At 48.0% G+C, this 72,089-nt stretch overlaps 2 protein-coding genes across 2 annotated transcripts; one reads left to right on the top strand and one right to left on the bottom strand.

Moving 5' to 3' along the window:
* Nucleotides 1-21,579: 21,579 nt before the first annotated feature.
* Nucleotides 21,580-33,126, top strand: LOC122933281. Its single transcript, XM_044288161.1, has 2 exons — nucleotides 21,580-21,604; nucleotides 31,807-33,126. Exon 2 carries the CDS (start codon nucleotides 31,832-31,834, stop codon nucleotides 32,957-32,959), a length of 1,128 nt encoding a protein of 375 aa, XP_044144096.1. The 5' UTR covers nucleotides 21,580-21,604; nucleotides 31,807-31,831; the 3' UTR covers nucleotides 32,960-33,126.
* Nucleotides 33,127-34,838: 1,712 nt separating this feature from the next.
* On the bottom strand, nucleotides 34,839-68,217 carry LOC122931102 (hemopexin-like). Its single transcript, XM_044285044.1, has 9 exons — nucleotides 68,064-68,217; nucleotides 62,135-62,212; nucleotides 57,036-57,178; nucleotides 55,093-55,246; nucleotides 49,693-49,908; nucleotides 48,404-48,520; nucleotides 48,135-48,265; nucleotides 35,748-35,901; nucleotides 34,839-35,232 (listed from the first exon to the last, which is right to left on the bottom strand). Exons 1-9 carry the CDS (start codon nucleotides 68,200-68,202, stop codon nucleotides 35,015-35,017), a joined length of 1,350 nt encoding a protein of 449 aa, XP_044140979.1. The 5' UTR covers nucleotides 68,203-68,217; the 3' UTR covers nucleotides 34,839-35,014.
* Between the last annotated feature and the right edge of the window lie 3,872 nt (nucleotides 68,218-72,089).

The raw sequence follows: 72,089 nt of genomic DNA, 5'->3' as shown, positions 1-72,089 counted from the left end.
TCCTGGCAGCCGCCTATCCGGACACTGTTCTTTTACAATATATTGATGATCTGTTGCTTTGTTGCCACAGTCCTGGCGGCCGGCCTATCCGGACACTGTTCTTTTACAATATATTGATGATCTGTTACTTTGTTGTCACAGTCCTGGCGGCCGGCCTATCCGGACACTGTTCTTTTACAATATATTGATGATCCGTTGCTTTGTTGCCACAGTCCTGGCGGCCGCCTATCCGGACACTGTTCTTCTACAATATATTAATGATCTGTTACTTTGTTGTCACAGTCCTGGCAGCCGGCCTATCCGGACACTGTTCTTTTACAATATATTGATGATCTGTTACTTTGTTGTCACAGTCCTGGCGGCCGGCCTATCCGGACACTGTTCTTTTACAATATATTGATGATCTGTTACTTTGTTGTCACAGTCCTGGCAGCCGCCTATCCGGACACTGTTCTTTTACAATATATTGATGATCTGTTGCTTTGTTGCCACTGTCCTGGCGGCCTATCTATCCGGACACTGTTCTTTTACAATATATTGATGATCCGTTGCTTTGTTGCCACAGTCCTGGCGGCCGCCTATCCGGACACTGTTCTTTTACAATATATTGATGATCTGTTACTTTGTTGTCACAGTCCTGGCGGCCGCCTATCCGGACACTGTTCTTTTACAATATATTGATGATCTGTTGCTTTGTTGCCACAGTCCTGGCGGCCGGCCTATCCGGACACTGTTCTTTTACAATATATTGATGATCTGTTACTTTGTTGTCACAGTCCTGGCAGCCGCCTATCCGGACACTGTTCTTTTACAATATATTGATGATCTGTTACTTTGTTGTCACAGTCCTGGCAGCCGCCTATCCGGACACTGTTCTTTTACAATATATTGATGATCTGTTACTTTGTTGTCACAGTCCTAGCAGCCGCCTATCCGGACACTGTTCTTTTACAATATATTGATGATCTGTTACTTTGTTGTCACAGTCCTGGCAGCCGCCTATCCGGACACTGTTCTTTTACAATATATTGATGATCTGTTACTTTGTTGTCACAGTCCTGGCAGCCGCCTATCCGGACACTGTTCTTTTACAATATATTGATGATCTGTTACTTTGTTGTCACAGTCCTAGCAGCCGCCTATCCGGACACTGTTCTTTTACAATATATTGATGATCTGTTACTTTGTTGTCACAGTCCTGGCAGCTGCCTATCCGGACACTGTTCTTTTACAATATATTGATGATCTGTTACTTTGTTGTCACAGTCCTGGCGGCCGGCCTATCCGGATACTGTTCTTTTACAATATATTGATGATCTGTTACTTTGTTGTCACAGTCCTGGCAGCCGCCTATCCGGACACTGTTCTTTTACAATATATTGATGATCTGTTACTTTGTTGTCACAGTCCTGGCAGCCGCCTATCCGGACACTGTTCTTTTACAATATATTGATGATCTGTTGCTTTGTTGTCACAGTCCTGGCAGCCGCCTATCCGGACACTGTTCTTTTACAATATATTGATGATCTGTTGCTTTGTTGCCACAGTCCTGGCGGCCGGCCTATCCGGACACTGTTCTTTTACAATATATTGATGATCTGTTACTTTGTTGTCACAGTCCTGGCGGCCGGCCTATCCGGACACTGTTCTTTTACAATATATTGATGATCCGTTGCTTTGTTGCCACAGTCCTGGCGGCCGCCTATCCGGACACTGTTCTTCTACAATATATTAATGATCTGTTACTTTGTTGTCACAGTCCTGGCAGCCGGCCTATCCGGACACTGTTCTTTTACAATATATTGATGATCTGTTACTTTGTTGTCACAGTCCTGGCGGCCGGCCTATCCGGACACTGTTCTTTTACAATATATTGATGATCTGTTACTTTGTTGTCACAGTCCTGGCAGCCGCCTATCCGGACACTGTTCTTTTACAATATATTGATGATCTGTTGCTTTGTTGCCACTGTCCTGGCGGCCTATCTATCCGGACACTGTTCTTTTACAATATATTGATGATCCGTTGCTTTGTTGCCACAGTCCTGGCGGCCGCCTATCCGGACACTGTTCTTTTACAATATATTGATGATCTGTTACTTTGTTGTCACAGTCCTGGCGGCCGCCTATCCGGACACTGTTCTTTTACAATATATTGATGATCTGTTGCTTTGTTGCCACAGTCCTGGCGGCCGGCCTATCCGGACACTGTTCTTTTACAATATATTGATGATCTGTTACTTTGTTGTCACAGTCCTGGCAGCCGCCTATCCGGACACTGTTCTTTTACAATATATTGATGATCTGTTACTTTGTTGTCACAGTCCTGGCAGCCGCCTATCCGGACACTGTTCTTTTACAATATATTGATGATCTGTTACTTTGTTGTCACAGTCCTAGCAGCCGCCTATCCGGACACTGTTCTTTTACAATATATTGATGATCTGTTACTTTGTTGTCACAGTCCTGGCAGCCGCCTATCCGGACACTGTTCTTTTACAATATATTGATGATCTGTTACTTTGTTGTCACAGTCCTGGCGGCCGGCCTATCCGGATACTGTTCTTTTACAATATATTGATGATCTGTTACTTTGTTGTCACAGTCCTAGCAGCCGCCTATCCGGACACTGTTCTTTTACAATATATTGATGATCTGTTACTTTGTTGTCACAGTCCTGGCAGCCGCCTATCCGGACACTGTTCTTTTACAATATATTGATGATCTGTTACTTTGTTGTCACAGTCCTGGCGGCCGGCCTATCCGGATACTGTTCTTTTACAATATATTGATGATCTGTTACTTTGTTGTCACAGTCCTGGCAGCCGCCTATCCGGACACTGTTCTTTTACAATATATTGATGATCTGTTACTTTGTTGTCACAGTCCTGGCAGCCGCCTATCCGGACACTGTTCTTTTACAATATATTGATGATCTGTTGCTTTGTTGTCACAGTCCTGGCAGCCGCCTATCCGGACACTGTTCTTTTACAATATATTGATGATCTGTTGCTTTGTTGCCACAGTCCTGGCGGCCGGCCTATCCGGACACTGTTCTTTTACAATATATTGATGATCTGTTACTTTGTTGTCACAGTCCTGGCGGCCGGCCTATCCGGACACTGTTCTTTTACAATATATTGATGATCCGTTGCTTTGTTGCCACAGTCCTGGCGGCCGCCTATCCGGACACTGTTCTTCTACAATATATTAATGATCTGTTACTTTGTTGTCACAGTCCTGGCAGCCGGCCTATCCGGACACTGTTCTTTTACAATATATTGATGATCTGTTACTTTGTTGTCACAGTCCTGGCGGCCGACCTATCCGGACACTGTTCTTTTACAATATATTGATGATCTGTTAGTTTGTTGTCACAGTCCTGGCAGCCGCCTATCCGGACACTGTTCTTTTACAATATATTGATGATCTGTTACTTTGTTGTCACAGTCCTGGCAGCCGGCCTATCCGGACACTGTTCTTTTACAATATATTGATGATCTGTTGCTTTGTTGCCACTGTCCTGGCGGCCTATCTATCCGGACACTGTTCTTTTACAATATATTGATGATCCGTTGCTTTGTTGCCACAGTCCTGGCGGCCGCCTATCCGGACACTGTTCTTTTACAATATATTGATGATCTGTTACTTTGTTGTCACAGTCCTGGCGGCCGCCTATCCGGACACTGTTCTTTTACAATATATTGATGATCTGTTGCTTTGTTGCCACAGTCCTGGCGGCCGGCCTATCCGGACACTGTTCTTTTACAATATATTGATGATCTGTTACTTTGTTGTCACAGTCCTGGCAGCCGCCTATCCGGACACTGTTCTTTTACAATATATTGATGATCTGTTACTTTGTTGTCACAGTCCTGGCAGCCGCCTATCCGGACACTGTTCTTTTACAATATATTGATGATCTGTTACTTTGTTGTCACAGTCCTAGCAGCCGCCTATCCGGACACTGTTCTTTTACAATATATTGATGATCTGTTACTTTGTTGTCACAGTCTTGGCAGCCGCCTATCCGGACACTGTTCTTTTACAATATATTGATGATCTGTTACTTTGTTGTCACAGTCCTGGCGGCCGGCCTATCCGGATACTGTTCTTTTACAATATATTGATGATCTGTTACTTTGTTGTCACAGTCCTAGCAGCCGCCTATCCGGACACTGTTCTTTTACAATATATTGATGATCTGTTACTTTGTTGTCACAGTCCTGGCAGCCGCCTATCCGGACACTGTTCTTTTACAATATATTGATGATCTGTTACTTTGTTGTCACAGTCCTGGCGGCCGGCCTATCCGGATACTGTTCTTTTACAATATATTGATGATCTGTTACTTTGTTGTCACAGTCCTGGCAGCCGCCTATCCGGACACTGTTCTTTTACAATATATTGATGATCTGTTACTTTGTTGTCACAGTCCTGGCAGCCGCCTATCCGGACACTGTTCTTTTACAATATATTAATGATCTGTTGCTTTGTTGTCACAGTCCTGGCAGCCGCCTATCCGGACACTGTTCTTTTACAATATATTGATGATCTGTTGCTTTGTTGCCACAGTCCTGGCGGCCGGCCTATCCGGACACTGTTCTTTTACAATATATTGATGATCTGTTACTTTGTTGTCACAGTCCTGGCGGCCGGCCTATCCGGACACTGTTCTTTTACAATATATTGATGATCCGTTGCTTTGTTGCCACAGTCCTGGCGGCCGCCTATCCGGACACTGTTCTTCTACAATATATTAATGATCTGTTACTTTGTTGTCACAGTCCTGGCAGCCGGCCTATCCGGACACTGTTCTTTTACAATATATTGATGATCTGTTACTTTGTTGTCACAGTCCTGGCGGCCGGCCTATCCGGACACTGTTCTTTTACAATATATTGATGATCTGTTACTTTGTTGTCACAGTCCTGGCAGCCGCCTATCCGGACACTGTTCTTTTACAATATATTGATGATCTGTTACTTTGTTGTCACAGTCCTGGCAGCCGCCTATCCGGACACTGTTCTTTTACAATATATTGATGATCTGTTGCTTTGTTGCCACAGTCCTGGCGGCCGGCCTATCCGGACACTGTTCTTTTACAATATATTGATGATCTGTTGCTTTGTTGCCACAGTCCTGGCGGCCGGCCTATCCGGACACTGTTCTTTTACAATATATTGATGATCTGTTACTTTGTTGCCACAGTCCTGGCGGCCGCCTATCCGGATACTGCTCTTTTACAATATATTGATGATCTGTTGCTTTGTTGTCACAGTCCTGGCAGCCGCCTATCCGGATACTGTTCTTTTACAATATATTGATGATCTGTTGCTTTGTTGTCACAGTCCTGGCAGCCGCCTATCCGGACACTGTTCTTTTACAATATATTGATGATCTGTTGCTTTGTTGTCACAGTCCTGGCAGCCGCCTATCCGGACACTGTTCTTTTACAATATATTGATGATCTGTTGCTTTGTTGTCACAGTCCTGGCAGCCGCCTATCCGGATACTGTTCTTTTACAATATATTGATGATCTGTTGCTTTGTTGTCACAGTCCTGGCAGCCGCCTATCCGGACACTGTTCTTTTACAATATATTGATGATCTGTTGCTTTGTTGTCACAGTCCTGGCAGCCGCCTATCCGGACACTGTTCTTTTACAATATATTGATGATCTGTTGCTTTGTTGCCACAGTCCTGGCGGCCGCCTATCCGGACACTGCTCTTTTACAATATATTGATGATCTGTTACTTTGTTGTCACAGTCCTGGCGGCCGCCTATCTGGACACTGTTCTTTTACAATATATTGATGATCTGTTACTTTGTTGTCACAGTCCTGGCGGCCGGCCTATCCGGATACTGTTCTTTTACAATATATTGATGATCTGTTACTTTGTTGCCACAGTCCTGGCGGCCGCCTATCCGGACACTGTTCTTTTACAATATATTGATGATCTGTTGCTTTGTTGTCACAGTCCTGGCGGCCGGCCTATCCGGACACTGTTCTTTTACAATATATTCATGATCTGTTACTTTGTTGTCACAGTCCTGGCGGCCTATCTATCCGGATACTGTTCTTTTACAATATATTGATGATCTGTTGCTTTGTTGTCACAGTCCTGGCAGCCGCCTATCCGGACACTGTACTTTTACAATATATTGATGATCTGTTGCTTTGTTGTCACAGTCCTGGCAGCCGCCTATCCGGACACTGCTCTTTTACAATATATTGATGATCTGTTACTTTGTTGTCACAGTCCTGGCGGCCGCCTATCCGGACACTGTTCTTTTACAATATATTGATGATCTGTTACTTTGTTGTCACAGTCCTGGCAGCCGCCTATCCGGACACTGTTCTTTTACAATATATTGATGATCTGTTACTTTGTTGTCACAGTCCTGGCGGCCGGCCTATCCGGATACTGTTCTTTTACAATATATTGATGATCTGTTGCTTTGTTGCCACAGTCCTGGCAGCCGCCTATCCGGACACTGTTCTTTTACAATATATTGATGATCTGTTACTTTGTTGTCACAGTCCTGGCAGCCGCCTATCCGGACACTGTTCTTTTACAATATATTGATGATCTGTTGCTTTGTTGCCACAGTCCTGGCAGCCGCCTATCCGGACACTGTTCTTTTACAATATATTGATGATCTGTTACTTTGTTGTCACAGTCCTGGCGGCCGGCCTATCCGGACACTGTTCTTTTACAATATATTGATGATCTGTTGCTTTGTTGTCACAGTCCTGGCAGCCGCCTATCCGGACACTGTTCTTTTACAATATATTGATGATCTGTTACTTTGTTGTCACAGTCCTGGCGGCCGGCCTATCCGGATACTGTTCTTTTACAATATATTGATGATCTGTTGCTTTGTTGTCACAGTCCTGGCGGCCGGCCTATCCGGATACTGTTCTTTTACAATATATTGATGATCTGTTACTTTGTTGTCACAGTCCTGGCGGCCGGCCTATCCGGACACTGTTCTTTTACAATATATCATGATCTGTTACTTTGTTGTCACAGTCCTGGCGGCCGGCCTATCCGGACACTGTTCTTTTACAATATATTCATGATCTGTTACTTTGTTGTCACAGTCCTGGCGGCCGGCCTATCCGGACACTGTTCTTTTACAATATATTGATGATCTGTTGCTTTGTTGTCACAGTCCTGGCGGCCGGCCTATCCGGACACTGTTCTTTTACAATATATTGATGATCTGTTGCTTTGTTGCCACAGCTCTGAACAGTGTAAAGAAGAAACTTTATCTTTGCTTATTTTCTTGCTGAAAATGGTTGAAAAGCCTCCAAGGAGAAGCTGTAACTTTGTAAATCTACTGTGATTTTCCTAGGTCACTGTATTTCTCCAGGTACCAAACACCTCACATCTGAGAGGGTTACTGCTATACAGCAGCACCCCCTGCCAAGTACTCCAAGGGCTCTGCGTGCCTTTATTGGACTTGTCAGTTACTGTCGCCCCTGGATTAAGGATTGCTCTCAGATGATGCAGCCACTATATGACTGCCTCAAAGGAGAGACCTTTGAACTCACACCAGGAGCTGTGAGTGCATTTCATACATTAAAACTCACTCTCACCACGACACCAGCATTGGGCATCCCCAATTACAAACAAACTTTCACATTGTATTGTCATGAGCAAGGGGGATTTGCCTCAGGTGTGCTGACGCAGAAACACGGGGATCGTATGCGGCCTATCTATAGCATACTATTCTACCAGTTTGGATTGCATTGCCAGAGCACTACCCACATGTTTCAGAGCTGTCGCTGCTGCCTCTGAATTGGTGCTAAAGACGGAAGACTTGGTACTACAACACCCTCTTACCTTACAAGCACCACATTCAGTTGCTGAATTACTACACTCCACCAAACTGAAACATTTGTCTCAAGCCAGGATCACAAAATATGAGATGACACTCCTCAGTCCCCACATTACCTTACAGCGATGTACTGTTCTAAATCCAGCTACTTGGATGCCAGTGGATTTAGAAGAGGAGGGGGGAGTGGGAGAAGTAGACATGTCTGATCCGATTACAAATCATAACTGTCATGAATTGATGATTGCAGAAACAAAAGGGTTACCAAATGTTACTGAAACACCATTAACTAATCCTGATGCTGAGTATTTTGTAGATGGCTCCAGATGGTGGAATGACGAGGACACTTTGTCACCGGGTATGCGGTAATCCAGGATGGTAAGGTAATCATACAAACACCACTCCCATCTTGTGCGTCTGCACAGGAGGCAGAGTTGAAGGCTCACTGACGCATGTACAATGGGTAAGGGACTGAGAATACATTGTTACACTGATTCCAGGTATGCTTTCGGGGTAGCACATGATTTTGGTGTTATCTGGAAAACTAGGGGATTTCTGACTTCCTCGGGCAAACCAATAAAAAATTCAGAAGCAGTACAGAGCCTCATAGAGGCCCTAGAGCTGCCCACAGAGGTAGCCATTGTTAAAGTGCCAGCCCATGTGCAGCAAGATGAGCCACTAGCTGTGGGAAATGCTCAAGCAGCCAAACAAGCAGCCGGTCTGCCGCTCCTGACATTGTTTTTTCCAACTATGCCAGATTTGTCGCTCTTGCAGGAATTACAGGCCCAGATAACGCCTCAAGACAAAAAGGTATGGATGGAGGCGGGGGCCACGAAGACAGGAGAGCTCTGGCAGGTAAATGGCAGAACATGTTTGCCTCGGAGTTTGTATCCGATGATGGCCAATTTAGCACATGGCCCTACTCATTTGTCGAAAGGAGCTTTGAGCGCACTAGTGTTAGAACATTGGTTTGCACCTGGAATTCAGACCCTCTTTGAAAAGTTTGTTCAGGGTTGTCTTACATGTGCCAGACATAACCCTGGGAGGTTTGTAAAGACCCCCAAGAAACACACTCCCAAACCCTTGTACCCGTTTCAAAGAGTTCAGGTGGATTGCGTACAGCTACCCAAGGTGAGCACATATGAGTATGTCCTTGTAGCCATTGATGTATTCTCAGGCTGGCCAGAAGCTTGGCCAGTAACTACGGCTACAGCCAAAAATACTGCTAAGAAAATATTGTCAGAGGTAGTCTGCAGTAGTCAGACAGAGGTACCCACTTCACTGGGGAGATAATGGGACACATACTGAATACCCTAGGGATCACACAAGCTCTACACTCTCAACAGTATGGAGTCACTATAGTGGTGGTCCAAGATGGAATCACTCATGTTGTACGGTTACTGCTTTATTACTTTCTGTTCTGTATTAAGTAGCTCTAGGTCCTAAGTGGAAGTTCGGATGGAGACTCATCTTTTGCAGGAAGGAAGTGTCCATTCCAGGTTTCCCATCACCGAAGTGTCCATAACGTTGACTAGAGGAGGATGGAGGTGGACTTTCAAGGCGGTTCCAGGCCTACTCACCATATTGGTCAAGGGATATGCCATGATTGACAGCACTGTCTAACCAAGGGACAGCAACGCCCAAGATGATGTTCATCTTCCTGATTCTACAACAGAGGACCACAGCTACACAGAAACTTTTAGGCTTACTGCTGATGCTCCTAGCAGGTATAGCTGACCTACCAGCTCCTAGAGATTCCAACACAGGAGCAGAAGAAGGTGTATCCAGAACTATGGACAATGATGCATGGAACAACAATGCTGCACCTACATCCACTTAGTGTTTGTGTGCCGTATGTGGTTTTAATAAAATGTATGTATGCTTAATCAAATGACAACTACTAGACAGACTGGAATCGATGCTTGCATCGCATGGTCTATGCAGCTTATCTGTATACTCTGTGAAGTACGGGCTGTCTAAGGGGTCATTTGTTTCTTCAGGCAGGTTAGTAGTTACCAAGACACACATGATACAATGAAGCCTTCAGAAGGAAAAAACGTCTACCACGTGAACAGAAAAATTGAAAAAAAAAAGGAGGGAAATGTTAAGGAAATTTTCCAGCTTTTCTGAAAGTGGATATAAAATTCATAAGATGTTTTTTATTTTCTCTGTAAATGTGATATAATGTGGTGACATTTGAAAAGAACAAGCATAAGCTAAAAACCTATAGAAGTGAACTGTGTGTAAGATAAGATACCATTTGTACTGCTCCTGGGAAATTTTGCCTCTTTTGCTAAAAATTCAGAACCCATTAGTTAACACATTTTTGTAAAAGTGAAACTTGAAAAATAACCAATCAATAGATGGATTCAAAAGCCATTATTGAAATGTCTGTAAACCAATCATGTGTTACTGTGAGGGGCTACACCCTGTGAACTGTGTATAAATAAAGGGTGCAGGACACTTTCACTTTAGGGTCCTGACAAGGTTTGAACTATACTCAGACTTCTGTCATTTTCCTCCGTCGACGTCATTCACCTGAACACGAGGCAACGATTATCACGTGGCTGACCCTTGGCCTGCCGCAACATGGGGTACAAAGAGGACAGAGAAGAGAAGGTACAGAGAACAGACATAGGGTACAAAGAGGACAGAGAAGAGAAGGTACAGAGAACAGACATGGGGTACAAAGAGGACAGAGAAGAGAAATAATATGTAGAGGAGAAAACACCAGAGAAGAGACGGTACAGAGAACAGACATGGGGTACAAAGAGGACAGAGAAGAGAAGGTACAGAGAACAGACATGGGGTACAAAGAGGACAGAGAAGAGAAATAATATGTAGAGGAGAAAACACCAGACAAGAGAAGGTACAGAGAACAGACATGGGGTACAAAGAGGACAGAGAAGAGAAGGTACAGAGAACAGACATAGGGTACAAAGAGGACAGAGAAGAGAAGGTACAGAGAACAGACATGGGGTACAAAGAGGACAGAGAAGAGAAATAATATGTAGAGGAGAAAACACCAGACAAGAGAAGGTACAGAGAACAGACATAGGGTACAAAGAGGACAGAGAAGAGAAATAATATGTAGAGGAGAAAACTCCAGAGAAGAGAAGGTACAGAGAACAGACATAGGGTACAAAGAGGACAGAGAAGAGCAGGTACAGAGAACAGACATAGGGTACAAAGAGGACAGAGAAGAGAAATAATATGTAGAGGAGAAAACACCAGACAAGAGAAGGTACAGAGAACATACATGGGGTACAAAGAGGACAGAGAAGAGAAGGTACAGAGAACAGACATGGGGTACAAAGAGGACAGAGAAGAGAAATAATATGTAGAGGAGAAAACACCAGACAAGAGAAGGTACAGAGAACAGGCATAGGGTACAAAGAGGACAGAGAAGAGAAATAATATGTGGAGAAGAAAACACCAGACAAGAGAAGGTACAGAGAACAGACATAGGCTACAAAGAGGACAGAGAAGAGAAATAATATGCAGAGACGTGTTACAGACGCAGATGCGGATCCAATGTGTCACTGAACAATTTTGACTTGTGGCTGCTCCTAAGGGTGTTAAGTAGGTGCTTAAAATTATTAACTTTATTTAATCTATTTAAAAAAAAAAACGGAAATAAGAAGGTCCCGGTTATCAATTTATCTATTGGCCAATAATGTGATACAATTAAAGACCAGACATACATAAAAATTCAGGGGTCCTACCAGGAACAGACAGGGGGAGGGGACCTGACTGGCCCTTCACTTGCCCTATCTAAACCCTCAGCGATGCTACCACCAGCTCAGAGGGACGGCTATGGGGAGCCCCTGTGCCCCCACTTATGCCAATCTCTTCCTTGGCTGGTGGGAGGATACAATTGTGTTTCCGGACCACCCTGTCTGGTGGGAAGATAAAATATAGTTTTGGACACGTTACATAGATGACGTGTTCATTATCTGGAAAGGAGGGAGAGAAGAGTTTACTGAGCTTGTCCAGAAACTTAGTGACAACACAATAGGCATGAAATTCACCTTTGAGTTACAACAGGAGGCCATAACTTTCTTGGATGTGAGGATATATGGTGACAGGCTTAAGTCAACCATTTTCCGCAAAGAAACAGCTACCAACTCTATTCTTCACTGGAATAGTCACCATCCCACACCACAGAAAAGGGGCATTCCTAAAGGGCAATACCTCAGGGAACGGAGGAATTGCTCAGAGAATGAGATATTTTATGGGGAGGCCAAAAAATTTATGAAAAGGTTTCGCGATAGAGGTTACCACAAACCAGTCCTGGTGGACGCCTTTAAACATGCACAAGAACAAACTTGTGACAACCTACTGGTCCCGCGACGGAGGGATAGTAATGGCCAATCTCCAATTAGGTTGATTTCCATGTTTGATGCAGCAAATCTGCAGGTAAGGGATATCCTTACGAGATATTGGCCAATCTTTGGAAGTTGTAACAGACCATCCTAGTATAACATATCGAAAAGGCTGAAGCCTGAGGACAGGTTAGTCCGTAGTTATTATGTACCACCCAAGACAGCAGGGACATGGTTAGATCGAAAGCCCAATTGTATGTTCAGGTGTGGGTCGTGCAAAGCCTGTGAGTTTATCTCCACTTCTAAGACCATCTCGAGTTCAGCCACAGGGCAGGTCATAGTGATAAAGGACTTCATCAACTGCAGAAGCAAGGGAGCTGTATATATTTGCCAATGCCAATGCCCGATGGACTATATCGGGAAAACTATTAGAGAGCTACGTAGAAGGGTTTGTGAGCACATCAATGATGTTTTGAAGAAAAACGTCACTCCGGTGGCATCCCATGTATTGGAAGTCCATAATAGGGATGCCTCAAGTTCTCTGTGCTTGAGGTAGTACCTCCATCCCCAAGAGATCGGAAAATTTAGCAAAATGAATGCAAATGGATATATTGTTTTTGAACCCAGTTCCCTCTCGGTTTGAATGAGAGGCTTACATTTGGCTGCTTCTTATAAGACTGACACCATCCTTGACCACCCTTGGAGTCTGGTAGGCCCCTCCTCAGTGACTTTATACCTCTAGACCGTGTCCTGGATGTGGGAAGCATCCGAAATGTGTTTATCTTATATTGAGGAAGTTATTCTTACTCTTTCCTTTTTTATTTTTGCTTTGACCAATTGCCATAAATGTAGATATACATTCTCCCTTTCTTGCCTAGATTTTTTCGACACGCCTTTGTGTGATCACCCGCTAAGGTGATGCAACACCTGTGTAGTAAATCTTTAAATATCTAGTTCATACCCTTTTGCTGTGCACGGCTCCCTTGGCAGGACAGTTTTGCCCCCTATTCAGATTGGGGATTTATTATATTATACATGTGGGTACTGGTAAGCCTCTCCCAGGGGGGTACTTACCATCCTTTAATGTATCTGGTGGCACCTATGGTCTTAGGATAGCCCCCAGACATATATTGTATAGGGTTAATATATTACTATTGTAGTCCTGGTGTTCAGCCTATAATATCTTATTCAGTTACCCCACACTGGGGAGCACTTAATTATTATTGTACCAGTAGTCACATGTCTTTTTTATAATATCCTTGCGTGGGGATAAACTGGTGTCCGTTATATCTTGAATGCACAGTGCCTATTATCTGCGTTTGTAAATTGTCTGTGCCAATATCAGGAATGCGCATCTCGACAGTTTGCGTTCCATGGACAGGAAGTCGATGCGTGTCACGTGCCACATGACTCTGTGGAGCGCTAGCAGTGCCTTGCATTACGGCTGGTATCTTGGTGACGGAGGTTTGGGTTCCACAGGCGGGAGATTCATGCGTGTCACCTCACATGTACCACGTGACATTGCAGGGCGGTGACGTCACCTCCTGAGAGCGTATTACATATATTGCATATCGGGGGGCGGAACTTTCTCTAATGGCGGTAACTGGGCGTCCTGCTTAAATTGATAGCAGACCTCTGTGTAGCCTGCCCATTGTGACATTGGCAGAGTGGACATTCATGGTGTGCCGTCTTCCACTGTAAGTAGTTGATCTTTCCTATGCTTATTTGCTCAGTGAACTTCTGGATCACATGTGCCTATTTGCAGGACCGCGGATCCCTTACTGGTATCACCACAATCCGATAGGAAACCTTATTGTAGGTAGTGATCGCATTACTGACGGGTACGTGATGACGTGTGGTATTACCATCTTGCTGCATGCAACCTCTTAGGTCATATTTTGGTTTTTGTTCACAGATTATCGCCGTGTTTTTTCATCCGACATTGCATGGAATTGTATTTTGGCACATCTTCTGGAAGACGTGATTAACACACATGGTCGCCACTGCTGCCTTTAATATCAATTTCTTATCTGACTTTACACAACAGTGACACATAATAATTACCTCCTGAGGAACCCGTATGTAACGGACCGTTTCAGCAGACAAGGGGTTAAAATCAGTTTAGGCGATATGCCCCTTTCTGAGAGACAGGCACAGCTACTGCAGAACACCAAACTCCCGAACTGGATACAAAATAGCACTCCAAACTGGAACCTCGCGAATAGCTGCTAGCAGACGAACAGGAAAAGCATACAATCAGCTTACACTCCTGGCAATCAGTCTCTTACAGCATACAGGGAATCCACCCAATAACGAGACAAGGCTCCGTGTTGAGGGTCAAGCAGAGGTCTGATGTGCTGGCACACCCAGCCTGGTTTTTATTACAGTTTTTGCAAATACAGAACAGATACAACACATCCCCACAATGCATCATGGTTTCCTCCTCTCTGTCCCAGAAACAACCGAGAAGTAATCCAATTATCTCTCAGGACAAAGGGAGATCGCCAATACACATGTGGAGACAACAGGACAGACATCACCATTTAAACACACAATGGGACAATAGAAACACACCCACACAAAATCCTCCCCTCTGCCGGTGATGATTATTGAACACAATGGCGAATATAATTATCAAAGGCAGAGAAATACAGTTTTATAAAACATATCACAGGAACCCCAAAACATGCAATAACCCCATAACCAATATATCCTTGGAACCGGGGGATCTGGGTGAACCACATGTCCAAAATTCACCCACATCCGTTCAGTAGTTTGGAAGATACAGTTTTATGCCAGTTACACCGAAAATGTACAAGTTATACAGAAAATAGTCACTAATAAATGTGTCCCCTGTTTGGTAGTTTCAAACTACTGAATGATGTCTCTGTGCACCAAATACAGGCAAGATAGCACCGTGTTGAAAAGTCAGAACAGTGTCTGTGAGCTAAAATGGCCGCTATCTATTGTTCTCACCATGTGCTTCATCCATTGTTCTCACCGTGGGAATAGTAAAATCCAAGCAAGTAAGGCAAGTGATGCAATCCAGGGACAGAGGGCTCAGTCCCAAGTGCCTTAAGACCCAATAACTTAAGGGACTATAATCGCAGGGCAGGAGGCTGGCAAACAGCCCCCTCTAAAACACAGTGGCGAGGTTGGTTTCGCCACACATCTCCCCCCCCCCCAGGGAAGACTAACCAGATACCTGACCTCACGCCGGTCGGTACCTGAGTTAGTCTGGCAGCCCACCCACAACCCAATACTGGACCTGTTGAATTTAGTAGCCTGTCTCTGTCCAGTGAATCCACCAAGATTATATTGGTAGCTGGTTCTCCCGGTCTCTGAGTTGCTCCCTGGCTTGGAGTGGAGGTTGCTTTGTGGGCAGGGATTAGCGGTACTCTGCCCTGGTGCCAGCACTACCATGGAAGAAGCCTAGTTGGAGTCTGGTTGTTGGAGGGGGAAACCGACTGTCTCCCCTTTGGCTAAACAGCCCTGTTGCTGGGGGACAGGACCGACTGTCCCTACCCCCTGTGCTGTAAGTGCAGAGACCACGGTCCCATCTGCACTGTTGTGGGGCTTACTGTCTCCCCCTGGTGCGTTAAGCTGCCGCTGGGGAGAGGGGGTAACGAGCACCTCTTCCATACATACTTCCAGCCGCTGGGGAGGGCGACCGACCGCCTCCGCTCCCAATACAGTGTCCTGCTGCTGGGGAAAGGAGACTGGGCTCTCTATTACCTGTAGGACACTCTGCCGCTGGGGGACAGGACCGACTGTCTCTGCCCCCTGTAACTCCGCCTGCCGCTGGGGAATGGAGACTGGGCTCCCAATTCCCTGTACATCACACGGCCGCTGGGGAATGGAGACTAGGCTCCCAATTCCCAAAAAATCATGCTGCTGCTGGGGGGCAGGAACAACTACCTCTGCCCCCTGTAACTCAGCCTGCCGCTGGGGAGGGAGGACGTTGCTCTCCTCTCCCGGCATTTCACACTGCCTTCCCGGCATATAACTCTGCTGCTGGGGGGCAGGAACAACTGCCTCTGCCCTTGGTAACTCAGCCTGCCGCTAGGGAGGGAGGACGCTGCTCTCTTCTCCCTGCATTTCACACTGCTTTCCCGGCATATCACTCTGCTGCTGGCGGGCAGGAACAACTACCTCTGCCCCCTGTAACTCAGCCTGCCGCTGGGGAGGGAGGACGCTGCTCTCCTCTCCTCTCCCTGCACTTCACACTGCCGCTGGGGAATGGAGACTGGGCTCCCAATTCCCTGCAATTCACACTGCCGCTGGGGAATGGAGACTGGGCTCCCTCTGTCCCGCAACTGTAACTTCCGATGGAGGTCCACCCAACGTGGCAGCTGACCGTCACCTTCTGCCCGGTATAGTAGGGTCTTGAACACTAGACTCCTCACGAACTTCACAGATTTCTCAGCTGGATTGGGTCCGAAGAAGTTCAGCCGCAGCCACATCATACGATCAAATTCCTCAACAGAGTATCTATACTCCACTGCTGGTTCCATCCTGGTGCTTTTAGGGTCGCTGTACTGAGACATGCGTTGCCCTTAAGTTGTAAAATCCAAAGAAATGGTGTCTCCTGTAGCTGTCCTTCTGGCTGTAGGAACGATCCCGCCGCTTGCCACCAATTGTAACGGACTGTTTCAGCAGACAAGGGGTTAAAATCCGTTTAGGCGATATGCCCCTTTCTGAGAGACAGGCACAGCTACTGCAGAACACCAAACTACCGAACTGGATACAAAATAGCACTCCAAACTGGAACCTCGCGAATAGCTGCCAGCAGACGAACAGGAAAAGCATACAATCAGCTTACACTCCTGGCAATCAGTCTCTAACAGCATACAGGGAATCCCCCCAATGACAAGACAAGGCTCCGTGTTGAGGGTCTAGCAGTGCTCTGATGTGCTGGCACACCCAGCCTGGTTTTTATTACAGTTGTTGCAAATACAGAACAGATACAACACATCCCCACAATGCATCATGGTTTCCTCCTCTCTGTCCCAGAAACAACCGAGAAGTAATCCAATTATCTCTCAGGACAAAGGGAGATCGCCAATACACATGTGGAGACAACAGGACAGACATCACCATTTAAACACACAGTGGGACAATAGAAACACACCCACACAAAATCCTCCCCTCTGCCGGTGATGATTATTGAACACAATGGCGAATATAATTATCAAAGGCAGAGAAATACAGTTTTATAAAACATATCACAGGAACCCCAAAACATGCAATAACCCCATAACCAATATATCCTTGGAACCGCGGGATCTGGGTGAACCACATATCCAAAATTCACCCACATCCGTTCAGTAGTTTGGAAGATACAGTTTTATGCCAGTTACACCGAAAATGTACAAGTTATACAGAAAATAGTCACTAATAAATGTGTCCCCTGTTTGGTAGTTTCAAACTACTGAATGATGTCTCTGTGCACCAAACACAGGCAAGATAGCACCGTGTTGAAAAGTCAGAACAGTGTCTGTGAGCTAAAATGGCCGCTTTCTATTGTTCTCACCATGTGCTTCATCCAAGCAAGTAAGGCAAATGATACAATCCAGGGACAGAGGGCTCCGTCCCAAGTGCCTTAAGACCCAATAACTTAAGGGACCATAATCCCAGGGCAGGAGGCTGGCAAACAGCCCCCTCCAAAACACCATGGCGAGGTTGGTTTCGCCACACAGTATTATGGGAGAAACGCGTTGAGTGTCACTTATACGTACTAGATAGCCCCCATGACAGATGATTATCTAGTGGGGACACTAGTAGTGTTGAGCGCGAATATTCGAATTGCGAATTTTTTTCTCGAATATCGCAATTTCGAGATTTCGCGAATATTTAGAATATCGTTCTATATATTCGCGAATTCGAATATTCTTTTTTTTTTTTTTATTATTATATTTTTTTCTTTCCCACTTCTCTAAAGTTGTTCTTACCTGTCCTTTGGATTCCTGGCTTCCTGGCTGCTCCAGTCAGTGGCGTTTTCAACTTACTGCTATATTCCATATTAGCTAAATTACAATCTAATCTATATGTGTATTTTACGAAATTTCGCAAATTGCGATGCGAGTAATATAATACGAAATAATCGCATGAAGATTTCAACTTAGCACTGCTATATTCCATATTCTAGCCTAATATGGAATATAGCAGTGCTAAGTTGAAATCTTCATGCGATTATTTCGTGTTATATTACTCGCATCGCAATTTCGACTTTTGCAAATGTTCTTAATATTGCTCTAACTTCGTCTTTTAGAATATTACGAATATTCTAAAAGACGAAGTTAGAGCAATATTACAAAATTTCGTAAAATACACATAGATTGTATTTAAGCTAATATACTGCTATAGTAATATTTTTTAATAGTGTACATATTTTACAAAACTTAAGTTCAGAAGAGGCAAAAAAAATTAGAGGAAAAAAAAAAGGGATTATAGCACTATATTAGCTAAATTACAATCTATATGTGTATTTTACGAAATTTCGTAATATTGCTCTAACTTCGTCTTTTAGAATATTCGTAATATTCTAAGAGACGAAGTTAGAGCAAATCACGAAATTTCGTAAAATACACATATTAGCCTAGCCATAGTCAATTAGCATAGGAATGTTGCCTTATACTATCAAGATAAATAATCGCAATATGCGGAAAAAAAAAAATCTTATATTATTCGCGATAATTGGAATAATTACGAATATTCGATTTCGACGAATATAACACGAATATTCATTCGAATATTCGCGAAATATCGCGAAATCGAATATGGCACCTCCCGCTCATCACTAGACACTAGTAAACATTGGGGCTATCACTGGGTATATGATTTGTTATATGTTCATAATAGGGACTACCAGGTTAAACTCAGCCCAGGTACGAGGACAGGGAGTCCTTACCACATAGGGTCGTGCATGGGCGGAGGGTTTAGATAGGGCCAGTCAGGTCCCTCCCCCTGTCTGTTCCTGGTAGGTCCCCTGAATTTTTGTGTATGTCTGGTCTTTAATTGTATCACATTATTGGCCAATAGATTAATTGATAACCCGAACCTTCTTATTCCCGTTTTTTTTTAAATAGATTAAATAAAGTTAATGATTTTAAGGTGCATGTTTTTTCACCGATTATTACACTGTGAACTAAGTATACAGACATGTAGAGCGGCGCCCGGGGATCTCACTGCACTTACTATTATCCCCGGGCACCGCTCCGTTCTCCCGCTATTCCCTCCGGTATCTCTGCTCACTGAGTTATGGTAGGCGGAGTCTGCCCTTGTTCTGCTCTAGCGCTGGCCAATCAGATTGCAGAGCTCACAGCCTGGGAGAAAATAACCTCCCAGGCTGTGAGCTCTGCACTGCGATTGGCCAGCGCTAGAGCAGAACAAGGGCAGACTCCGCCTACCATAACTCAGTGAGCAGAGATACCGGAGGGAATAGCGGGAGAACGGAGCGGTGCCCGGGGATAATAGTAAGTGCAGTGAGATCCCCGGGCGCCGCTCTACATGTCTGTATACTTAGTTCACAGTGTCATAATCGGTGAAAGGTCCTCTTTAAGGAACTCGATTATATTGATTGCATCTTATTGCTGGACTTGTTGTTAAGTAAGTTGACCTCCTGATCTTCACGCTTTGACCCCTCTACAGGTTTCTGTGCTCTGCTACCACTACCTCTTGGAGAAGTCTTCATTCAGTGAATCTTGACCCATAGGGGCCAAGAGACACCGGTGCAGAGCACCAAGGGAATCAAGCAGGCTGAGGTCAGAGTGCGTTCATTGTGATAAACAATCTAAGTTCAAGGTGGGCAGCTGAGGGTCAGAACAGAGAACTGGCAAGAGGTCAGGAAGCAATGGGTCAAATGCAGAGACAGGCAGACAAATAAGACTATGGTACAGCTTCATAAGTACACTAGACAACTAGAACCTACTACTTAGGCACTCTCTCATAGGAGAAGATGCTTTAAGTACCCTAAGGTGGCCAACCATTGGCTGGGGAAGTCTAAAGTGTGCACACGTTGGCCCTTCAAGAGATGTAGGGAGTGCATGCCAGCAGGTCAAGCAGGTCACAGCCTGTATGGAAGAATCCTCCGGCAGCAATGCCTTCCCGGATACAGTACTGGGACATGAATCACTGGGGAAACAGGAAAGGGGACCCGGTGAGTGCCCCAGAAACCGTGCCCACTGAGAAAGTGAGACTGTGGGGCATGGGGGCACAGACCGCCAGAATAGCTAAACATAACACATGTTATGTTATGTTACTAAGTCCTTGTATAGCGCTCTAGAGGAACTCAATCCGATCGAAGCGCTTACCACATGAAAATACACAGAAGAGATGTAGGATAAAGGCAAGAAAGCTCGGATGTGCAGACGAAAAATACAGAAAAGAGTTGTACGATATGGAAAAAAAAGGAAAGGGTAGAGTTATCATTAATATATGGCAGAAAAGTGGCGTAAAAAAGTCACAAACTAAACGGAAAGTCCGCTTTACGCCAACTTTCTGGCTGGTGTACAAATTGGTATAGACGCTTGGACCGCTGGATTCTGCATGGTGTACGGCCGGTCTGGGATAAATCTGTCCTGTAGTAAAGAGGAGACATACCGGGAAGAGATGAAATGTACGGTAGAGGACTCCAAGGTACGTGGAAGAGACAGGATACAGTAAGGAGGCAAAAAAGAGCTAGAATGTATGGAGAACATAGGATACAAGGAAGAGACTACAGGTGAAACTCGGAAAATGAGAATATCGTGCAAAAGTCCATTTATTTCAGTAATGTAACTTAAAATTAGAATTTTTTCAAAAGGTTGAATATTCTTGGCTCACAGTGTCCCACTCTGGTCATTACTCCATACCCCCTGAGCAAAGGGGACCTGAGACTGTGACTTTGGGATTTCCTAAGCTGTAGCCATAATCATCCACATTATACCAAGTAAAGGCCTGGAATATCTCGCTCGGCCTGCAATGAGTCTCATGTTAGCGTCACCTTCTAAGTTACATTACTGAAAAAATGAACTTTGACCGATATTCTAATAACTACATGGAAGAAAAATACAGAGAACAGACATAGGATACAGAAAAGAGTTGCTACACACCGGGAAGAGTCATAGCATATGATGAAGAGGAATAAGATATGGAGATTCAGAGGAGTTCTGTAGGATACAGAGATACAGATTCCTGGCCTGACACTCATCCTCAGCAACGTGAAAGCAGCACGGTCAGAAGCTTTCTATCTAGGGTGGATGTAGTTCTGTGACATTGCTGTCGGTATGTTCTCAATGTCACCTTCTCGTAGGGTATGTTGTGAACGACAACCAATCAAAGCCGGGTCTATTGTTTTACTGGTATCGCCCGCCTGAGGGCTCTGATAAGCTTTGGATAAGAAACTAAGAAACAGAAGCAAATAGCAAAATACAGACAACTCTTTCACGAAACAGGTGAGATGTGTTTTCTACATACAGCATACGGGAAAACCAGTGTGCTGGACTAGAATAGATGTAGTCCATATAGACAGGTGAGCTGTGCATAGGGACTGTAGACAGGTGAGCTGTGCATAGGGACTGTAGACAGGTGAGGTGTGCATAGGGACTGTAGACAGGTCAGCTGTGCATAGGGACTGTAGACAGGTGAGGTGTGCATAGGGACTGTAGACAGGTGAGCTGTGCATAGGGACTGTAGACAGGTGAGCTGTGCATAGGGACTGTAGACAGGTGAGGTGTGCATAGGGACTGTAGACAGGTGAGCTGTGCATAGGGACTGTAGACAGGTGAGGTGTGCATAGGGACTGTAGACAGGTGAGCTGTGCATAGGGACTGTAGACAGGTGAGCTGTGCATAGGGACTGTAGACAGGTGAGCTGTGCATAGGGACTGTAGTCAGGTGAGCTGTGCATAGGGACTGTAGACAGGTGAGCTGTGCATAGGGACTGTAGTCAGGTGAGGTGTATATCATGATTATGATAAATATGATTCAGTTACATATTTATTCCCAGAATTTTTGTACAGTCACTCAGAATTGAGAAAGCTCGTTGGAAGAACGAGTGAAACGTTTTCAAGAAATCTACATTAAGTCCAGTTGCCTTGATTTATTCTTTACAGATATACCATGACCTGGATAAAACCTTCACAGACATGTAGACAGGTGAGGTCTATATCATGGTTATATAGATGTAGTCCATACAGACAGGTGAGATGTAGATGAGGACTGTAGACAGGTGAGGTCTATATCATGGTTATATAGATGTAGTCCATACAGACAGGTAAGATGTGGATGAGGACTGTAGTCAGGTGATGTTTATATCATGGTTATATAGATGTAGTCCATACAGACAGGTGAGATGTGGATGAGGACTGTAGACAGGTGAGGTCTATATCATGGTTATATAGATGTAGTCCATACAGACAGGTGAGATGTGGATGAGGACTGTAGTCAGGTGAGGTTTATATCATGGTTATATAGATGTAGTCCATACAGACAGGTGAGATGTGGATGAGGACTGTAGACAGGTGAGGTCTATAACATGGTTATATAGATGTAGTCCATACAGACAGGTGAGATGTGGATGAGGACTGTAGTCAGGTGAGGTTTATATCATGGTTATATAGATGTAGTCCATACAGACAGGTGAGATGTGGATGAGGACTGTAGACAGGTGAGGTCTATAACATGGTGATATAGATGTAGTCCATACAGACAGGTGAGATGTGGATGAGGACTGTAGTCAGGTGAGGTTTACATCATGGTTATATAGATGTAGTCCATACAGACAGGTGAGATGTGGATGATGACTGTAGACAGGTGAGGTGTATAACATGGTGATATAGATGTAGTCCATGCAGACTGGTGAGATGTAGATGATGACTGTAGACAGGTGAGGTCTATATCATGGTTATATAGATGTAGTCCATACAGACAGGTGAGATGTGGATGAGGACTGTAGACAGGTGAGGTCTATAACATGGTGATATAGATGTAGTCCATACAGACAGGTGAGATGTAGATGATGACTGTAGACAGGGGAGGTCTATATCATGGTTATATAGATGTAGTCCATACAGACAGGTGAGATGTAGATGAGGACTGTAGACCGGTGAGGTGTATAACATGGTTATATAGATGTAGTCCATACAGACAGGTGAGATGTGGATGAGGACTGTAGACAGGTGAGGTCTATAACATAGATATATAGATGTAGTCCATACAGACAGGTGAGATGTAGATGAGTACTGTAGACAGGTGAGGTGTATATTGTGGTTATATAGATGTAGTCCATACAGACAGGTGAGATGTAGATGAGGATTGTAGACAGGTGAGGTGTATATCATGGTTATATAGATGTGGTCCACACAGACAGGTGAGATGTAGATGAGGACTGTAGACAGGTGAGGTCTATATCATGATTATATAGATGTAGTCTATACAGACAGGTGAGATGTAGATGAGGACTGTAGACAGGTGAGGTGTATAACATGGTTATATAGATGTAGTCCATACAGACAGGTGAGATGTGGATGAGGACTGTACACAGGTGAGATGTATAACATGGTTATATAGATGTAGTCCATACAGACTGGTGAGATGTAGATGAGGACTGTAGACAGGTGAGGTGTATAACATGGTTATATAGATGTAGTCCATGCAGACAGGTGAGATGTAGATGAGGACTGTAGACAGGTGAGGTGTATATCATAGTTATATAGATGTAGTCCATACAGACAGGTGAGATGTAGATAAGGACTGTAGACAGGTGAGGTGTATATCATGGTTATATAGATGTAGTCCATACAGACAGGTGAGATGTAGATGAGGACTGTAGACAGGTGAGGTGTATAACATGGTTATATAGATGTAGTCCATACAGACAGGTGAGATGTGGATGAGGACTGTACACAGGTGAGGTGTATAACATGGTTATATAGATGTAGTCCATACAGACAGGTGAGATGTAGATGAGGACTGTAGACAGGTGAGGTGTATAACATGGTTATATAGATGTAGTCCATACAGACAGGTGAGATGTGGATGAGGACTGTACACAGGTGAGATGTATAACATGGTTATATAGATGTAGTCCATACAGACTGGTGAGATGTAGATGAGGACTGTAGACAGGTGAGGTGTATAACATGGTTATATAGATGTAGTCCATGCAGACAGGTGAGATGTAGATGAGAACTGTAGACAGGTGAGGTCTATAACATGGTTATATAGATGTAGTCCATACAGACAGGTGAGATGTAGAAGAGGACTGTAGACAGGTGAGGTCTATATCATGGTTATATAGATGTGGTCCACACAGACAGGTGAGATGTAGATGAGGACTGTAGACAGGGGAGGTCTATATCATGATTATATAGATATAGTCTATACAGACAGGTGAGATGTAGATGAGGACTGTAGACAGGTAAGGTGTATAACATGGTTATATAGATGTAGTCCATACAGACAGGTGAGATGTGGATGAGGACTGTAGACAGGTGAGGTCTATATCATGATTATATAGATGTAGTCCATACAGACAGGTGAGATGTAGATGAGGACTGTAGACAGGTGAGGTGTATAACATGGTTATATAGATGTAGTCCATACAGACAGGTGAGATGTGGATGAGGACTGTACACAGGTGAGATGTATAACATGGTTATATAGATGTAGTCCATACAGACTGGTGAGATGTAGATGAGGACTGTAGACAGGTGAGGTGTATATCATAGTTATATAGATGTAGTCCATACAGACAGGTGAGATGTAGATGAGGACTGTAGACAGGTGAGGTGTATATCATGGTTATATAGATGTAGTCCATACAGACAGGTGAGATGTAGATGAGGACTGTAGACAGGTGAGGTGTATATCATGGTGATATAGATGTAGTCCATACAGACAGGTGAGATGTGGATGAGGACTGTAGACAGGTGAGGTGTATATCATGGTTATATAGATGTAGTCCATACAGACAGGTGAGACGTAGATGAGGACTGTAGACAGGTGAGGTGTATAACATGGTTATATAGATGTAGTCCATACAGACAGGTGAGATGTGGATGAGGACTGTACACAGGTGAAGTGTATTACATGGTTATATAAATGTAGTCCATACAGACAGGTGAGATGTAGATGAGGACTGTAGACAGGTGAGGTGTATAACATGGTTATATAGATGTAGTCCATACAGACAGGTGAGATGTGGATGAGGACTGTACACAGGTGAGATGTATAACATGGTTATATAGATGTAGTCCATACAGACTGGTGAGATGTAGATGAGGACTGTAGACAGGTGAGGTGTATAACATGGTTATATAGATGTAGTCCATGCAGACAGGTGAGATGTAGATGAGGACTGTAGACAGGTGAGGTGTATATCATAGTTATATAGATGTAGTCCATACAGACAGGTGAGATGTAGATGAGGACTGTAGTCAGGTGAGGTGTATATCATGGTTATATAGATGTAGTCCATACAGACAGGTGAGATGTAGATGAGGACTGTAGACAGGAGAGGTGTATATCATGGTTATATAGATGTAGTCCATACAGACAGGTGAGATGTAGATGAGGACTGTAGACAGGTGAGGTGTATAACATGGTTATATAGATATAGTCCATACAGACAGGTGAGATGTAGATGAGGACTGTAGACAGGTGAGGTGTATAACATGGTTATATAGATGTAGTCCATACAGACAGGTGAGATGTAGATGAGGACTGTAGACAGGTGAGGTGTATAACATGGTTATATAGATGTAGTCCATACAGACAGGTGAGATGTAGATGAGGACTGTACACAGGTGAGGTGTATAACATGGTTATATAGATGTAGTTCATACAGACAGGTGAGATGTAGATGATGACTGTAGACCGGTGAGGTGTATAACATGGTTATATAGATGTAGTCCATGCAGACAGGTGAGATGTAGATGAGGACTGTAGACAGGTGAGGTGTATATCATAGTTATATAGATGTAGTCCATACAGACAGGTGAGATGTGGATGAGGACTGTAGTCAGGTGAGGTTTACATCATGGTTATATAGATGTAGTCCATACAGACAGGTGAGATGTGGATGATGACTGTAGACAGGTGAGGTGTATAACATGGTGATATAGATGTAGTCCATGCAGACTGGTGAGATGTAGATGATGACTGTAGACAGGTGAGGTCTATATCATGGTTATATAGATGTAGTCCATACAGACAGGTGAGATGTGGATGAGGACTGTAGACAGGTGAGGTCTATAACATGGTGATATAGATGTAGTCCATACAGACAGGTGAGATGTAGATGAGGACTGTACACAGGTGAGGTGTATAACATGGTTATATAGATGTAGTCCATGCAGACAGGTGAGATGTAGATAAGGACTGTAGACAGGTGAGGTGTATAACATGGTTATATAGATGTAGTCCATACAGACAGGTGAGATGTGGATGAGGACTGTAGACAGGGGAGGTCTATATCATGGTTATATAGATGTAGTCCATACAGACAGGTGAGATGTAGATGAGGACTGTAGACCGGTGAGGTGTATAACATGGTTATATAGATGTAGTCCATACAGACAGGTGAGATGTGGATGAGGACTGTAGACAGGTGAGGTCTATAACATAGATATATAGATGTAGTCCATACAGACAGGTGAGATGTAGATGAGTACTGTAGACAGGTGAGGTGTATATTGTGGTTATATAGATGTAGTCCATACAGACAGGTGAGATGTAGATGAGGATTGTAGACAGGTGAGGTGTATATCATGGTTATATAGATGTAGTCCATACAGACAGGTGAGATGTAGATGAGGACTGTAGACAGGTGAGGTCTATATCATGATTTTTTAGATGTAGTCTATACAGACAGGTGAGATGTAGATGAGGACTGTAGACAGGTGAGGTGTATAACATGGTTATATAGATGTAGTCCATACAGACAGGTGAGATGTGGATGAGGACTGTACACAGGTGAGATGTATAACATGGTTATATAGATGTAGTCCATACAGACTGGTGAGATGTAGATGAGGACTGTAGACAGGTGAGGTGTATAACATGGTTATATAGATGTAGTCCATGCAGACAGGTGAGATGTAGATGAGGACTGTAGACAGGTGAGGTGTATATCATAGTTATATAGATGTAGTCCATACAGACAGGTGAGATGTAGATAAGGACTGTAGACAGGTGAGGTGTATATCATGGTTATATAGATGTAGTCCATACAGACAGGTGAGATGTAGATGAGGACTGTAGACAGGTGAGGTGTATAACATGGTTATATAGATGTAGTCCATACAGACAGGTGAGATGTGGATGAGGACTGTACACAGGTGAGGTGTATAACATGGTTATATAGATGTAGTCCATACAGACAGGTGAGATGTAGATGAGGACTGTAGACAGGTGAGGTGTATAACATGGTTATATAGATGTAGTCCATACAGACAGGTGAGATGTGGATGAGGACTGTACACAGGTGAGATGTATAACATGGTTATATAGATGTAGTCCATACAGACTGGTGAGATGTAGATGAGGACTGTAGACAGGTGAGGTGTATAACATGGTTATATAGATGTAGTCCATGCAGACAGGTGAGATGTAGATGAGAACTGTAGACAGGTGAGGTCTATAACATGGTTATATAGATGTAGTCCATACAGACAGGTGAGATGTAGATGAGGACTGTAGACAGGTGAGGTCTATATCATGGTTATATAGATGTGGTCCACACAGACAGGTGAGATGTAGATGAGGACTGTAGACAGGGGAGGTCTATATCATGATTATATAGATATAGTCTATACAGACAGGTGAGATGTAGATGAGGACTGTAGACAGGTAAGGTGTATAACATGGTTATATAGATGTAGTCCATACAGACAGGTGAGATGTGGATGAGGACTGTAGACAGGTGAGGTCTATATCATGATTATATAGATGTAGTCCATACAGACAGGTGAGATGTAGATGAGGACTGTAGACAGGTGAGGTGTATAACATGGTTATATAGATGTAGTCCATACAGACAGGTGAGATGTGGATGAGGACTGTACACAGGTGAGATGTATAACATGGTTATATAGATGTAGTCCATACAGACTGGTGAGATGTAGATGAGGACTGTAGACAGGTGAGGTGTATAACATGGTTATATAGATGTAGTCCATGCAGACAGGTGAGATGTAGATGAGGACTGTAGACAGGTGAGGTGTATATCATAGTTATATAGATGTAGTCCATACAGACAGGTGAGATGTAGATGAGGACTGTAGACAGGTGAGGTGTATATCATGGTGATATAGATGTAGTCCATACAGACAGGTGAGATGTGGATGAGGACTGTAGACAGGTGAGGTGTATATCATGGTTATATAGATGTAGTCCATACAGACAGGTGAGACGTAGATGAGGACTGTAGACAGGTGAGGTGTATAACATGGTTATATAGATGTAGTCCATACAGACAGGTGAGATGTGGATGAGGACTGTACACAGGTGAAGTGTATAACATGGTTATATAGATGTAGTCCATACAGACAGGTGAGATGTAGATGAGGACTGTAGACAGGTGAGGTGTATAACATGGTTATATAGATGTAGTCCATACAGACAGGTGAGATGTGGATGAGGACTGTACACAGGTGAGATGTATAACATGGTTATATAGATGTAGTCCATACAGACTGGTGAGATGTAGATGAGGACTGTAGACAGGTGAGGTGTATAACATGGTTATATAGATGTAGTCCATGCAGACAGGTGAGATGTAGATGAGGACTGTAGACAGGTGAGGTGTATATCATAGTTATATAGATGTAGTCCATACAGACAGGTGAGATGTAGATGAGGACTGTAGTCAGGTGAGGTGTATATCATGGTTATATAGATGTAGTCCATACAGACAGGTGAGATGTAGATGAGGACTGTAGACAGGAGAGGTGTATATCATGGTTATATAGATGTAGTCCATACAGACAGGTGAGATGTAGATGAGGACTGTAGACAGGTGAGGTGTATAACATGGTTATATAGATATAGTCCATACAGACAGGTGAGATGTAGATGAGGACTGTAGACAGGTGAGGTGTATAACATGGTTATATAGATGTAGTCCATACAGACAGGTGAGATGTAGATGAGGACTGTAGACAGGTGAGGTGTATAACATGGTTATATAGATGTAGTCCATACAGACAGGTGAGATGTGGATGAGGACTGTACACAGGTGAGGTGTATAACATGGTTATATAGATGTAGTCCATGCAGACAGGTGAGATGTAGATGAGGACTGTAGACAGGTGAGGTGTATAACATGGTTATATAGATGTAGTCCATACAGACAGGTGAGATGTAGATGAGGACTGTACACAGGTGAGGTGTATAACATGGTTATATAGATGTAGTTCATACAGACAGGTGAGATGTAGATGATGACTGTAGACCGGTGAGGTGTATAACATGGTTATATAGATGTAGTCCATGCAGACAGGTGAGATGTAGATGAGGACTGTAGACAGGTGAGGTGTATATCATAGTTATATAGATGTAGTCCATACAGACAGGTGAGATGTAGATAAGGACTGTAGTCAGGTGAGGTGTATATCATGGTTATATAGATGTAGTCCATACAGAGAGGTGAGATGTGGATGAGGACTGTAGACAGGTGAGGTGTATATCATGGTGATATAGATGTAGTCCATACAGACAGGTGAGATGTGGATGAGGACTGTAGTCAGGTGAGGTGTATATCATGGTTATATAGATGTATTCAATACAGAGAGGTGAGATGTGGATGAGGACTGTAGACAGGTGAGGTGTATAACATGGTTATATAGATGTAGTCCATGCAGACAGGTGAGATGTAGATGAGGACTGTACACAGGTGAGGTGTATAACATGGTTATATAGATGTAGTCCATGCAGACAGGTGAGATGTAGATAAGGACTGTAGACAGGTGAGGTGTATAACATGGTTATATAGATGTAGTCCATACAGACAGGTGAGATGTGGATGAGGACTGTACACAGGTGAGGTGTATAACATGGTTATATAGATGTAGTCCATGCAGACAGGTGAGATGTAGATGAGGACTGTAGACAGGTGAGGTGTATAACATGGTTATATAGATGTAGTCCATACAGACAGGTGAGATGTAGATGAGGACTGTACACAGGTGAGGTGTATAACATGGTTATATAGATGTAGTTCATACAGACAGGTGAGATGTAGATGATGACTGTAGACCGGTGAGGTGTATAACATGGTTATATAGATGTAGTCCATGCAGACAGGTGAGATGTAGATGAGGACTGTAGACAGGTGAGGTAGTATATCATAGTTATATAGATGTAGTCCATACAGACAGGTGAGATGTAGATAAGGACTGTAGTCAGGTGAGGTGTATATCATGGTTATATAGATGTAGTCCATACAGAGAGGTGAGATGTGGATGAGGACTGTAGACAGGTGAGGTGCATAACATGGTGATATAGATGTAGTCCATACAGACAGGTGAGATGTGGATGAGGACTGTAGACAGGTGAGGTGTATATCATGGTGATATAGATGTAGTCCATACAGACAGGTGAGATGTGGATGAGGACTGTAGACAGGTGAGGTGTATAACATGGTAATATAGATGTAGAGTCCATACAGACAAGTGAGATGTAGATGAGGACTGTAGACAGGTGAGGTGTATAACATGGTTATATAGATGTAGTTCATACAGACAGGTGAGATGTAGATGAGGACTGTAGACAGGTGAGGTCTATATCATGGTGATATAGATGTAGTTCATACAGACAAGTGAGATGTAGATGAGGACTGTAGACAGGTGAGGTGTATAACATGGTTATATAGATGTAGTTCATACAGACAGGTGAGATGTAGATGAGGACTGTAGACAGGTGAGGTGTATAACATGGTTATATAGATGTAGTCCATGCAGACAGGTGAGATGTAGATGGGGACTGTAGACAGGTGAGGTGTATATTATGATGATATAGATGTAGTCAATGCAGACAGGTGAGATGTAGATGGGGACTGTAGACAGGTGAGGTCTATATCATGGTTATATAGATGTAGTCCATACAGACAGGTGAGATGTGGATGAGGACTGTAGACAGGGGAGGTCTATATCATGGTTATATAGATGTAGTCCATACAGACAGGTGAGATGTGGATGAGGACTGTAGACAGGTGAGGTCTATAACATGGTTATATAGATGTAGTCCATACAGACAGGTGAGATGTGGATGAGGACTGTAGACAGGGGAGGTCTATATCATGGTTATATAGATGTAGTCCATGCAGACAGGTGAGATGTGGATGAGGAATAGGATAGGTTAGTATCTTCTGCTGCAGATTGCATATTTCACCTGGTGATGCAGACTCTTGTTTGTGGCACTGCCAGTTTAAACATCCGGTACTGATACCGAGAATTGGTCACTAACATGTTATATCTAGGACAACTGCAGTTCCACTGTCTTTTCTTCACTGTGCATCTTTCCATTGAATCTTCGGGTAAATACTTTTTCTCAGTGAGGAAGCCATCGAATCAATCACTCACTGAATGAGTAATGATACCATACTGTGTTATTTTGATTATTACATGTTTTCATGATATTTTCTGTTTTCTGTGAAGGCTCACCCGAACATTGGACGTCGTCATGACTTTATTCACTAAGGCATGGGAATCGGTGGGATTTCTCCAGACAATAAACTCAGTGGTTCTGGGGCTGGTGGCTCAGGTGAATGACTCTGCAACAACAGAGGAAATCGAGTTTGTCAGGAAGACTTTGGAGTCTATTGACCGGCAGCTGGCAATTGGAAAGGGCTTGATGAGAGACTCTAATGTCACCAGGTGTGAGGATGACATCGTAGTTGTGTACCAGCAGCTGGCTGCCATTGTCCGGGCAGGAAAGTCTTACAAAGAGAAAGAGAAGGAGGTGTTCATCCAATATGTGTACGACTACAAGATCGATAGACAGCTGAATGCACTGTACAATCGACTTCTCGGAGTCTCCGTCCTGGCAGACCATGTCACTCTACTACAGCAGGTCATAAGAGACCACCACCCACGCCGCTGGGAGATGATTGCCTTCTGCCAGCAGGTGAACTTTGTATTAGCCACTGGCCTGCTTTGCCTTTTTGTCCATGGATCTCTCACAGGAAGAGACACCCAGCTCATGATGGGCAGATGGACGGACAAAATGTCTGCTTTGTATAAGAGAATGGAGGACACCTCTAGAGATTGTGCTGCATACTTCAAGGAGCAAGCCCAGGAGGATGTTGAGAAGTATTTGCCTCTTCATGAGTCATTAACAGATGAAGAAAAAGCATTGGGCATACTGAAGATGCTGGAGAAAAATTATGACTGGCTACGCTGGGCAGTGATGATCTCTCGTTCACCAGTAGATAAGGCAGGAGGGGTCTTGGTGAAGGGAAGCTACATCTCTGTTCGGGGAGAATGTGGTACTCAGGTGGTGCTGAGTTATAGTGAGAACCCAGTCTCCCTGGACAAGGGAAAGATAAATCAACTTATCGGTGAGCTAGAGTGGAAAATCCCAAACCCGCCTCCAGACGTTTATGCCAACATTGAAGCCGATCCTAGCTACGCCAAGAGATACCTTGCCCAGCGTATGCTCAACAAGTTGTTAGAGGGCCTCAGCAAGGGAGTCACCATACACACTGTGCCAGGGAAACTAGAGATGAGCGGGAATTTCCCACCGGCCTCCTATGTCTTGTATGAGTATAAGCACCGCATGGCATCTGGTACGGTGTGCCTCTTTGGCTGAAGGTTTTCCAGCATCTTACATACATATATGTTGACAGTTGTGTCCTCTCTTTCTTATTAGGGTCTTGATTTTCACAATAAAACACAGTGTACACATCATAGTCTTGTCCTATGTCTAGTTTTTCTTTTGAGGGTACTGGTTCTGCTTGCAGAGATCCAGCTAATCTCACAGGCTCCTGGAAAAAAAAGTATGCAAACTGGCTCTCCTCCAGAAGGAAGAATGATGTCTCTCTAGTGCCACCTATAGGTGGATCTCCTGTAAATCGCTGTGTAACCTTTTCAAAGGCCTTGAAGCAAGACTATGGAGAGACAGGCACTTCAGACGGGCACAGTAGGTGTGAAGGCACGTCATACCGGAAGTAGTGAGAAGATCCACCACCGAGAGGCAGGAGGACGAGGCACTAGAGACATCAACGCCTCGGGGCAACAAAGGCTGAAAACAGGACTGGGCATCAGAGGTCACAGACGTGTCCATAGATTCATGGCAGTCTTCATATGGGGAAATATGACAAGCTGGTTGTTGTGGCTTTGCCCCCATCGCTTTTGTGTGGTAAGAGCTGGTCTATATTGCCCATAAAGCCTTCTGTATAGAGGAGAAGGCTCTTCACCCCATCTGTGAGTCACAATGTGTGTAATATTACATGGTGGCACTGTGCCATGACCGTGTGTCACGGCGACAGGGGACAACTGTATCGGTGGCCGTTCACATGGCACAATTTGCTGACAGCGTTTTGGCGTAGAGGTAGCATGATGGAGGCAGAGCTGCAGTTTGCGGTCTGGCGGTTTTAGGCCTGGGCTACACTGCGACTTTTTGTAGCGCGACTGATTTTAACCATTGAATGTCAGCTGTAGTCCACAAGAATGCATTTATTCGGACTGCTGCTGTAGTTGAATAGTTAAAAACAATCAGTCGTGCTACAAAAAGTCACCCTAAAGCTGCGCAGAAAGGACATGTACCTTCTTGGCGAGGGGTCCGGGCACCACCCTGGCCATTCCGTGGAGCCCAGCCTCAAGCAGGGCTGTGGCATTCAACATGGACAATGGTGGCGGTTCCTGCTCCTAGTGTCAAACCCCTCAGGTGACGTGGTCAATAGTGGCATCTGAGCGGTTAGACACAGGGAGCTGCCACCTTTCGGGGCCCCACAAATGCAATTATAGGGTGCCTAGAATCTGTCACGGCACCAGGGGGCCTTCTGAGGACCCCCATGTCTACCATGGTCCGGCCACAGTCCATAGTACAAGCCATCAAAAGATCGTAGCTTCAAATCCCCTCAAAATAGTAAAAAACACTTGAATAAAGCTTTAGAAATACTGTGTGTAAAAAATGTCTTAAAGGGGTTTTCCGAGATATTTAAACTGATGACTTATTCTGTGGATAGCCTTTCAGCAGGGGCCCCGGGCCCCCACTAATCAGATACTGATCACCGATCCAGAGGATAGATGATCAGTTAAAATATATTGGAAAACCCCTTTAAATTATCCCATTATTTAACCCACGAGGTGAACGTCTTAAATAAACCTCGTAATGCCAGAACTGTCGTTTTTTTGGTCACACGGCCTCTCCATTGATTAAAAAATGATCTAAGGTCTTATGTAATCTAAAATGGCTTCGTCCATGCGAAAAGCGAGCGCCGCGGGCCGCAGAGAAATGCAAGAGTTATGTTTGAACGTGGCGGCACAAAGCAATCGTCTTTCTACCCGAGTTGTAAAAGATAAAAGCCGTATAAATGTGATATCGCCGCTGAATAAAGTCACCACCGCGCAGTGAACGCGATGAAAGCTAATCCCTAACAACAATGGCGGAATCACATTGTTTTATACAGTACAGGAGAGGTGCCACAAAATGGTGGCAGTAAAAAGTGCACTGCGGGACGGCCAGGTTTACAGGTCTGCGCTTTATTGCATGGATTATTGTAAGATGGACGCTGAAGGTCCAGCACAGGAGAAAAGAGGAGATGGGAGTGGAACCAGAGCAATGTATTGAGCATCACAATCTCATGTCCACTAAGGGGACATCCCGTCTGTCTTCACCAATGAGACCCATCAGGGCATGACTCTAGCAGTCCATGAAGTACGAGGCAATGTTCCCGGGGGCCGGAGCCACCTTGGACGAGAGCAGTTCCTCCACATTCTTGTAGTGGTAGAAGGACTGACCATGGAAGAGATACAAGCCGTGTGTGTTACACATAGCACTGTCCACATCGGCGTGGATGATGGTCCTGTCTTCTCCAGAGCGTTTGCGCGTGTTCAGGTCCACCAGAATAAGCTTGTTCCCTAAACAGAAGTGAAGGCCAGTTAGTGGATGCACACAATGACTGCTGGACCTCAAACCTTACATGGGCCTTCAAGCTTGACTTTGCAGCTGTCTGTAACCTACGTGCCAGCACATGTGAACCGTGATCCTGAGTCACATCCTCTTACTGTAGTCACCTCCAGAGCTGCGTTCAGACATCTGCTGGGACCAGACAGCCCCCTCTACTGCCCCCTCTAGGGCGCCTACACATGGTAATAATCGTCAGAGAAGTCATAACATCTAAATGCCACAAAAGACCCAAGGTTAAGGAGACGCCTATCCTTTATGTCCAGCGGATGTAAGGAGGCCTCGCTCTCTATAGAGGTGTCATGGAGCTTGTTGGACATCTACAGTCACATATTGGAACAGGCCTCGGATCTTGGAACAGGCCTCGGCTTAGTCGATGGACTCAATATAGTGTAGAGACAAGACAAGGAAGCTGTGGTGGTGGATAAGTACCTACCTGCCCGGTAATATAATACATGCAGACACTTACCCCTGAGGAGATAGAGATCACTGGAGTGGGGGCAGGTGAAGGCGGCATCCACTGCAGTCACCCCGCTCACCTCCCATTCCTCCTCTATGGGCTTCGGATACCCGAGAACCGGGATGTACATTTGATCTGATATGTAGACGATGACCTGGGAACCCTAAGAGAAGAGCAGAGGAGTCACTCATGTTCTCCCAAACCTGGGCGCCAAGTCTCTCATTACATTGTAGAAAGTGTCTGCCCCTTCACTCAGCTTTAGGGCCTGTTCACATGGGGTAGACTTTCCATCGGCATTGCCATAATAAGCTGCCTCCCCCTCCATCCTCACAGCGTGAGTGACTGCAGCATCGTCCCCCTCCTCCCCTTCCACAGGGACATGTAGATGACACCGTCCGCCAATATGGTCCATACACTACTGACTGCCAGGCACGTGGTAATGCGGCAGGGCATACGCTGTATCCGGGAGCCACCAAAATGTACACACCTTCGGATGGCCGTGATGTGGCTCCCGCACAACATCTGAGAAAATACATTAAAGGGGCTTTGTGGGATTTTCATACTGATGGTCTATCCTCAGGATAGGTTCTCAATATGAGATTGGCAGGAATCCAACTCCCGACACTTCCACCAACCACAGCGCCATCCATTGAACAGTGGCTGTACGTGGTATTGCAGCCCAAGCCGTGTGACCGTGACATCACATGACCGAGGCGCTCCCCAGAGCCCTGCAGCCTCTTCACACAGGTGATTGGGGGGCGCTGGGAGTCGGATCCCCACCGGACTGCAGGCAGAGTCCACCACACCATGGAGGTCCAGTCACTGCATGAACCATCATTTCTTGCATCCTCTGAATCTTTTAACCCCTTCAGGACACCGCTATTTTTCATGACACGGGCAAAATTAGAAAATCCGACAGGTGCCCCTTTATACGGTAATAACTTTGGACAGCTTTTCGTTATCCAAATCTAACACTGCTCCCTGGTGAGACATCGTGCTTCACGTTCCTGGTAATTCTGAGTCAATATTTTTTTTAAATTCACAGAAAAGTTTAAAAAATTCGCTACTTTTTAAATTTTAATTTCTCTGCTTATAAAGTAACATTCCCCAAGTGTCTGCTTTATGTCGGCATCATCTTGTAACTGTCGGGTTATATTTTTTTAGGACGTTAGAATCTTAGAAGCATTTTTATTTTATTTAACCCCTTAGTGACCTGTAACATGCCCCTTTGCGGCTTTAGGTTGGGCCGCCACCTCTGTACGGTGGCCCAAGTGCTGCACGGGTCTCCTGAGGAGCGTGGGGGCTCAGCTGTGACATGAGAGCCGCGCTCCTGCTCTAATGGCCCTCACCAGCAGACGCGTCCACCCGGCCACCGCTCCCGTGCTGTGGGCCGTAGTGGTGACGCCTTCGGTCTCCAGTCGCCCACCCAGGGATGAGCCTGCTGGTCGTATGAATAGTGCAATGTGTTCTAGATGTGGTCCAAAAATCACCTGTTATTGTCCCCTTGTGGGACTATTAAATGGTTAAAAAAGGTTTAAAATTTTTTATTAAATAAAAAAAATTCCATTGAAAGAAACACTTAATTGTAAAAAAATTGCAAAAATAAAATATCCTCCATATATTTGGTATAACTGCACCCGTATAGACCTGCGCTACGCAATTATCACGAATTACTGCTGCCAAAAAAATGGAATAAAAAGTGATAAAAATGTGCTATACACCCCAAAATGACACTCATGAAAACTACAAGTTTACAAAAAAATATAAAAAAACGTATGGCTCTTGGGATGCAGCATTACAAAAACACTTTCTTCTTCCAGTTCTTATTGTGTAAAAGAGGCAAAACATAAAGAAGGGTGCGTATTTGGTATCGCTGTGATCGTACCGTCCCCGATCTCCAGAAAGCGACGGAATGTCCCTGGGTGGCCCGCAGATCTAAGTGACACGTAAGCGGCCCACAGCGCTGTCTGCACCACGGGCACGGCCGGTTTCTTGTACCACACCTCTGTTTTCCAGTGTGCCTCTGTATGGCTTAAAGGGGTTGTCTCATCACAGACAATGGGGGCAGATGGATAGCATATGCCCCCATTGTCTTGTAGGTGAGGGTCCCACTGCCAGGGGGACAGTACAAGGACGTCCCTTGTAACCCCCAGCATGTTGTGGCCCTTTCTGAGTGGTTGCCCGGGCAGGGATCTAGGGAGGCCTCTGAAGCTGGTGTAGAAGTTCTCCACATTGAGGTGGTCACCCTGATCCAGCAGCGGGTGTAAGCGGGTGCTGCAGCGGGTGCCTCTCTTTTTAAACCCTGAACCTGAGGCTGTACCCAGAGCTCCTCTCACAGACCCTACACATGTCAATGCCACACCATGCCCGCTTGCTGGACAGGTACCGGCGGACTTTTACCCTCCCCTTGAAATGTATCAGGGACTCGTCTAGGCAGATGCCTTTTTTGGGGTCTGTGTCTCAGCAAACTTTCGGCTAAAATATTTTATAGGAATACAATTAATAATATCGGAAAATATTTAGAAGCCCGTCCAGTCTGGAGTCCAGAGCGGCCACAAACTCTGGAATTTCGAGCTCATAGTCCCCAGTTGGTGGGGTCCATATGGGGTCACTCTGGGGGGGCTACCTCAGCCTCTGTCCGGGGCATCTCCTTATGATGAGTGGGCCCCTCACTAGCCGTATCGGTGTCGGCGGACGCCTCTGCAGCTGAATAGACTCCTTGGAGTGGACGGGCCCTTCTTATTCACTCACAGGGGCGCGCATGCAGGGATTTCACACCCGAGGGGCTTGTAATAGATTTCAAATAGAATTTAGGAGAAAAATTGAAAAGGAAAATCTTTCCTACAATAAAAAAAATGACTTTTTTAACAGCAATAAAAAAAAAAAGCTTGGCCAGATTACGGAGCACTGACATGCGCAGCAGGTGCAGGACGCACAGATGTAGTGCGCGTGCAAAATTCTGAGCCCTACCTGAAACTGACTTTACCCATGTAAAAAAAAACAAGGATCACTATGAAGGTACATCTCTCTATATGCAGCGGCCCACATCAGTCTGTAAATGGGACACTTTAAACATCTGCTTATTTATCCGTTTATCTAATGTCTGGTATTTCCTATTATCAGGCTGGCATGGTCATTCCACCCATTCGCCCCTAGGTGGTGCTGGCACCACACTATATATAGCTTTGGGAGTGTCTAGCTTAGAGCGGAATGTTATGTCAGAGTGAGAGAGGAGAAGCAAGTTCATGGAGGAGAGAAACAGGCCCAAATCACCATGTAGCTGAGTTTCTTTCCTCTGGGACCTGATCAAGCCTGGAGAAGACAACCCCAGCAACCAAGCACCAGACAGTGAGTCTATGTCTAAACATGAAGCAGGCCTAGTGAGGGTTACAGCTGAATCTAACTTATGGACCTCATCAGCACCAGTGCCGGAGAGCAACTTTCCACACGTATGGATAATTAGTGCGCAGAATTGTCCTTATTCACTAGTGGAAAGACCTAAACCTTTTTGGAGAGCATCCTGCAAAAAATGTAGCAGAGAGTTTGCCTGCCACAAGGGAGAACGCCCTTATAGGATAGCTCAAAGTAAACCGAAACCAGCATATTTAGTAACAGAGTGCTAGAGATTAAGCCTAGGACTATTATAAGAAGTCTTGCCTGTAAAGTGTCAATCCTAAAGAGAAAACTCCTCAACTTACAATTGCCTAAACCTGATAAGTGGAATACATTTGTCATCACTTATGCCATATGAATGCACTTTACTGATGGACTCTCTGTAACATCTGCCTTGAGACTGTTGATTCAAGAAAAGGTTGGAATTGTTTTACAACAACTGACTCTTCATTACTACGACTACACTCAACATATGCACCTTGCGGTGCTGGCATCACGAACACAGGGGCCCAGCCACCAAAGCACCTTAAACACCAATGACCATCAAGGGCACCTCAACCAACATCTGGCTGGTGTTCCCTGCAACAGAGAGTGCCCCGGAAGATTTAGTGCTGTCTTCCCATCCACTGCACTGCCGGCCCAGGGAGGCTCTGCTAACCGTGAGTACAAACAACTACTACCCCCATCTGCCTGCCGTGTTTTCCCCTGCGGTCCAGCTCGCTGCATATATATATATTGTGAGTCAGTGACAGGGAAGAGATGTGTGTCCTAGAAGGTGCAGGAACCTCTTAGATGTACGGTGTGATTTGTTGGGTTTTCCCCTCGATCACCGGGCCTGAGGTCAGGTGCCATAATAACTTGGGGATACAGCAATCCTCGGTGTGAGAGGAGGAGGGAGGCCCCAAGTAACAGACCTACTAAGGGCCTGTGTGGTCCCTGCCAGAAGGGCTGGGGGCCCACAAGGCTGAGGAAGCCTGAGTTTGGGGGGACCCAGGGATGCCTAAAAAAAAGAGGTGTCGCGCGGTCAGAGTCGGGAGGACTGTGGGACCATATGCACCAAAGTTTTGCATGTTTGGTGTCAGGAGGACTGGGTGGCTGTCTGACCGCATGGCTGTGTGAAGCCTGATACCGCAGTGTGAACACTGAGCTAGAGGTAAGTTACAGAGACCTCTGTGTAGTGAGCGCCCAGACGGGCAAGAGTTTATGGCTTTGTGTTGATGTGACACATTGTGATGTGAAGCTGAGTCTTCATTGTGCCGAGTGACGCCAAACCTGGAAGCGTGACGAGCGGTGTGACAAATAACGTGTGATGAGATCTGTCACTGCCGACCCCCCGTGTGATGAGAAGTCTGTCACTGCCGACCCCCCGTGTGATGAGAAGTCTGTCACTGCCTGTAACGGCACCGTTTCAGCGGACAAGGGGTTAAGATCCGCTTAGACGATATGCCCCTTTCCGAGAGACAGGCACAGCTACTGCAGAACACCAACCTCCCGAACTGGATACAAAATAGCACTCCAAACTGGAACCTCACAAGTAACTGTCAGTCAGACGAACAGGAAAAGCGTATCCGTCAGCTTACACTCCTGGCAATCAGTCTCCAACAGCATACAGGGAATCCCCCAATAACGAGACAAGGCTCCGTGTTGAGGGTCAAGCAGTGATCTGAAGTGCTGGCACACCCAGCCTGGTTTTTATTACAGTTTTTGCAGATACAGGACAGATACAACATATCCCCACAATGCATCATGGTTTCCTCCCCTCTGTCCCGGAGACGACCGAACACAATCCAATTATCTCTCAGGACAAAGGGGAGATCACCAATACACACGTGGAGACAACAGGACAGGAATCACCACCCAAACACACAATGGCACACCCCCACAGCAAACACAGACATTTAACATATCCCCAGATAGCTCAAGTCTGAGTGCATATCATTAGGTGAATGGCACTCAGAATACACAAATACAATGATATTAGCTATCTGGGTGCCCTCACATAACATACAATTTAACCGAACGCATAATAACATAAAATACAATTCTACAGACAGATTTAAGCTGTGCGGCCGGTCTGTCTTCTCCTTTACAGTTACTATGGGCCATAATCCTGAGGCAAGAGGCTTTTAAACAGTCCTCTCCAAAACCCAGTGGCGAGGTTGGTTTCGCCACACATCTCCCCCCCCCAGGGAAGACTAACCAGATACCTGACCTCACGCCGGTCGGTACCTGAGTTAGTCTGGCAGCCCACCCACAACAAAATACTGGACCTGCTGAATTTCGTAGCATGTCTCTGTCCAGTGAATCCACCAAAGTTATGTTGGAAGCTGGTACTCCCGGTCTCTGAGTTGCTCCCTGGCTTGGAGTGGAGGTTGCTTTGTGGGCAGGGATCAGCGGTACTCAGCCCTGGTGCCAGCGCTACCACGGAAGAAGCCTGGTTGGAGCCTGGTTGTTGGAGGGGGAGACCGACTGTCTCTACCCCCTGTGCTGTAAGTGCAGAGACCACGGTCCCATCTGCACTGTTGTGGGGCTTACTGTCTCCCCCTGGTGCGTTAAGCTGCCGCTGGGGAGAGGGGGTAGCGAGCTCCTCTCCCATACATACTTCCAGCCGCTGGGGAGAGTGACCGACCGCCTCCGCTCCCAATACAGTGTCCTGCTGCTGGGGAAAGGAGACTGGGCTCTCTATTCCCTGTAGGACACTCTGCCGCTGGGGGACAGGACCGACTGTCTCTGCCCCCTGTAACTCCGCCTGCCGCTGGGGAATGGAGACTCGGCTCCCAATTCCCAAAAAATCATGCTGCTGCTGGGGGGCAGGAACAACTACCTCTGCCCCCTGTAACTCAGCCTGCCGCTGGGGAGGGAGGCCGTTGCTCTCCTCTCCCTGCATTTCACACTGCCTTCCCGGCACATCACTCTGCTGCTGGGGGGCAGGAACAACTACCTCTGCCCCCTGTAACTCAGCCTGCCGCTGGGGAGGGAGGCCGCTGCTCTCCCCTCCCTGCACTTCACACTGCCTTCCCGGCATATCACTCTGCTGCTGGGGGGCAGGAACAACTACCTCTGCCCCCTGTAACTCAGCCTGCCGCTGGGGAGGGAGGCCGCTGCTCTCCTCTCCCTGCATTTCACACTGCCTTCCCGGCATATCACTCTGCTGCTGGGGGGCAGGAACAACTACCTCTGCCCCCTGTAACTCAGCCTGCCGCTGGGGAGGGAGGCCGCTGCTCTCCCCTCCCTGCACTTCACACTGCCGCTGGGGAATGGAGACTGGGCTCCCACTGTCCCGCAACCGTAACTTCCGATGGAGGTCCACCCAACGTGGCAGCTGACCGTCACCTTCTGCCCGGTATAGTAGGGTCGTAGACACTAGATTCCTCACGAACTTCACGTATTTCTCACCTGGATTGGGTCCGAAGAAGTTCAGCCGCAACCACATCATACGGTCAAATTCCTCCACAGAGTATCTGTACTCCACTGCTGGTTCCATCCTGGTGCTTTTAGGGTCACTGTACTGAGACATGCGTTGCCCTTAAATTGTAGAATCCACAGAAATGGTGTCTCCTGTAGCTGTCCTTCTGGCTGTAGGAACGATCCCGCTGCTTGCCACCAATGTAACGGCACCGTTTCAGCGGACAAGGGGTTAAGATCCGCTTAGACGATATGCCCCTTTCCGAGAGACAGGCACAGCTACTGCAGAACACCAACCTCCCGAACTGGATACAAAATAGCACTCCAAACTGGAACCTCACAAGTAACTGTCAGTCAGACGAACAGGAAAAGCGTATCCGTCAGCTTACACTCCTGGCAATCAGTCTCCAACAGCATACAGGGAATCCCCCAATAACGAGACAAGGCTCCGTGTTGAGGGTCAAGCAGTGATCTGAAGTGCTGGCACACCCAGCCTGGTTTTTATTACAGTTTTTGCAGATACAGGACAGATACAACATATCCCCACAATGCATCATGGTTTCCTCCCCTCTGTCCCGGAGACGACCGAACACAATCCAATTATCTCTCAGGACAAAGGGGAGATCACCAATACACATGTGGAGACAACAGGACAGGAATCACCACCCAAACACACAATGGCACACCCCCACAGCAAACACAGACATTTAACATATCCCCAGATAGCTCAAGTCTGAGTGCATATCATTAGGTGAATGGCACTCAGAATACACAAATACAATGATATTAGCTATCTGGGTGCCCTCACATAACATACAATTTAACCGAACGCATAATAACATAAAATACAATTCTACAGACAGATTTAAGCTGTGCGGCCGGTCTGTCTTCTCCTTTACAGTTACTATGGGCCATAATCCTGAGGCAAGAGGCCTTCAAACAGCCCTCTCCAAAACCCAGTGGCGAGGTTGGTTTCGCCACACTGCCGACCACCCGTGTGATGAGAAGTCTGTCACTGCCGACCCCCCGTGTGATGAAAAATCTGTCACTGCCGACCCCCCGTGTGATGAGAAGTCTGTCACTGCCGACCCCCGTGTGATGAGAAGTCTGTCACTGCCGACCCCCCGTGTGATGAGAAGTCTGTCACTGCCGACCACCCGTGTGAAGAGATCTGTCACTGCCGACCCCCTGTGTGATGAGAAGTCTATCACTGCCGACCCACCCGTGTGATGAGAAGTCTGTCACTGCCGACCCCCCGTGTGATGAGAAGTCTGTCACTGCCGACCCCCCGTGTGATGAGAAGTCTGTCACTGCCGACCCCCCGTGTGATGAGAAGTCTGTCACTGCCGACCCCCTGTGTGATGAGAAGTCTATCACTGCCGACCCCCGTGTGATGAGAAGTCTGTCACTGCCGACCCCCCGTGTGATGAGAAGTCTGTCACTGCCGACCCCCCGTGTGATGAGAAGTCTGTCACTGCCGACCCCCGTGTGATGAGAAGTCTGTCACTGCCGACCCCCGTGTGATGAGAAGTCTGTCACTGCCGACCCCCCGTGTGATGAGAAGTCTGTCACTGCCGACCCCCGTGTGATGAGAAGTCTGTCACTGCCGACCCCCCGTTGTGATGAGAAGGCTGTCACTGCCGACCACCCGTGTGATGAGAAGTCTGTCACTGCCGACCCCCAGTGTGATGAGAAGTCTGTCACTGCCGACCCCCGTGGATGAGAAGTCGTCACTGCCGACCCCGTGTGATGAGAAGTCTGTCACTGCCGACCCCCGTGTGATGAGAAGTCTGTCACTGCCGACCCCCGTGTGATGAGAAGTCTGTCACTGCCGACCCCCCGTGTGATGAGAAGTCTGTCACTGCCGACCCCCCGTGTGATGAGAAGTCTGTCACTGCCGACCCCCCGTGTGATGAGAAGTCTGTCACTGCCGACCCCCGTGTGATGAGAAGTCTGTCACTGCCGACCCCCGTGTGATGAGAAGTCTGTCACTGCCGACCCCCGTGTGATGAGAAGTCTGTCACTGCCGACCCCCCGTGTGATGAGAAGTCTGTCACTGCCGACCCCCCGTGTGATGAGAAGTCTGTCACTGCCGACCCCCCGTGTGATGAGAAGTCTGTCACTGCCGACCCCCGTGTGATGAGAAGTCTGTCACTGCCGACCCCCAGTGTGATGAGAAGTCTGTCACTGCCGACCCCCCGTGTGATGAGAAGTCTGTCACTGCCGACCCCCCGTGTGATGAGAAGTCTGTCACTGCCGACCCCCCGTGTGATGAGAAGTCTGTCACTGCCGACCCCCCTGTGTGATGAGAAGTCTGTCACTGCCGACCCCCGTGTGATGAGAAGTCTGTCACTGCCGACCCCCCGTGTGATGAGAAGTCTGTCACTGCCGACCCCCCGTGTGATGAGAAGTCTGTCACTGCCGACCCCCCGTGTGATGAGAAGTCTGGTCACTGCCGACCCCCGTGTGATGAGAAGTCTGTCACTGCCGACCCCCCGTGTGATGAGAAGTCTGTCACTGCCGACCCCCCGGTGATGAGAAGTCTGTCACTGCCGACCCCCGTGTGATGAGAAGTCTGTCACTGCCGACCCCCCGTGTGATGAGAAGTCTGTCACTGCCGACCCCCCTGTGATTGAGAAGTCTGTCACTGCCGACCCCCGTGTGATGAGAAGTCTGTCACTGCCGACCCCCCCGGTGTGATGAGAAGTCTGTCACTGCCGACCCCCAGTGTGATGAGAAGTCTGTCACTGCCGACCCCCCGTGTGATGAGAAGTCTGTCACTGCCGACCCCCGTGTGATGAGAGTCTGTCACTGCCGACCCCCAGTGTGATGAGAAGTCTGTCACTGCCGACCCCCCGTGTGATGAGAAGTCTGTCACTGCCGACCCCCCGTGTGATGAGAAGTCTGTCACTGGCCGACCCCCGTGTGATGAGAAGTCTGTCACTGCCGACCCCCCCGTGTGATGAGAAGTCTGTCACTGCCGACCCCCGTGTGATGAGAAGTCTGTCACTGCCGACCCCCCCGTGTGATGAGAAGTCTGTCACTGCCGACCCCCCGTGTGATGAGAAGTCTGTCACTGCCGACCCCCGTGTGATGAGAAGTCTGTCACTGCCGCCCCCCGTGTGATGAGAAGTCTGTCACTGCCGACCCCCCGTGTGAGGAGAAGTCTGTCACTGCCGACCCCCGTGTGATGAGAAGTCTGTCACTGCCGACCCCCGTGTGATGAGAAGTCTGTCACTGCCGACCCCCAGTGTGATGAGAAGTCTGTCACTGCCGACCCCCCGTGTGATGAGAAGTCTGTCACTGCCGATCCCCCCGTGTGATGAGAAGTCTGTCACTGCCGACCCCCGTGTGATGAGAAGTCTGTCACTGCCGACCCCCCGTGTGATGAGAAGTCTGTCACTGCCGACCCCCCGTGTGATGAGAAGTCTGTCACTGCCGACCCCCCGTGTGATGAGAAGTCTGTCACTGCCGACCCCCCGTGTGATGAGAAGTCTGTCACTGCCGACCCCCGTTGTGATGAGAAGTCCTGTCACTGCGACCCCCAGTGTGATGAGAAGTCTGTCACTGCCGCCCCCCGTGTGATGAGAAGTCTGTCACTGCCGACCCCCCGTGTGATGAGAAGTCTGTCACTGCCGACCCCCCGTGTGATGAGAAGTCTGTCACTGCCGACCCCCCGTGTGATGAGAAGTCTGTCACTGCCGACCCCCGTGTGATGAGAAGTCTGTCACTGCCGACCCCCCGTGTGATGAGAAGTCTGTCACTGCCGACCCCCCGTGTGATGAGAAGTCTGTCACTGCCGACCCACCGTGTGATGAGAAGTCTGTCACTGCCGACCCCCGTGTGATGAGAAGTCTGTCACTGCCGACCCCCGTGTGATGAGAAGTCTGTCACTGCCGACCCCCCGTGTGATGAGAAGTCTGTCACTGCCGACCCCCCGTGTGATGAGAAGTCTGTCACTGCCGACCCCCCGTGTGATGAGAAGTCTGTCACTGCCGACCCCCGTGTGATGAGAAGTCTGTCACTGCCGACCCCCCGTGTGATGAGAAGTCTGTCACTGCCGACCCCGTGTGATGAGAAGTCTGTCACTGCCGACCCCCCGTGTGATGAGAAGTCTGTCACTGCCGACCCCCGTGTGATGAGAAGTCTGTCACTGCCGACCCCCCGTGTGATGAGAAGTCTGTCACTGCCGACCCCCGTGTGATGAGAAGTCTGTCACTGCCGACCCCCGTGTGATGAGAAGTCTGTCACTGCCGACCCCTGTGTGATGAGAAGTCTGTCACTGCCGACCCCGTGTGATGAGAAGTCTGTCACTGCCGACCCCGTGTGATGAGAAGTCTGTCACTGCCGACCCCCCGTGTGATGAGAAGTCTGTCACTGCCTGACCCCCCGTGTGATGAGAAGTCTGTCACTGCCGACCCCCGTGTGATGAGAAGTCTGTCACTGCCGACCCCCGTGTGATGAGAAGTCTGTCACTGCCGACCCCCAGTGTGATGAGAAGTCTGTCACTGCCGACCCCCCGTGTGATGAGAAGTCTGTCACTGCCGATCCCCCGTGTGATGAGAAGTCTGTCACTGCCGACCCAGTGTGATGAGAAGTCTGTCACTGCCGCCCCTCCGTGTGATGAGAAGTCTGTCACTGCCGACCCCCCGTGTGATGAGAAGTCTGTCACTGCCGACCCCCCGTGTGATGAGAAGTCTATCACTGCCGATCCCCCGTGTGATGAGAAGTCTGTCACTTTCGACCCCCCGTGTGATGAGAAGTCTGTCACTGCCGATCCCCCTGATCAGTGACACACGCTCTGATTAGCGCTCAGCGGTCACAGAAAAATAGGAAAAATCCAAAAAAGTCACAAGGTGGAGGGGGATGGGGATGAGAAAGAAGGGATCACTGCAGCAGTTCTTCTTTCACAGGAGAAGCACTGAGTATAAATGTGGAGGTGCACTACAAGTCCCAGCAAGCCAACCAGCAGCACAGAACCTCTCTGCAGGCAGTCACTGGCTGGAATGGATGCCTTCCGTCCCCTCTGCTGCTATAGCGCTGCCATAGGCTGGAACATTGTACCAAACACTGAGGTCCCCTGCCTGACCTATGGGTGACTGGTTCAGCGCCAATCACCGCCGTCTGAGGCGTCCCCCCCTCCCCTCAATGTGGCAGCTGCGGTCAGTGCAGACCGGCCAACTACAGCGGTTGAGGCTGCAGGGGGGCAATAAAACATCCCGGGTTCCTTAGGTACGATGGCTGCTCTGCCCAGCGATTACGCGCAGTGACCAGGTTTCAGTTGCGCTGTACATGTATGGCGCATGACGTGAAGGGGTTAATCAATAAGGCTCATTATTGATTATTATCGGTCGATGCCGAGCACCGCCTGTCCGCCACCTTTCAGCTAATACACGTTGTGGGGTTCAGAACAATCTGTCATGGATGGCCCTATCCAAAGACCTAGGGTGGTCTCCTAGATGAGCCAAGGGCTGACCTCAGTTCTGGCCACAACGGCTCCTTTTCTGGTGACCTCTTATCTATCCTGCATCTAATGCTGCCCGTGGTCTGCTGAGGATGTACTCCGCTCCATCACCCCCACAAGCAGTGCCAACATACCTTAATAAAGTACATTCGGTTCTCGTGGTTGAAAACGGCGTCCACCGTACCCTGCAGGTTTTTCCAGGTGTGATTGAGAGGCCAGGCATGCCACCCATCCTTACTGGCGTCCAGCCGGAAGAACCAGCCCCCTGGAATAAAGCAAGACTATCAATGGCGGAGGTGATGACAGTCCTGAGCGCCAATGTCCATCCTCACAGACGCACAACTATAGCACCGCCTATGTGGGTCACTTCATAGGCTCAATCATCCCCTTCCCATTAGATTACCTCGGTATGCGTAGGTCCAGGACTTGTCATCAGAGCTGAAAGCCTCAAAAGATCTATTGCTGCAGCGGTCCTTGATGGACATAAGGGTGGCATTCTGCCGGGCAGCGTGTCCATGTCCTGGGTGCAAAAACATGGAATCACGTTGGTCACGTTACAATAAAGTGGCACTAATCATCCTCATTTCTGAATAATATATAGATGATGGGGATTGGCAGCGCTTGACTTGATGTTCTAGAAGTCTGACTGATCCATCTCTATTAAAGTGACATCTACCTGGGTGCTTCTATAACATGTGGTCTACCAGGACATGTAAACCATAGTGCAGAACAATATAGTAGCATCGTCTAGCTTTACTGTGTGGCTCTTGGGTTCATCCTCCCAAAGAGAGGGCGTCTTCTCCCTTTAGATCTAGGGGAGCAGGTCCTGCGGACAGTCTGGAGATCAGGTCTACCTTCTGGAGGGCCTCCACACGCATCCTCTGCTCTCTCCACAACTAGGAAAGCCTGAGGAGCAGGCCCTGCTAACTGGGGGATGGAATTACGACAGTCTGAGGATCAGGCCGAGGTTCTCTACACTCCATCCACTGCCCCTTCCAGATCTAAGAAAACACCCCCATCATCTGCTTTCTCTGGATCTAAGACAGCCCAGCTGGAGAAAGAGTCTCCACACCTGAAAAGCCAGAAAAGAAGGCCCTGCTAACTGAGGAACGGAATTATGACAGCCTGGGGATTGGGTCTACCTACTCGCGAGGGTCCCTCCACACACCATCCTCTTCTCTCCCTCACTATCTAGGAAAGCCTGAAGAGCAGGCCCTGCTCACCAAGAGAGGGAGGCCTCGACTGGGATGGACTAGTGTATGGATACTGCGGTTGAGCATCTGCTATAGTCGTGCCTCTACCTTAGTATTTAAGTGGCCATAAGGTGCAGGGTGCTCCACTATGTCCCTAATGTGCAGAGGTGGCTGTGGACCTAGATTTATCTATATGCAACCGGCTGTTCCATTTGATTTCACAGTAGTAATGGTGGGCCACCGCAGATGTCATCTTAATCATCACAATCTATTTACTGTATGGATTGAGAACATTTTTGGAACCTGAAAAAATGCAGATCTGAACCCGCAAAATGTCAATGCTAACAGTGGAAATCCAATGGTTCTTACTCTAGACCGTGGCTAGAAGACTGAGGAGGTCCCTCACATGAAGACACCAACATGGCTAACATGACCAATGTGGTCTCTCTGCTCAATAACTAGATGCAAATGTTCCTCCACCTCAATCCCTGGAACTCACCTCTACCGGGACACCGGACAAAGTAATCTCTGGCGTCCAGTGGTCGTGGGGACAGAACCTGGCCGCTCACTGGATCAAATCTAGTAAAGTAGATGTCATTAAAGCAGTAAAATCTTCCCAGCCACCGGACAGTGGCCGTGCAGCTCCCGAGGGCGGCCCATTGGCGCTGCTTTATCGGAGGCTCCTCCTGAGCGCTGTAGATATATACATGGCCACCTGAAGAAAGGAACGAGGTAACACCCCTTATTACACTGTATTGTCCCTGGTGTCTAGGAGTCCTATACTGTTCAGTCTCATGTCAGAGAGGTCACACCCCCTTATTACACTGTATTGTCCCTGGTGTCTAGGAGTCCTATACTGTTCAGTCTGTGATGTCGCAGAGGTCACACCCCCTTATTACACTGTATTGTCCCTGGTGTCTAGGAGTCCTATACTATTCAGTCTCATGTCAGAGAGGTCACACCCCCTTATTACACTGTATTGTCCCTGGTGTCTAGGAGTCCTATACTGTTCAGTCTGTGATGTCGCAGAGGTCACACCCCCTTATTATGAACGCACCTGGCAGTGCTCCAGTTGCAACTCCTGTCACTCCATGGCGGCGCTGTCGGCAATGTTCCGTTTCCATGGCACCAAACCTGACTTATATGGGAGCTGCTCGTCCTATCAGGGAGCAAAGGCGTTGGACCAATCAGGTGCGGTTCCAGTGTCACATGCTGACCCCAGGTGCCTGTGATTGGTTCTGTGGCCTCTTGTATTGGACTTCTGTTTGGATCTCCGGTTCTTTGATGTTTGGATTGATCCCGACCTCGCTGCAGCCATTTATGATCCGCTGGTTCTCACCTCGTTCTGTGATCGTATCTTGTCTTGGTTCTGATGAATTGCTCTGGTTTGGATTCTGGCCTGATTTCGACTTTGCTTCTGGATTCTGATCCATTTCTGGGTTTGCCGGTCATTTCCCTCAGCACCTAGTCAGGAAGGGACCGCCACCCAACCGGGGGCCTCCGCTTGGGATGGATTGTGCAATTAGGTAGGGACAGTGGTGCAGGCGAGTTCAGGGCTCCACCATTCCTACCTGGATAAAATCACAGGCCTTACCAAAACCTTTCAGTGTTTTCCATTGTGGCATGGATCCAATGTGGACCTTAGTGGGCCAAATGCATGGTCTTCTCAACTGATCCAGGGGCTTGCAGAAAGGGTTTAACACCAGGAGACTGTGACAGGTCCATCACAGCTCCTCAAACCCCAAGTAAAGTGGTCTGATCGCTTTCCAGGTGATTGGAAGCCTCCGTGTTGTTTAAGGAAAGCTAGGGATGATATTTTCTCCTTAGACCTCACTCAGAAAGTAGGGGACATTATCTCTGTCCTGGAGATCCCCAGGAATGGTTCTCCTCTTCCTCCTGACTCTCCTGAGCCGTCATCTGCTGGAATGGTTTTCTCTGCTCTTGGTGTTCTGTATGACCAACCCGACTGAGTGGCGTCTGCAGAATCCAGATCTGTCCAGGACTATTGTGTGGACAGAAAAGATGTCGCCTCCACATGGAATGACCCGGCCCTGAGAGGTCAGCTTTGTCAGGGTTTGTCTGACACAATTAAAGGGGTCCTCTCACTTCAGTAAGTGGCATTTATCATGTAGAGGAAGTGAATAGAAGCCACTTACTAATATATTGTTATTCTCCATATTGCCTCCTTTGCTGGCTGGATTCATTTTTTCCATCACATTATACACTGCTTGTTTCCTTGGTTACAGACCACCCTGCAATCCATCAGTGGTGGTCGTGCTTGCACAATATAGGAAAAAGCATCACCCTATGTGCGTTCCCATGGTCCCGGCCACCAGAGAGGCTGGCGCTTTTTCCTATAGTGTGCAAGCAAGACCTCCACTGATGGATTGCAGGGTGGTCTGTAACCATGGAAACGATCGATCAGTGGTGGTGGTGCTTGCGCACTATAGGAAAAAGCGTCAGCCTCTCTGGTGGCCGGGATTACGGGAGCGCACATAGGATGGTGCTTTTTCCTATATTGTGCAAGCACGACCACCACTAATGGATTGCAGGGTGGTCTGTAACCATGGAAACAAGCAGTGTATAATGTGATGGAAAAAATGAATCCAGCCAGCAGAGGAGGCAATATGGAGAATAACAATACATTAGTAAGTGGCTTCTATTCACTTCCTCTACACGATAAATGCCACTTACTGAAGTGAGACAGCCCTTTAAGGACCTGGTAATGAGTTGACTCTCTTGACGAGGCTATGATGTTAGCGGTAGGATTGGACTGACAATTTAGGGAATGTTCCTCCACACCGGTTCCTGCTTCCAGTCCAGATTTGTCATCCAGCTCCTCCAAGCTTCCACTGATGAACCTCTAGAGGTGGGTGCGACTTCACCTTCTCAGGACAGAGGCAGTTTTGGAAGGAAAAGGAGATTGTTTCTTATAGGGCGCTGCTGATCATCTGCTCCAGACTGGTACAAAAAGGCTGCCAACCAGTGTGGTTACTGGAAAGTCAGGTATTTCCCGGAATCTCCACCTAAAAGTCCTGCAAACAATCAGGAGATGCTTCTGTAGACCCTGGTTCTGCAGATAATTTAGTGGATTTGTATTCTGCTGTGTCCTTGGCTCTCCCATTATTGTCCCTCTCTGCTCCTGTCCCCGGGGTGGACAAGACATGAAGATTGCACCCCAGTGTTCGGTGTTGGTTGGAGCCCTGCTCTTCGCTATGTATAAGGCTGAGTTCACCTGGTTTTGGCTCACAGTAAGGGCTCATGCACACGGCCGTTGGGTCCGCAATCCAGGAGATTCGGTGCGGTGCAGAACAGAAGCACGGATCGGAAGTTCTATTTTTTTACGGTGCGGATGGATCACGGACCCATTTAAGTTGAATGGGTCTCGATCCATTCCGGCTGCCGCACGGATGTTACCTGTGCATTAGGGATTGCAAATTGCGGTCCTAAATGCATGGAACGGCCACGCAACGGCCGTGTGCATGAGGCCTAACTGATCAAATAACTGAAGCCTAATTCTTGGCCTAATGGAGAACACGATGCTGATGTTATCCTGGGTCCGTCATGGCTCCAGCATAATCCAGTTATTAACTGGAACTGTGGTGAGTTGGAGAAATGGGGCCCAAATGTTCCCATACCTACGTGCACTGCTGGTCTGAATGTGGAGATGGGGCAGGTTCCCGAATAGGTCTTCTATCTAACACCGGTACGGATTCTCCTCGGCCGCTCAGACTGTATGATTGCACCAGTGATTTATTGCCTGGTGTAAAATCTCCTAAAGTGGGGATCTATAATCTCTGGACCTGGATGACGAGCCCTGAGGGATTCTATCCAGGACCGTTTACAGAAGGGTCCTGTTCAGTCTTGTAGATCTCCAACGTGGACCATGCATAGATCATAGGAGCTGAGGGAAATTACAGTGAAGAATCCGCGCCCTTTACCACTAATCCTGGACTTGTTGAACCCGATTCTGGGCTCAGTGGTGACCTCAGGGGGACCGCGTTTAGTAGCCCAGGGGGTCCTTGTGAGCACCTGGTCGTGCCATTTCTTGGGACTATTCTTACCCCAAAGGCTTTTCAGATGGACTTTACCAAGGTCCAAGCTATTATGGACTCCTCTCTGAGAGCATTGCAACGCTTTCTTGGATTTGCAAACTATTACTGAAAATGTATGAACTTGTGGTAATGGCGCAGCCTGTGACTGACAAGAAGGGAGCGGACCTACTCCATTGGCATCCAGAGGCGACTGCAGCCTTTGACTTGTTGATAAGATGTTCTCTGGAGGCCCCTGTTGTGACCCAGCCAGACCAGTCTAAGCCATTTGATGCCTCTGAGGTGGTGGCGGGAGCCGTGTTGCCCCATGGAATGTCGTCTTATACTCACCTTTGACCAATGGGGTAATTTACAAGCAGATATACGCCACTTCTTGCCGTAAATCTGCCGCAGATTGGCGCACAAACATTATCTGCTCCACAATCTGGAACTTTTCCCCGCTCACGCCAGGTCTAAAGACAGTGGAAATGACGTGGGCGGGCAGGCTGGCCCATCTTATCATTTTCTACACCTGTTTTAGGCAGACAAAATTGTCTAAATCTACCCCAGCAAGGGAGCAGACGTATAGTTAGACCGGCGGTGGATACGCTGAAGTTATGTAGAGGCCGACATCTCTCTACCCAAACTAGGTGCATCCCCCACCAGCTAAAGGGGTATTAAGACCAGCGTCCTAATAACTGTTTATGACATCGGTAACAGAGAGACCCGTGCCACTAAGTGGGCCTTGGAAGCATGGCGTCACCTTCCTGAGGGACTTCAACATCAGATAACGGCACTGACTGACCACAAGAATTTGACGTTTTTAGAATCTACAAAACCTTTCCATCCGACAAAGGCTCGAGGGAACTATTTTTCGCTCGATTTAATTTTGTTATGCCGTTTTGGCCTTGTCTAGGAGTTTCTGTGCCAGTTCTTCCCTGGATTCTTATCCAGAACCATTTTGTCTGAAGGTATTGTCATCTCCACTATCTCTTCGGATTTGACATGAGATCAGAGCCAATTGGGATCAGGCCATGAGAATCTTCCCGAAGGTAAGATATTTGTCCCTAACCAGGTATTACTGGTGGCCCGCTAGGTCTACAGACAATTCTTCTTACGTATCTGTGTGTGAGGTTAGTGCTTGTTCCAAGACCCCCAGGACACGTCCTGCTGGTGAGCTCTGTCCATGGACTCCCCGTTCTATGGATTTTATCACTGATTTGCCACCTTCACAGGGGACAAACTGATTTATGGGTCATTGTGGATAGATTCAGCAAGATGTGCTATTTTGTTCCTCTCAGCCAACTGACCAATGTGAAAGTGTTGTCCTCTCTGCACATTGACCATGTAGTCCATCCGCCTCCATGGTATCCCTGAGGACATAGTGTTGGATCCTGGGGTGCAATTTGAAGACTTTTTCCAGAAACCGACGGTCAGACAGAACAGCTAAACCAGTCTTCAGAGCAGTAAGTGAGGAGTAGCATCTCTGACCATCAGTCTGATTGGCTCTCATGTGGCTTTGGCAGAGTTCTTCATACACAACCATGAGAACAGTTCTGCTGATACCTTGCCGTTCTTCTCTAATTCCACCCACGACGTTGCTCTTTTCTTGTCACCCAGTTCTGATAATCCAGAGGTGGCGAACACTGCAGATAAACTGTGCACAGTCGTGGCTCAGGTCCAATCGAACCTGAGAAGATCCCAGTGAATTCAGAAGAAGGGGCTGATAATAAACGTTCTCAGGGATCTGTAGTTACTGCAAGGGACAAGGTGTGGATCTCTACAACAAGTCCTCGATTGAAGGAACCTTCTGGTAAACTCGCTCCTCCATAAACCCAATAATCTAGATTAACATTGCAGATTCTCACCTTTAAAAAATAGGATGCTGTCGGTCCTGCACTCGCCCCGGTGACACTCCACCGCAGCATCCAGGTTATCCGGAACGCCAGGAAACTCCTGACCAATGAGACGAGGGTAACCCATCACCAACTGTCCTTCAAAGTAACTCCAGACTAGTGAACCCTGAAATACATCAAGATGAAAGCAGGAAAACTAAGAACGTGCAAAGGATGCTGATATATATATAATATACCGATCGCTGACTGTACTGTATATATAATGTACCGATCGTTGACTGTACTGTATATATATATAATGTACCGATCGATGACTGTACTGTATATATATATATATATAATGTACCGATCGCTGACTGTACTGTATATATAATGTACTGATCGCTGACTGTACTGTATATATATATAATGTATCGATCGCTGACTGTACTGTATATATATATATATAAAATGTACCGATCGATGACTGTACTGTATATATATATAATGTACCGATCGATGACTGTACTGTATATAATGTACCGATCACTGACTGTACTGTATATATAATGTACCGATCGCTGACTGTACTGTATATATAATGTACCGATCGATGAATGTACTGTATATATATATAATGTACCGATCGATGACTGTACTGTATATATATATATATATATAATGTACCGATCGCTGACTGTACTGTATATATAATGTACTGATCGCTGACTGTACTGTATATATATATATAATGTACCGATCGCTGACTGTACTGTATATATATATAATGTACCGATCGCTGACTGTACTGTATATATATATATATAATGTACCGATCGCTGACTGTACTGTATATATAATGTACCGATCGATGACTGTACTGTATATATATATAATGTACCGATCGATGACTGTACTGTATATATATATATATAATGTACCGATCGCTGACTGTACTGTATATATAATTTACTGATCGCTGACTGTACTGTATATATATATAATGTACCGATCGCTGACTGTACTGTATATATATATAATGTACCGATCGCTGACTGTACTGTATATATATATATATATAATGTACCGATCGATGACTATACTGTATATATATATATAATGTACCGATCGATGACTGTACTGTATATAATGTACCGATCACTGACTGTACTGTATATATAATATACTGATCGCTGACTGTACTGTATATATATATAATGTACCGATCGCTGACTGTACTGTATATATATAATGTACCGATCGCTGACTGTACTGTATATATAATGTACCGATCGATGACTGTACTGTGTATATATATATATATATAATGTACCGATCGATGACTGTACTGTATATAATGTACCGATCACTGACTGTAATGTATATATAATGTACCGATCGCTGACTGTACTGTATATATAACGTACCGATCGCTGACTGTACTGTATATATAATGTACCGATCGCTGACTGTACTGTATATATATATAATGTACCGATCGCTGACTGTACTGTATATATATATAATGTACCGATCGATGACTGTACTGTATATATAATGTACTGATTGCTGACTGTACTGTATATATATAATGTACCGATCGCTGACTGTACTGTATATATATATAATGTACCGATCGATGACTGTACTGTATATAATGTACCGATCACTGACTGTACTGTATATATAATGTACCGATCGCTGACTGTACTGTATATATAATGTACCGATCGATGACTGTACTGTATATATATATATAATGTACCGATCGATGACTGTACTGTATATAATGTACCGATCACTGACTGTAATGTATATATAATGTACCGATTACTGACTGTACTGTATATATAATGTACCGATCGCTGACTGTACTGTATATATAATGTACCGATTGCTGACTGTACTGTATATATATAATGTACTGTATATAACGTTGTACCCAGCAGATTGCGGTCGTGGACGTTGCGGCTCACCTTGAACAGGTAGGTTCTCTGATGTTCTAGGGCTCTGTTCTCATTGTGTTTCCTGAATGCAGCATCTACAGGTCCAGTCATTCCGGGAAAGGTCTTATTGAGATGTTGTGTTGGTCCCTGGAATCCCATCCACACAGAATCCCCTGAAAGTGAGGAACATCAGTCCCTAAACCACGACATCAGCCCTCCCGCTCCTAACACCGTTCTGCGGCCTCCTCTGTGCAGTGACTGAACCGTGAGTGTAGTACCGCGCAGAGGGGCAGTGTGTGAAGAGCGGTAGCGGGCAGAGGAGCAGTGTGAAGAGCGGTAGCGGGCAGAGGAGCAGTGTGTGTGAAGAGCGGTAGCAGGCAGAGGAGCAGTGTGTGTGCAGAGCGGTAGCTGGCAGAGGAGCAGTGTGTGTGAAGAGCGGTAGCGGGCAGAGGAGCAGTGTGTGTGCAGAGTGGTAGCTGGCAGAGGAGCAGTGTGTGTGAAGAGCGGTAGCGGGCAGAGGAGCAGTGTGTGTGCAGAGCGGTAGCAGGCAGAGGAGCAGTGTGTGTGCAGAGCGGTAGCAGGCAGAGGAGCAGTGTGTGTGAAGAGCGGTAGCGGGCAGAGGAGCAGTGTGAAGAGCGGTAGCGGGCAGAGGAGCAGTGTGTGTGCAGAGCGGTAGCTGGCAGAGGAGCAGTGTGTGTGCAGAGCGGTAGCAGGCAGAGGAGCAGTGTGTGTGAAGAGCGGTAGCGGGCAGAGGAGCAGTGTGAAGAGCGGTAGCAGGCAGAGGAGCAGTGTGTGTGCAGAGCGGTAGCGGGCAGAGGAGCAGTGTGTGTGCAGAGCGGTAGCGGGCAGAGGAGCAGTGTGTGTGAAGAGCGGTAGCGGGCAGAGGAGCAGTGTGTGTGAAGAGTGGTAGCGGGCAGAGGAGCAGTGTGAAGAGTGGTAGCAGGCAGAGGAGCAGTGTGTGTGCAGAGCGGTAGCGGGCAGAGGAGCAGTGTGTGTGCAGAGCGGTAGCGGGCAGAGGAGCAGTGTGTGTGAAGAGCGGTAGCAGGCAGAGGAGCAGTGTGTGTGCAGAGCGGTAGCAGGCAGAGGAGCAGTGTGTGTGCAGAGCGGTAGCGGGCAGAGGAGCAGTGTGTGTGAAGAGTGGTAGCAGGCAGAGGAGCAGTGTGTGTGAAGAGCGGTAGCAGGCAGAGGAGCAGTGTGTGTGCAGAGCGGTAGCGGGCAGAGGAGCAGTGTGTGTGAAGAGTGGTAGCGGGCAGAGGAGCAGTGTGTGTGAAGAGCGGTAGCAGGCAGAGGAGCAGTGTGTGTGCAGAGCGGTAGCAGGCAGAGGAGCAGTGTGTGTGAAGAGTGGTAGCAGGCAGAGGAGCAGTGTGTGTGCAGAGCGGTAGCAGGCAGAGGAGCAGTGTGTGTGCAGAGCAGTAGCAGGCAGAGGAGCAGTGTGAAGAGCGGTAGCAGGCAGAGGAGCAGTGTGTGTGCAGAGCCGTAGCGGGCAGAGGAGCAGTGTGTGTGAAGAGCGGTAGCGGGCAGAGGAGCAGTGTGTGTGAAGAGCGGTAGCAGGCAGTGGAGCAGTGTGTGTGAAGAGCGGTAGCAGGCAGAGGAGCAGTGTGTGTGAAGAGCGGTAGCGGGCAGAGGAGCAGTGTGAAGAGCGGTAGCGGGCAGAGGAGCAGTGTGTGTGAAGAGCGGTAGCAGGCAGAGGAGCAGTGTGAAGAGCGGTAGCGGGCAGAGGAGCAGTGTGTGTGAAGAGCGGTAGCAGGCAGAGGAGCAGTGTGTGTGAAGAGCGGTAGCAGGCAGAGGAGCAGTGTGTGTGCAGAGCGGTAGCAGGCAGAGGAGCAGTGTGTGTGCAGAGCGGTAGCGGGCAGAGGAGCAGTGTGAAGAGCAGTAGCAGGCAGAGGAGCAGTGTGTGTGCAGAGCGGTAGCGGGCAGAGGAGCAGTGTGTGTGAAGAGCGGTAGCGGGCAGAGGAGCAGTGTGTGTGAAGAGCGGTAGCAGGCAGTGGAGCAGTGTGTGTGAAGAGCGGTAGCAGGCAGAGGAGCAGTGTGTGTGAAGAGCGGTAGCGGGCAGAGGAGCAGTGTGTGTGAAGAGTGGTAGCAGGCAGAGGAGCAGTGTGTGTGCAGAGAGGTAGCAGGCAGAGGAGCAGTGTGTGTGCAGAGCGGTAGCAGGCAGAGGAGCAGTGTGTGTGCAGAGCGGTAGCAGGCAGAGGAGCAGTGTGAAGAGCGGTAGCGGGCAGAGGAGCAGTGTGTGTGCAGAGCGGTAGCGGGCAGAGGAGCAGTGTGTGCAGAGCGGTAGCAGGCAGAGGAGCAGTGTGAAGAGCGGTAGCGGGCAGAGGAGCAGTGTGTGTGCAGAGCGGTAGCGGGCAGAGGAGCAGTGTGTGTGCAGAGCGGTAGCGGGCAGAGGAGCAGTGTGTGTGAAGAGCAGTAGCTGGCAGAGGAGCAGTGTGTGTGCAGAGCAGTAGCGGGCAGAGGAGCAGTGTGTGTGAAGAGCGGTAGCGGGCAGAGGAGCAGTGTGTGTGCAGAGCGGTAGCGGGCAGAGGAGCAGTGTGTGTGCAGAGCGGTAGCGGGCAGAGGAGCAGTGTGTGTGAAGAGCAGTAGCTGGCAGAGGAGCAGTGTGTGTGCAGAGCAGTAGCGGGCAGAGGAGCAGTGTGTGTGCAGAGCAGTAGCTGGCAGAGGAGCAGTGTGTGTGCAGAGCAGTAGCAGGCAGAGGAGCAGTGTGTGTGCAGAGCGGTAGCGGGCAGAGGAGCAGTGTGTGTGCAGAGCGGTAGTGGGCAGAGGAGCAGTGTGTGTGCAGAGCGGTAGCGCGCAGAGGAGCGGTGTGTGTGCTCAGAGTGGTGGAGAGCAGAGGAGCGATGTGTGTGCTCAGAGTGGTGGAGAGCAGAGGAGCGATGTGTGTGCTCAGAGTTGTGGAGAGCAGAGGAGCGGTGTGTGTGCTCAGAGTTGTGTGCACAGAAGAGCGGTGTGTGTGCTCAGAGTGGTGGCGCGCAGAGGAGCGGTGTGTGTGCTCAGAGTGGTGGCGCGCAGAGGAGCGGTGTGTGTGCTCAGAGTGGTGGCACGCAGAGGAGCGGTGTGTGTGCTCAGAGTGGTGGCGCGCAGAGGAGCGGTGTGTGTGCTCAAATTGGTGGCGCGCAGAGGAGCGGTGTGTGTGCTCAGAGTGGAGCGCGCAGAGGAGCGGTGTGTGTGCTCAGAGTGGTGGCGCGCAGAGGAGCGGTGTGTGTGCTCAGAGTGGTGGAGAGCAGAGGAGCGATGTGTGTGCTCAGAGTGGTGTGCACAGAGGAGTGGTGTGTGTGCTCAGAGTGGAGCGCGCAGAGGAGCGGTGTGTGTGCTCAGAGTGGAGTGCACAGAGGAGCGGTGTGTGTGCTCAGAGTGGTGGCGCGCAGAGGAGCTGTGTGTGTGCTCAGAGTGGTGGCGCGCAGAGGAGCAGTGTGTGTGCTCAGAGTGGTGGCGCGCAGAGGAGCGGTGTGTGTGCTCAGAGTGGTGGCGCGCAGAGGAGCGGTGTGTGTGCTCAGAGTGGTGGCGCGCAGAGGAGCGGTGTGTGTGCTCAGAGTGGTGGCGCGCAGAGGAGGGCTGTGTGCTCAGAGTGGTGGCGCGCAGAGGAGGGGTGTGTGCTCAGAGTGGTGGCACACAGAGGAGGGGTGTGTGCTCAGAGTGGTGGCGCGCAGAGGAGGGGTGTGTGCTCAGAGTGGTGGCGCACAGAGGAGGGGTGTGTGCTCAGAGAGGTGCAGACCAGAGGAGCGATGTGTGTGCTCAGAGTGGTGGAGAGCAGAGGAGGGGTGTGTGCTCAGAGAGGTGCAGAGCAGAGGAGCGGTGTGTGTGCTCAGAGTAGTGGAGAGCAGAGGAGCGATGTGTGTGCTCAGAGTGGTGGAGAGCAGAGGAGGGGTGTGTGCTCAGAGAGGTGCAGAGCAGAGGAGCGGTGTGTGTGCTCAGAGTGGTGGAGAGCAGAGGAGCGGTGTGTGTGCAGAGTTGTGTGCACAGAGGAGCGGTGTGTGTGCAGAGTGGTGGCGCGCAGAGGAGCGGTGTGTGCTCAGAGTGGTGGCGCACAGAGGAGCGGTGTGTGCTCAGTGTGGTGGCGCGCAGAGGAGCGTTGTGTGCTCAGAGTGGTGGCGCACAAAAGAGCCGTGTGTGCTCAGAGTGGTGGCGCGCAGAGGAGCGGTGTGTGTGCTCAGAGTGGTGCAGAGCAGAGGAGCGGTGTGTGTGCTCAGAGTGGTGGCGCACAGAGGAGCGGTGTGTGCTCAGAGTGGTGCAGAGCAGAGGAGCGGTGTGTGCTCAGAGTGGTGGCGCGCAGAGGAGCGGTGTGTGCTCACAGTGGTGTGCACAGAGGAGCGGTGTGTGCTCAGAGTGGTGGCGCGCAGAGGAGCGGTGTGTGCTCAGAGTGGTGGCGCGCAGAGGAGCGGTGTGTGTGCTCAGAGTGGTGGCGCGCAGAGGAGCGGTGTGTGTGCTCAGAGTGGTGGCGCACAGAGGAGCGGTGTGTGCTCAGAGTGGTGGTGCAGAGCAGAGGAGCGGTGTGTGTGCAGAGTGGTGGCGCACAGAGGAGCGGTGTGTGCTCAGAGTGGTGGAGAGCAGAGGAGCGGTGTGTGTGCAGAGTTGTGTGCACAGAGGAGCGGTGTGTGTGCAGAGTGGTGGCGCGCAGAGGAGGGGTGTGTGCTCAGAGTGGTGGCGCGCAGAGGAGCGGTGTGTGCTCAGAGTGGTGTGCACAGAGGAGCGGTGTGTGCTCAGAGTGGTGGCGCGCAGAGGAGCGGTGTGTGTGCTCAGAGTGGTGGCGCGCAGAGGAGCGGTGTGTGCTCAGAGTGGTGGCGCGCAGAGGAGTGGTACACAGAAATGACCAGAACCAGCACCGCCTCAGCTGAATGCAGGGACTAAACTAAGCGGGATCCTGACTGCTCCGACGCCAATGCTCCCTGCAGAGCAGCCAGAGGCTGGGGAAGAGAGGTGGCCGTGCTGCCTGAGAGAAGGGAGGAGAATCACTATAGGACTCTGAGCCGGAGCTCCGCCCACCGCGAGGAGGAACGTAGCCGGGCGCGTGCGGCTGAAGTCAGAGGACCCCTTTAACGGCACCTCCTAGGACCGGGCCCCGCTGTGGTCATACCATCTGCTTCATTATGGGGGGTTTCCGCTGAGGATGGCGGTCGGTCCGGGCACTGACTTACCTCTGAAGTAATGCATGACTCCTTTATCATCCAGAGTGATGGCGCCAAACCCTTCATCCGAGCAGCGGTCCTCCGTCCCTGAGGAGACAGCACCATGACAACCAGTGCAGCTCACCCCACAGGTGGTACTATGTCTGTGATGTCATCAGCAGGGGCGGGGCTGTGACAACCTCACACATAACATACAGGCAGGTGGTCAGCAGTAATAGTGGATCTCACGTCATTCTCTCAGTGATGTCATCAGCAGGGGGCGGGACTGTGACTACCTCACACATAACATACAGGCAGGTGGTCAGCAGTAATAGTGGATCTCACGTCAATCTCTCAGTGATGTCATCAGCAGGGGGCGGAGCTGTGACTACCTCACACATAACGTACAGGCAGGTGGTCAGCAGTAATAGTGGCTATCACGTCATTCTCTCAGTGATGTCATCAGCAGGGGGCGGGGCAGTGACTACCTCACACATAACATACAGGCAGGTGGTCAGCAGTAATAGTGGATCTCACGTCATTCACTCAGTGATGTCATCAGCAGGGGCGGGGCTGTGACAACCTCACACACATAACATACAGGCAGGCGGTCAGCAGTAATAGTGGATCTCACGTCATTCTCTCAGTGATGTCATCAGCAGGGGCGGGGCTGTGACTACCTCACACATAACATACAGGTAGGTGGTCAGCAGTAATAGAGGATCTCACGTCATTCTCTCAGTGATGTCATCAGCAGGGGCGGGGCTGTGACTACCTCTCACATAACATACAGGCAGGTGGTCAGCAGTAATAGTGGATCTCACGTCATTCTCTCAGTGATGTCATCAGCAGGGGGCGGGGCTGTGACTACCTCACACATAACATACAGGCAGGCGGTCAGCAGTAATAGTGGATCTCACGTAATTCTCTCAGTGATGTCATCAGCAGGGGCGGGGCTGTGACAACCTCACACATAACATACAGGCAGGCGGTCAGCAGTAATAGAGGATCTCACGTCATTCTCTCAGTGATGTCATCAGCAGGGGGCGGGGCAGTGACAACCTCACACATAACGTACAGGCAGGTGGTCAGCAGTAATAGTGGATCTCACGTCATTCTCTCAGTGATGTCATCAGCAGGGGGCGGGGCAGTGACAACCTCACACATAACATACAGGCAGGTGGTCAGCAGTAATAGTGGATCTCACGTCATTCACTCAGTGATGTCATCAGCAGGGGGCGGGGCTGTGACTACCTCACACATAACATACAGGCAGGTGGTCAGCAGTAATAGTGGCTATCACGTCATTCTCTCAGTGATGTCATCAGCAGGGGGCGGGGCTGTGACTACCTCACACATAACATACAGGCAGGTGGTCAGCAGTAATAGTGGATCTCACGTCATTCACTCAGTGATGTCATCAGCAGGGGGCGGGGCTGTGACTACCTCACACATAACATACAGGCAGGTGGTCAGCAGTAATAGTGGCTATCACGTCATTCACTCAGTGATGTCATCAGCAGGGGGCGGGGCTGTGAATACCTCACACATAACATACAGGCAGGTGGTCAGCAGTAATAGTGGCTATCACGTCATTCTCTCTGTGATGTCATCAGCAGGGGCGGGGCTGTGACAACCTCACACATAACATACAGGCAGGTGGTCAGCAGTAATAGTGGATCTCACGTCATTCACTCAGTGATGTCATCAGCAGGGGGCGGGGCTGTGACAACCTCACACATAACATACAGGCAGGCGGTCAGCAGTAATAGTGGATCTCATGTCATTCTCTCAGTGATGTCATCAGCAGGGGGCGGGGCTGTGACAACCTCACACATAACATACAGGCAGGTGGTCAGCAGTAATAGTGGATCTCACGTCATTCTCTCAGTGATGTCATCAGCAGGGGGCGGGGCTGTGACAACCTCACACATAACATACAGGCAGGTGGTCAGCAGTAATAGTGGATCTCACGTCATTCTCTCAGTGATGTCATCAGCAAGGGGCGGGGCTGTGACAACCTCACACATAACATACAGGCAGGTGGTCAGCAGTAATAGTGGATCTCACGTCATTCTCTCAGTGATGTCATCAGCAGGGGGCGGGGCTGTGACTACCTCACACACATAACATACATGCAGGTGGTCAGCAGTAATAGTGGATCTCACGTCATTGTCTCAGTGATGTCATCAGCAGGGGGCGGGGCTGTGACAACCTCACACATAACATACAGGCAGGTGGTCAGCAGTAATAGTGGATCTCACGTCATTCTCTCAGTGATGTCATCAGCAGGGGGCGGGACTGTGACTACCTCACACATAACATACAGGCAGGTGGTCAGCAGTAATAGTGGATCTCACGTCAATCTCTCAGTGATGTCATCAGCAGGGGCGGAGCTGTGACTACCTCACACATAACGTACAGGCAGGTGGTCAGCAGTAATAGTGGCTATCACGTCATTCTCTCAGTGATGTCATCAGCAGGGGGCGGGGCAGTGACTACCTCACACATAACATACAGGCAGGTGGTCAGCAGTAATAGTGGATCTCACGTCATTCACTCAGTGATGTCATCAGCAGGGGCGGGGCTGTGACAACCTCACACATAACATACAGGCAGGTGGTCAGCAGTAATAGTGGATCTCACGTCATTCTCTCAGTGATGTCATCAGCAGGGGGCGGGGCTGTGACTACCTCACACATAACATACAGGCAGGTGGTCAGCAGTAATAGTGGATCTCACGTCATTCTCTCAGTGATGTCATCAGCAGGGGCGGGGCAGTGACAACCTCACACATAACGTACAGGCAGGTGGTCAGCAGTAATAGTGGATCTCACGTCATTCTCTCAGTGATGTCATCAGCAGGGGGCGGGGCAGTGACAACCTCACACATAACATACAGGCAGGTGGTCAGCAGTAATAGTGGATCTCACGTCATTCACTCAGTGATGTCATCAGCAGGGGGCGGGGCTGTGACTACCTCACACATAACATACAGGCAGGTGGTCAGCAGTAATAGTGGCTATCACGTCATTCTCTCAGTGATGTCATCAGCAGGGGGCGGGGCTGTGACTACCTCACACATAACATACAGGCAGGTGGTCAGCAGTAATAGTGGATCTCACGTCATTCACTCAGTGATGTCATCAGCAGGGGGCGGGGCTGTGACTACCTCACACATAACATACAGGCAGGTGGTCAGCAGTAATAGTGGCTATCACGTCATTCACTCAGTGATGTCATCAGCAGGGGGCGGGGCTGTGACTACCTCACACATAACATACAGGCAGGTGGTCAGCAGTAATAGTGGATCTCACGTCATTCACTCAGTGATGTCATCAGCAGGGGGCGGGGCTGTGACAACCTCACACATAACATACAGGCAGGCGGTCAGCAGTAATAGTGGATCTCATGTCATTCTCTCAGTGATGTCATCAGCAGGGGGCGGGGCTGTGACAACCTCACACATAACATACAGGCAGGTGGTCAGCAGTAATAGTGGATCTCACGTCATTCTCTCTGTGATGTCATCAGCAGGGGGCGGGGCTGTGACTACCTCACACATAACATACAGGCAGGTGGTCAGCAGTAATAGTGGATCTCACGTCATTCTCTCAGTGATGTCATCAGCAGGGGGCGGGGCTGTGACAACCTCACACATAACATACAGGCAGGTGGTCAGCAGTAATAGTGGATCTCACGTCATTCTCTCAGTGATGTCATCAGCAGGGGGCGGGTCTGGGACTATCTCACACACATAACATACAGGCAGGTGGTCAGCAGTAATAGTGGATCTCACGTCATTGTCTCAGTGATGTCATCAGCAGGGGGCGGGGCTGTGACAACCTCACACATAACATACAGGCAGGTGGTCAGCAGTAATAGTGGATCTCATGTCATTGTCTCAGTGATGTCATCAGCAGGGGGGCGGGGCTGTGACTACCTCACACACATAACATATAGGCAGGTGGTCAGCAGTAATAGTGGATCTCATGTCATTGTCTCAGTGATGTCATCAGCAGGGGGCGGGGCTGTGACTACCTCACACATAACATACAGGCAGGTGGTCAGCAGTAATAGTGGATCTCACGTCATTCTCTCAGTGATGTCATCAGCAGGGGGCAGGGCTGTGACTACCTCACACATAACATACAGGCAGGTGGTCAGCAGTAATAGTGGATCTCATGTCATTGTCTCAGTGATGTCATCAGCAGGGGGCGGGGCTGTGACAACCTCACACATAACATACAGGCAGGTGGTCAGCAGTAATAGTGGCTATCACTTCATTCTCTCAGTGATGTCATCAGCAGGGGGCAGGGCTGTGACTACCTCTCACATAACATACAGGCAGGTGGTCAGCAGTAATAGTGGATCTCACGTCATTCTCTCAGTGATGTCATCAGCAGGGGGCGGGGCTGTGACTACCTCACACATAACATACAGGCAGGTGGTCAGCAGTAATAGTGGATCTCATGTCATTGTCTCAGTGATGTCATCAGCAGGGGGCGGGGCTGTGACTACCTCACACATAACATACAGGCAGGTGGTCAGCAGTAATAGTGGATCTCACGTCATTCTCTCAGTGATGTCATCATCAGGGGGCGGGACTGTGACTACCTCACACATAACATACAGGCAGGTGGTCAGCAGTAATAGTGGATCTCACGTCATTCTCTCAGTGATGTCATTAGCAGGGGGCGGGGCTGTGACAACCTCACACATAGCATACAGGCAGGTGGTCAGCAGTAATAGTGGATCTCACGTCATTCTCTCAGTGATGTCAACAGCAGGGGGCGGGGCTGTGACTACCTCACACATAACATACAGGCAGGTGGTCAGCAGTAATAGTGGATCTCACGTCATTGTCTCAGTGATGTCATCAGCAGGGGGCGGGGCTGTGACAACCTCACACATAACATACAGGCAGGTGGTCAGCAGTAATAGTGGATCTCACGTCATTCTCTCAGTGATGTCATCAGCAGGGGGCGGGGCTGTGACTACCTCACACATAACATACAGGCAGGTGGTCAGCAGTAATAGTGGATCTCACGTCTTTCTCTCAGTGATGTCATCAGCAGGGGGTGGGGCTGTGACTACCTCTCACATAACATACAAACAGGTGGTCAGCAGTAATAGTGGATCTCACGTCATTCTCTCAGTGATGTCATCAGCAGGGGGCGGGGCTGTGACAACCTCACACATAACATACAGGCAGGTGGTCAGCAGTAATAGTGGATCTCACGTCATTGTCTCAGTGATGTCATCAGCAGAGGGCTGGGCTGTGACAACTTCACACATAACATACAAACAGGTGTTCAGCAGTAATAGTGGATATCATGTCATTGTCTCAGTGATGTCATCAGCAGGGGGCGGGGCTGTGACAACCTCACACATAACATACAGGCAGGTGGTCAGCAGTAATAGTGGATCTCACGTCATTCTCTCAGTGATGTCATCAGCAGGGGGCGGGGCTGTGACTACCTCACACATAACATACAGGCAGGTGGTCAGCAGTAATAGTGGATCTCACGTCTTTCTCTCAGTGATGTCATCAGCAGGGGGTGGGGCTGTGACTACCTCTCACATAACATACAAACAGGTGGTCAGCAGTAATAGTGGATCTCACGTCATTCTCTCAGTGATGTCATCAGCAGGGGGCGGGGCTGTGACAACCTCACACATAACATACAGGCAGGTGGTCAGCAGTAATAGTGGATCTCACGTCATTGTCTCAGTGATGTCATCAGCAGAGGGCGGGGCTGTGACAACCTCACACATAACATACAGGCAGGTGGTCAGCAGTAATAGTGGCTCTCACGTCCTTCTCTCAGTGATGTCATCAGCAGGGGGCGGGGCTGTGACTACCTCACACATAACATACAGGCAGGTGGTCAGCAGTAATAGTGGCTCTCACGTCCTTCTCTCAGTGATGTCATCAGCAGGGGGCGGGGCTGTGTACCTGGCAGGCTGTAGGCGGGGTCAGGGGCGGAGTGCAGGTTTGTACCGGTGTCATCGTGTTTCCCCTTTATCCTGTAATAGAGGAGACGCAGGTGGATGCTCTGCCATAGGAGAGACAGGACTCTGCATGTGGCCGCCATCTGGCGGCGGAGTGGGAGCATTACACGTGTCCCGCTCTCACCAGCAGATGGCGGCAGAAGATAAAGGGCGGGAGCTCCAGGGTCTCACGTGACCTCATGTCTCCCGCTGAACAGAGGCCCCCAATGAGGGGTCCAGCAGAGGTACATGTGTGTGTGTACTAATGTGTGTACTAATGTGTGTGTACTAATGTGTGTGTACTAATGTGTGTGTGTGTGTACTAATGTGTGTGTACTAATGTGTGTGTGTGTGTACTAATGTGTGTACTAATGTGTGTGTGTGTGTACATGTGTGTGTGTGTACTAATGTGTGTGTGTACTAATGTATGTGTGTACTAATGTGTGTGTGTACTAATGTGTGTGTGTGTACTAATGTGTGTGTACTAATGTGTGTACATGTGTGTGTACATGTGTGTGTGTGTGTGTGTACTAACGTGTGTGTGTGTGTACTAATGTGTGTGTGTACTAATGTGTGTGTGTGTGTACTAATGTGTGTACTAATGTGTGTGTGTGTGTGTGTACATGTGTGTGTGTACTAATGTGTGTGTGTACTAATGTGTGTACTAATGTGTGTACTAATGTGTGTGTACTAATGTGTGTACATGTGTGTGTGTACATGTGTGTGTACTAATGTGTGTGTGTACTAATGTGTGTGTACTAGTTTGTGTGTGTGTGTACTAATGTGTGTGTACTAATGTGTGTGTACTAATGTGTGTGTGTGTACTAATGTGTGCTGTGTGTACTAATATGTGTGTGCTGTGTGTACTAATGTGTGTGTGCTGTGTGTACTGTGTGTGCTGTGTGTACTAATGTGTACTGTGTGTACTAATATGTGTGTGCTGTGTGTACTAATGTGTGTGTGCTGTGTGTACTAATGTGTGTGTGCTGTGTGTACTAATGTGTGTGTGCTGTGTGTACTAATGTGTGTGTGCTGTGTGTACTAATGTGTACTGCGTGTACTGTGTGTGCTGTGTGTACTAATGTGTGTGTGCTGTGTGTACTAATGTGTGTGTGCTGTGTGTACTAATGTGTGTGCTGTGTGTACTAATGTGTGTGTGTACTGTGTGTGCTGTGTGTACTAATGTGTGTGTACTGTGTGTGCTGTGTGTACTAATATGTGTGTGCTGTGTGTACTGTGTGTGCTGTGTGTACTAATATGTGTGTACTGTGTGTGCTGTGTGTACTAATATGTGTGTGCTGTGTGTACTAATGTGTGTACTAATGTGTGTGTGTGTGCTGTATGTACATGTGTGTACTGTATGTACATGTGTGTGTACTAATGTGTGTGCTGTATGTACATGTGTGTGTACTAATGTGTGTGCTGTATGTACATGTGTGTGTGCTGTGTGTGTGTGTGCTGTATGTACATGTGTGTGTGTGCTGTATGTACGTGTGTGTGTGCTGTATGTACGTGTGTGTGTGCTGTATGTACGTGTGTGTGTGTGTGTGTGCTGTATGTACGTGTGTGTGTGCTGTATGTACGTGTGTGTGTGTGCTGTATGTACGTGTGTGTGTGTGCTGTATGTACGTGTGTGTGTGCTGTATGTACGTGTGTGTGTGTGCTGTATGTACATGTGTGTTGTGTGTGCTGTATGTACATGTGTGTGTGTGTGTGTGTGCTGTATGTACATGTGTGTGTGTTGTATGTACATGTGTGTGTTGTATGTACGTGTGTGTGTGTGTGTGCTGTATGTACGTGTGTGTGTGTGTGCTGTATGTACATGTGTGTGTGTGTGCTGTATGTACATGTGTGTGTGTGTGTGTGCTGTATGTACGTGTGTGTGCTGTATGTACATGTACGTGTGTGTGCTGTATGTACGTACGTGTGTGTGCTGTATGTACATGTGTGTGTGTGTGTGTGCTGTATGTACGTGTGTGTGCTGTATGTACATGTACGTGTGTGTGCTGTATGTATATGTACGTGTGTGTGCTGTATGTACGTACGTGTGTGCTGTATGTACGTACGTGTGTGTGCTGTATGTACATGTACATGTGTCATTCTCTCAGTGATGTCATCAGCAGGGGGCGGGGCTGTGACTACCTCACACACATAACATACAGGCAGGTGGTCAGCAGTAATAGTGGCTATCACGTCATTCTCTCAGTAATGTCATCAGCAGGGGCGGGGCTGTGACTACCTCACACATAACATACAGGCAGGTGGTCAGCAGTAATAGTGGATCTCACGTCATTGTCTCAGTGATGTCGTCAGCAGGGGGCGGGGCTGTGACAACCTCACACATAACATACAGGTAGGTGGTCAGCAGTAATAGTGGATCTCATGTCATTGTCTCAGTGATGTCATCAGCAGGGGGGCGGGGCTGTGACTACCTCACACACATAACATACAGGCAGGTGGTCAGCAGTAATAGTGGATCTCATGTCATTGTCTCAGTGATGTCATCAGCAGGGGGCGGGGCTGTGACTACCTCACACATAACATACAGGCAGGTGGTCAGCAGTAATAGTGGATCTCACGTCATTCTCTCAGTGATGTCATCATCAGGGGGCGGGGCTGTGACTACCTCACACATAACATACAGGCAGGTGGTCAGCAGTAATAGTGGATCTCATGTCATTGTCTCAGTGATGTCATCAGCAGGGGGCGGGGCTGTGACTACCTCACACATAACATACAGGCAGGTGGTCAGCAGTAATAGTGGATCTCACGTCATTCTCTCAGTGATGTCATCAGCAGGGGGCGGGGCTGTGACAACCTCACACATAACATACAGGCAGGTGGTCAGCAGTAATAGTGGATCTCACGTCATTCTCTCTGTGATGTCATCAGCAGGGGGCGGGGCTGTGACTACCTCACACATAACATACAGGCAGGTGGTCAGCAGTAATAGTGGATCTCACGTCATTCTCTCAGTGATGTCATCAGCAGGGGGCGGGGCTGTGACTACCTCACACACATAACATACAGGCAGGTGGTCAGCAGTAATAGTGGCTATCACGTCATTCTCTCAGTGATGTCATCAGCAGGGGGCGGGGCTGTGACAACCTCACACATAACATACAGGCAGGTGGTCAGCAGTAATAGTGGATCTCACGTCATTGTCTCAGTGATGTCAACAGCAGGGGGCGGGGCTGTGACAACCTTACACATAACATACAGGCAGGTGGTCAGCAGTAATAGTGGATCTCTCGTCATTCTCTTAGTGATGTCATCAGCAGGGGGCGGGGCTGTGACTACCTCACACACATAACATACAGGCAGGTGGTCAGCAGTAATAGTGGATCTCACGTCATTGTCTCAGTGATGTCATCAGCAGGGGGCGGGGCTGTGACAACCTCACACATAACATACAAACAGGTGGTCAGCAGTAATAGTGGATCTCACGTCATTCTCTCAGTGATGTCAACAGCAGGGGGCGGGGCTGTGACAACCTTACACATAACATACATGCAGGTGGTCAGCAGTAATAGTGGATCTCTCGTCATTCTCTTAGTGATGTCATCAGCAGGGGGCGGGGCTGTGACTACCTCACACACATAACATACAGGCAGGTGGTCAGCAGTAATAGTGGATCTCACGTCATTGTCTCAGTGATGTCATCAGCAGGGGGCGGGGCTGTGACTACCTCACACATAACATACAGGCAGGTGGTTGTGACGAAACCAACCTCGCCACAGTGTTTTGGAGGGGGCTGTTTACCAGCCTCTTGCCTCAGGATTATGGCCCATAGTAACTTTTAAACCCCTGAACCTATTCCAGGGAATTTTGGATAGGTTTGTCCCCAAGTTATACTGTTTAAATTGATGTAAGTTATATGTATGGACAATGTAACCTCACAAAGTTATAACAACTTATAATAAGTGTAACTTGTCAGCTTGGGAGGAATATGCTGGGTGTGGTTCTATTGTCCCATTGTGTGTTTAAATGG

The sequence above is a fragment of the Bufo gargarizans genome, chromosome 3 (assembly GCF_014858855.1).
Source record: "Bufo gargarizans isolate SCDJY-AF-19 chromosome 3, ASM1485885v1, whole genome shotgun sequence".
In the NCBI taxonomy this organism is placed as follows: Eukaryota; Metazoa; Chordata; class Amphibia; order Anura; family Bufonidae; genus Bufo; species Bufo gargarizans.
Note: the sequence above shows the minus strand (reverse complement) of the source record. Positions and strands in the feature narration are given on the sequence as shown.

Bases quoted from the DNA above. Each gene is read 5' to 3' on its own strand.
- LOC122931102 (XM_044285044.1), bottom strand. From the start codon at position 68,202: ATGGCGGCCACATGCAGAGTCCTGTCTCTCCTATGGCAGAGCATCCAC. The intron at 48,266-48,403 runs GTAATCTAATGG...GCTTTATTCCAG, and splicing joins CTGGACCTACGCATACCGAG to GGGGCTGGTTCTTCCGGCTG. The intron at 35,902-48,134 runs GTATGTTGGCAC...CTCTTCTCTTAG, and splicing joins ACCGAATGTACTTTATTAAG to GGTTCCCAGGTCATCGTCTA.
- LOC122933281 (XM_044288161.1), top strand. From the start codon at position 31,832: ATGACTTTATTCACTAAGGCATGGGAATCGGTGGGATTTCTCCAGACA.